Source organism: Hemitrygon akajei, chromosome 2 (genome assembly GCF_048418815.1).
Source record: "Hemitrygon akajei chromosome 2, sHemAka1.3, whole genome shotgun sequence".
Lineage (NCBI taxonomy): Eukaryota > Metazoa > Chordata > Chondrichthyes > Myliobatiformes > Dasyatidae > Hemitrygon > Hemitrygon akajei.
In genome coordinates this window covers 34,468,397-34,540,485 of record NC_133125.1, presented here as the reverse complement: position 1 = coordinate 34,540,485, position 72,089 = coordinate 34,468,397, and positions in this window count along the sequence as shown.

The window sequence follows — 72,089 nt, the reverse complement described above, 5'->3', positions numbered from 1 at the left end:
AAATACCGGCTACCAACTCTGTCTATGCCTCTCACAATCTTATAAACATGCAGTGTATCAGGCCTCCCCTCAGCCCCTGCTGCTCCAGACAAGACAAACCAAGTTTTTTTTCAAACTCTCCTTACAGCATGTTCCCACTAAACCTCTTCTGCACCTTTTTCAAGGCCCTGGCAATTTTCTTATAATGGGTTTTATAAAGCTGTAACTTCCCGACTCTTGAACTTAATTTCTTGATTAATAAAGAGAAGCATGCCATCTGTCTTCTTCATCACGTTATCAACCTTTGTAACCCTTTTCAGGAAACTATGGACTTGAACTCCTAGGTATAACTGCACATCAGCACTGTTAAGGATTTTTCCTTGAACAGTGCACTGACTCTTTGTATTTGATTTCCTGAAGTGCAACACTTCACTTTTGGGCTAGGTTAAGCTCCATCCGCCATCTCCACTCATACCTGCAACTGATCTTTAGTATATCCCAATGTATCCTTTGCCAGTCTTCTACACTATCCAACCTTCATATATCTGCAAACTTACTAATCCACCCATCATTTAGATTTCCACATTTTCATTCCGATCATCCATGGATAGGCAACAGCAGAGATCCTAGCATGGATATTTGCAGAACACCATCAGATTCAGACCCCTGGCCAGAATAAGTCCCATCAACTACTAACCTCTATAGGCAAACCAGTTCTGACTCCAAATGGCCAATTCACTGTGGAACCCATGCAGGTAGAGGAATAAAAAATATCCAATACCTTTTATTTCATTCATGCGTACACACACACACACACACACACACACACACACACACACACACACACACACACACACACACACACACACACACACACACACACACACACACACACACACTGGTAGCAGTTTGATTGTGTAACAGAAGTGCACTGTTTTTATCCTAGTCTACTTTTATCTGTCACCCCTTGCCTCTGTCTTCTAATTCCACCCTTCCTACTCCACCATCTGGCGCATCATCCTTCACCTCCCTTCACCACCCTGTACTTAGCACCAAACAGTTCCTGTACCATAACTCGCTATCTCCAAACTATGATACTATCTTCTCTATTCATTCTCCATCCCATTGCAGGGTCTTGGCCGAAACTTTAGCAATTTGCTTTCGACTCAGAGGGAGATCTGAGTCTTCAACCCCTTACATTTTGTTTTATTGTTCACGAAGCTAAAATATTCCTACTATTACCACAATATAGGGTCCATATAGTTAAACATATATAAAACTTTATTAAAGTTATTGATGAAACTTACAAAGAGCCGGAACAGAGACATGACATGCTACAGATGCTGGAATATGGAGCAAACTGCTGGAGGAACTCAGCAGGAAAAGCACCAACCTGGCTTTTTCTGAGCATCTTAAACAAACCGAACTTCTATTTGGACCCTATTTTGTGGTAGTATTGTAGATATTTTAGCTTTGTGGAAAGTGAAATAAAAGAAAAGAAGGTGAAGAGCTAGGTCTTGCATAAGGTAGAGAGATAAAAATTGTGCTCATTGACTGGAGGGCTGAGAACCAGCAGACGGAGAATAAAGGGGACTGCTGAAACAAGGTGGTTTTTGACATGGCGGAAATCTTCCTCACCATGTGAGTGGTTGGAATTTGAACTGCATTGCAAGGTGATAAGTGGAAGCAGAGTCAATTATGACATTGACAAAAGAGCTGGATGTGTACTCCAAAAGAACCAATAATCAGAATTATCACTTCATCCCCTCCCTCTCACCCAGCTCCCTCCTCCTCACCTGAGCTACCACCTATCACCTTCCAGCTTGTAGTCCTTCCCCTACCCTTCCTACTTATTCTGGCTTCTTCTGCCTTTCTTTCCGGTCGTGATGAAGGATTTCGGCCAAAAAAAGTCAATTCTTTAATGCTCTCTATAAATGGCATGCATAGTTTCTCCAACTTTTTGTGTGTGTTGCAATATTCAGAGTAATTGGGAGAGTTGGGGGTTTCGTAGGATTGGCTTTGCATGGCAGTAACATAAACTCGAGAGGCCGAAAAATCTCCTTTAATGCTGTATCCTTCAAGGATTATGTGATTCAGTCCATTTGGAGGACTGAGAACATTTGTATTCACATGGTGCAAGTGCAATTCATAAATTTTTACTCAGAAATTTCAAAGCTGCCTACAGTTTGCAAACTACCCCTAACTGCGATACTGGTTATGTGATTATGGAAAGCAAAGACTTCCTATTAAAAAAGCTTAAAAATTGTACTTTATTTGTAAAAGATGAATTGCTTTTACAACTAGAGATTAAAACACAGTTTATGTGATGAAACATCCAAGACCATACAATATTAATTGCATGGTCCAATTATTTCAGAGCTTTTAATTGCTAATTAACAAATTTAAACTTTTGTTGGCTCTGCTATCTGCCATGCACTAACCTGCAAGAATACAGTAAGGTTATATATTCTGGTAACCGGTAAAAGATCATGGCCTAGCTATTCAACTTATTTTAGAGATTCATGATGGAACATGCACATTGGCTGGAGTGAAAAATAGTCATGTCTGGGTCATATTGCTTCTCTCTGAAGAGCTCTGGGACTTCCCCGATACAAGTCCCATTTGTGTCTTTGGAGATGCAGATGAAGTGCTGTTGTTCCTATTTTTGTTAATTTTGGATTGGAGTTGCAGACAGCGGAACCAGAGATCATGGATGAAGTGACAAGTAGTTCAGCATGTTAATGTTAGAGCTTCAAGGGATTGAAGGTCAGGATGATCAGAGCATTGGATAGTCTGGTAATGGGAACAATTGGGGACTTGGGGAGTGGGGGTTGAGAGCTTGAGGTAATTAGACATCAAAGCATGTGTGAGGGTGGGTGGCACCCTCACAGGATGGAGATAAGTTCGAGACTTACTCAAGTGTAATGTAAGTTTACAAGCTGTGTAAACATGGTTACCCTAGGTATGTGATGCACCATCAATAACTCTCGGAGATGTGAGACGAGATAGGCTTTTATTAGCTGGAAGAAAGCACTGTCAGCAGCAAGAGACCATCACACAACATCTCGGAGACTGAGGGAGGAGCAGTGCCTCCAATCGCCTTTATACAGGGGTCTGTGGGAGGAGCCACAGGAGCAGTCAGCAGGGGGGACATGTCCAGACAGGTATATGTAGTTCACCACAGTATGATCAGCAAAGGTCCTTCCTGGGCTAAGATGGGAAGGCTCATGAGTGAAGTGACCACTGGCACATATCATAATTGGGACATCATGGTAGTGTAGTGGCTAGCATGATGTTATTACAGCTCGGGGCATTTTGGAGTTCAATTCAGGCACCGAATGTAAGGACTTTGTACTTTCTCCCTGTGACTGTGCGTGTTTCTTTCAGATATTCCTGTTCTTCCCACTGGCCAAAGACATACTGGCTACTAGGTTAATTGGTCATTGTAAATTGTTCTCTGATTAGGCTCATGTTAAATAGGTGGGTTGCTGGGTGCAGCTCATTGAGTTGGAGGGCCTGTTTCATGCTGAATCTGTAAATAAAGAGATAATGATCAAGGAAGGTGATGTTAAAGTACATCACTCTGTCCAGACAGAGGTGTTTCAATTGCAACTTGGCGAATTGTAGAACTGACTTCCGAAGCGGTTGAATATCATAAAAACCCAACTGGCTGCTTATACCACTTTCTCCCACTGCCCATCTCTAACCCCACCATTACCAACATAAGCAAAATTACCATTTCCACCAAGACCTGTCTGTAGCAACTCTGGGAGGCAATATATTGTTGAATCTTCCATCCACTGGGCATATGGACAAGCGCAAATTTGTTGTTACCTAATACCAAGGATAAAATTGAACTATAAAAATAAAGGCAATAGAAACAGGAAGTGACACACAGAAAATGCTGGAGGAACTCAGCAGGTCAGGCAGCATCTATGAAAATGAATCAACAGTTGATGTTTCGGGCTGGGACCCTTCTTCAGACGCAGAAAAAGTTGAAAACACTCAGCAGATTAGAAGCATTAGCAGAGAAGGAAATAGATATAAATTTCATGCTGACATTTGCTCTGAGAAAAGATTTTGTGGTTGCTTGTCTATTTTAGAGTTTGTTTTACTTGGTGTAATGCTTTACCCAGAATACAATGTTCAATGTCTTCCAAAGCAATTCTTTATATGAGCACAAGAGTTATACCAAATATGCAATATCATGGAAAGAAAGACACGCTTTTACAGCATCTTTCATTTCCAAAGGTCACTACAAAGTGTTTTTGAGATGTTGGAATTTCTCTTAAAGTATAGTCACAATTCATTCATTGCAATCTTTTTCGTTTGCTGCTGCCTATCTCAAACGACTGATGTGCTTTTGCTAAATGTGTGAATGTTACTTATCTTAAACTGAGTGATGAGTCAGTAATCAATATTTATTTTGTTGCCTCTTATTTTTCAGATTTCTTCAGGGAAGTTTTGTTTCACAGTTTTTGAGAATATATGGTTTTTTTTTATCACATATAATGGGCAGTGGCACTTCCTCTAAAGATCACATCATTTACTTCTGTTAGTATCATTCTAAATGAATGCAACTAAATGCTAAGGTGATGCCCTATTTTGTTGGTATAGTTACTAATCTATCTGCAGAATTTATAATTTAATCGTATAGTTGAAAGTTGAGGTTAGATTTTATCTCTAATAATTATATTTAAAGAAGTGTAAAATACTCCATTGGTCAATATCTCTCAGGCTACAGGCAAAGTCCTGGAGTACTGGTGAGCAGCTGAGGTTGTTCCCTGATTTAAGAAAGGAAGCCGGATAGTGCCAAAAATGATAGACATCAGTGACAGGGAAGTGACTCGAGTGGATTCTTACAGCTGGGATTTATGAGTAATTGGAAAAGCATGCCCTCATTAGAGAGAGTCAGCATGGCTTTCTGTGGGGCAAATTGTATCGTACTTGATTGCGTTTTTTGAGGAGATGATGAAGATGATTGATAAAGGTAGAACTGTGGATTTTGTCTACATGGATTTTAGTAAGAGTTTTGACAAGGTCCCTCATGGGAGGCTTATTCAGATGATTAAGATGCATGGGATCCACAGTGAATTGGCTGATTGGATTCAGAATAGGCTTGCCCATAGAAGACAGAGGAGGGTGGGTGATAGGGCTTATTTAGGCAAGGATAGTATATAGATGGTATTGTGGACAGCATAGAAGACTGCCAAAGGAACATAGATCAGTTGCAAATATAGATGTAGAAATGGCAAATGGAGTTTAACTCAGCCAATTATTACACTTTGGATGATCCAGTGTAGAGACAGTACACTGTTAATGGCAAGACTATAGCTGCCTGCAACTGGCTATGCAGATTGATAGGTTGGTAAAGAAGGCGTGTGACATACTTGTCTTTATTAGTCACCAAATTGAGTTCAGGAGTTGGGAAATTATGTTGCATCTTTGGAAACTGCTAGTTAAGCCACATCTAGAGTATTCCATTCAGTTCTGGTTGCCCCATTGTAGAAGGAATATCAAGGCTTTGGAGAGGATGCAGATGAGGTTTATCAGGATGTCGCCTGGATTAAAGAGTACGCACTATAACGAGAGGCGGACAAATATGGGTTGTTTTCTCTGGAGCAGTGGAGGATAAAGGCAGATCTGATAGAGGTTTATATGATAATGAGAGACATTAATAAAGTAGACAGCCAGTATCTTTTTCCAAGGGTAGAAATATCTCTGTATTTTAGTGAGAGGGGTTAAGTTCAAAGATGATGCATGGGGCAGGTTTATCATACAGAGAGTCATAGATGTTTGGAACTTGCTATCTTGTGTGGAGGCAAAATGATCAGAATGTTCAAGAGACTCTTAGATAGCTACATGAATGGTAGGATGTAATTATTGTGTAGGCAGAAGGGATTAGGTTAGTTGGCCATCTCATCATTAATTTAATTAGTTTGGCTCAACATTGTGGGCCAGAGGGCCTTTTCCTGTGCTGAACTGTTCTATGTTCTATGTTCAATTACATTTATAGAAATGCCTAGATAATCACAGTTTGAAAATGACATTTGACATTTGGTTACAGAATGTTTTGAATGTGCGTCATTAAATGCATTCCACTTGAGACAAAATAAAGCCCTTGACTAACAATGAGATTAGAATTTACAGGAAGACTGAATTGGAATCAAAATGGGAATCAGATTAAAATGAGGATAGGATCAAATCAAAGATAAGTTCCTGAGATGAATAGAAGTCTTGGTTATAGATTTATTAATCATATACTGGATAGTGGGGGGAAGTGGTTGAAGATTCCAACTTAAGTTCAAGATTATTCTATCATCTAAATTTCAGAACAAATACACTTATTTTTAAGATTGATTTGCATAAGTCCAAAATCACTTTCTGTTAATGTCAAAATCATTTGACAGATTATTTTCAAATCTATTTTATACATTTGAGAGTTGGTCATGCTATATTTAAAATGAGGAAGGAAAGGAATCAATTTTGTTCTTATCTTCCCCTAGATTGCTTGAATATTGAATAATTTTCTCTGAAACTTTTTCACATCTTAATTTGCTTGAAGAATATTGTCAATATATTCAAGTTGCACTTACATTATCATGTAATACAAAAATGTTTCACTATTATAATGTGTTTCATTTGTTAGAGTTTCATGATGCTATTTGCACCTAGTGCAAAATCGGGTTCACTGTCAATACATCTTAAAATAAAAAAGGATTGCGATTTTTAAACTTTATAATTAAAATTGCATTAATCTGTAACTTCAAATTTGGTGATTAGATATTACAGCAGGCAAGCCTTAAGGACTGTTCAGCAATAAATCAAGCTGCCTGTTTATTGCTCATGTGGCAACATGCAGTTTCATGTTTCACAAATGACTATGATAATTTCAATGACCCGGGTCAATGTGAGAGGAAATCCTGGAAATTAAATCAGTTTAACACTGCAGTGAGCTAGTTGGCCTTTGGCAACATTTTGGTCAATGTGCACAACACACAAGTAGACAGAAAGTGTGGTGAGGTATTAACACACAGTGTGCACTCTCGTGTAGTTTTATTGCTCTCACTGTGCGTGTGGGCACAACTATGCAGCAATTAAGCAACTTCTCAAAAATCACCTGAGACAGAAGCTTTCTTTCAGGAATTTTAATGAGATTTCCTTTCTCGTGAAACTGTGGAGTTAAATAAAACACACATTAAGTTCAATACAGAATCATTGCACACCTGAATATACTAATACTGTTGATTATTCTCAAAATAGGTGTTACCCAAGATAGAATACGTACAGTGCTTATAAAAATTATTTGTGTTCCCCTTGGAAGTTTACCTGTATCTGGAAGGTCCAACTGCTGGTCAATAAGTATCCTGGCAAACACGACACCATGTAGACAAAAAAACCACTCCAAGCAACTTCGTTACAAAATTATTGAAAAACACAAGTCAGGAGATGGATACAGGAAAATTTCCAGCTCACTGAATATCCCTTGGAGTATACTTCAGTCAATCATCAAGAAATGGGAAGAATATGGTACAGCTGTAAATCTGCTAGAGTAAGCTGTCCCCAAAAACTGAGTGACGATGCAAGAGGGGACTAATAAAGGAGGCTATCAAGACCTATGACAACTTTGGAGGAGTTACAAACTTCAGTGGCTGAGATGGGGAGACTGCACATACAACTGTTGCCCAGGCGCTTCTCTAGTCGCAGCTTTATGGGAGAGTGGCGACGAGAAAACCACTGCTGAAAAGAATTCACATGAAGTCTCAGCTAGAGTTTGCTGGAAGGCATGTGGGGGAATCTGAAGGTAGAAGAAGGTGCGATGGTCTGAAGAAAGCAGAATTGAGCTTTATGGCCATCAGACTTAACGCTATACTTGGCATAAGCCAAACACCCCACATCATCAAAAACCCATCATCCCTACCGTGAAGCATAGTGGTGGCTGCATCAGTCTGTGCGGATGCTTCACTGCAGCAGGCCCTGGATGGTTTGCGAAGGTAGAGGGTAAAATAAATACAGCAGTCTACAGGGAAATCCTGGAGAAAACCTGATGCAGTCTGCACGATAAGTGCAACTTGTGAGAAGATTTGTTTTACAGTGTTCGTGGATTGTTAGGGAATTCTAGTAGGGTGCACACCGAGACAGTTTGTGAACCCACGTGTTTTTAACTGAAACAATAAAAGTTACTTGTCGGTAACTACAGATTCTCTGTGCCTCACTGATCTTTATTTCAAGGGGTGATTCTTGTAACAGAATTGGCATCCCTGGGTGGGCTCGAGGATAAATCTCTTTGCTCAGCGGGAGACTTGAGTCGGACCACGTGGGTGAGGTACAGAGATCTGGGACTGGGTAGTTAGCGGTTACTGACCCAGGATGAAGAATTCAGGAAATTCTGCAAGTCCATAGGACTTGGATTGTTTTGATTGGAGGGGTTACCTTCAGAATATGTGTTGGGTAAGTGGCCACAATGAGGAGTTTGTCGGTCACCCTGGGTGCGAAGGGAAAACTGCTGGTGATGCCCTATGGAAGATTGCCCAAGGGATGCTGTCGAGCAGGACGTTTAAACAATTACAAAAGCCATTAGCAGTTGGTTGTTTAATTGAGGATTTGATAGAATTACGACAAAATGCTAAAACAGAACGGCATAGATTAGAATCAGAAAACGAATGTCAGCATAAAGCTAAAGCTGAGTGAGATAGGTTAGAAGGAGAACACAAAAGGCTCCAAAAGGAGGTAGAAATCTTTAGAGAAAGGGATACTGATTTACAGGGTCAGAGAGGTATGGACTTGATGCACATGAACCGGTTTCAGTTGAAGTGTGAGAAATTACTTACAGAAAAATGTAAGCTAGAGGAAGCAGCTGCTCTGGCAAAGGAGGAAGTGGAAGGATTGAGGAAACAGTGCAGTGATTTAAAGGTGGCTATGAATCTGACTCAGAAATCAGCACAAGAAAGGACAAGTAACACTGGAGATCATGCAAAGTGTTAAAAGCTTATTTGAAAGCTGCAGGACCAACTTGTGGCACAGCGAGGAATAATATGTGCGTTTGGGTCTGAAAAAGGGGAGGAAGGTGAATATGGAGATATTGATTGACATGATTTAGCGGATGAAGCTACTAGATACGGTTACGATAATTACGAAGCACCATTTCCCGAGGAACTCTCACCAACATCCTACCAATGACAGCCGGTGCTACCATCTGCACGATTGGCACCTCTAGTTACTATCAGAGAGGGGGCAGCAAATCAAAATCAGAATATAACATACACCACTGTACAGCAGCTTAGAGATATTGCTAAAGATATCGGGACATGTGTGCTCGGAGACGATCCTCAAGAGCTTTTCCAAGCATCTAGTCATCAGAGAATAATACATGGCCTAGACAACTCTGAAGAAAGGAAATTGATTGTAATGTGCTTACACCCAAATATACACTCAACTTTGCCAGATATACAACGACATTTTGGGGGAACAAGGGAGGAACTGAAAAACGCAATAATTACTGTTGTGGGAGTTAACAGACGGGACCCGGTAGACGCGCTGGCCAAATGTTACCAAAGGAGAGGTGAACATCCCATTGCATTTGCATCCCGTTTATGAACTGTGTTCCAAGGGGTTTATGGGACAGCATTAGAGCGGGACCATTTGGGACCAGAGGACTCAAACAGATGGTTGAGGACACTGGTGTCTCACTGTACCGATGAATCTAAAAACGCACTGGAAATGTTTGATCTTTCTGAACCCACATGTACTGAGGTATAGGTACTGAAGAAAATGTGTAAAGTGTGGGAAAAGGAGATGCAAAGACCATCTAAACTCTCTAATGGGAAAGTGATGCCTGTTAAAAGTCAGGCACCTTCCTGGAGAAATGAGGGTAGGGGGCGCACCCGGTGGACCTCCCTGCCACACCATCAAAGGGCAAGGAAGGGCGGAGGAAATGGAACAGGGCCAGGGACAGGGAGAACTGAAGGTGTAGTAATTAAATGCTATAACTGTGGTCAAGAGGGGCACATTAAGAGAGAATGTCCGATCCTGAGAGGGAAAGGGCAGAGCAATGCAGTTTGCCCTTGGAGGGGCCAGAAAGAAGGAGCTCACAAAATAACATGGTGGAGACACCACCGTCTGGGGAATTGTACATTGAGTTTCAGTGATGGTGTCAGGCCTCACCAACATGGGTGTGTGACACAAGGTGGGATGAAACTGGAAGACCTCTAGTGAGTGGTAGGGTCAGAGGTCACCCTGTTACCTTTTTATGGGACACTGGAGGATCCCGAACCACCATCAACACCACTAATGTAAATAACATAAACTGGGAGATACAAGATAAAATTATCCTAAGTGGATTCACAGGACATTTACAAGTGGGACATATGAGTGTACCATTGGAAGTTAGACTAGGAGACATAGCATTGGAACTTTCAGTAGTGTTGGAATTACCCAGGGAGCAGGAACATATACTGGGGAGTGATCACATGGCCAAAGTGGGACTTTGTTTTGACCCAGTTAACTGTATGATTTGGCAGATGCCAACTGGCATGAATAACATACACTACATGCAGATCCCAGTTGGAGAATATCAGAATAGAATATGCACAATAGGTGAAATGTGGATAAAACTGGAAGAGATGAGTAACGATCAGAAGGTGCAGCAAATTATTGCACAGAACCCACGGGCATTTGCAAGGCACAAGCATGACTGCGGAAAGGTGGCTGGCAGTGTGTGCATACAAGGTCCAGACCCCAAACCACAGAAGCAATATGGGTTTCCCAAAAAAGCAGAGGAAGATGTCGGTAAGGTAATACAGAGTTTGGTACAACAAAGAGTACTGAGGCCATTAGCCTCCACTAACAATTCACCCGTATGGCCAGTGAGGAAACCAGATGGTAGTTGTAGACTGACAATAGACTATCGAGAGCTGAATAAAGTAACACTGTTAACAGCCCCAAATGTAGCAACTAACCCAGAAACAATGGTCAAACAGAATGAAAGGGTGAAATGGTTCACAGTTTGAGACACAAATAATGGATCTTGGTTTATCCCACTAGAAAGAGAGTGTTAATAAAAGTTTGCATTTACCTTTCAGTGACAGCAGTATACATGGACTACCCTACCACGTTCCCCGTCTATATTTCTCCAAAGCTTAGGTGAAGGGTTAAAACGGTTTTCAAAACCCGAGTGCTTGGTCCAATATGTAGATGATCTGCTCCTGCAGACCGAAACCAAGCAGGAACATTACCAGCTATTGACAGAACTTTTGCAATTATTACTTGCATTGGGACTAAAGGTAAACCCTAAAAAAGCACAGGAAATGAACCAAGAAGTTAGTTATTTGGGAATGATCTTGATACTGGAGAAAAGAGAAAGTGAAGAGTAGAGTCGGTTATGAAACTGCCTATTCCCCGAGGTCTGAAAAGGCTGCGGTCTTTTCTGGGGCTGGTAGGATACTGTAGAGATCACATCGATGGATTTTCCACTAAGGCAACTCCTTTAATGGAGTTACTGAAAAAGAATGTGGTGTGGGGATGGAAATCAGAGCACACCCGGGCCACCACAGCTCTGAAGCAAGCGTTGGCCACTGCGCCTGCTCTAAAAACCCCAAAGCTGAATGAGCCATTCTCATTGGAGGTGGCTACAACTGATACCACCCTCTCAGCAGTGCTATTACAGGAGACCAGTAGCATGTGCATTACGCATGCTCTCACCCGTAGAACAGGGGTATGCTGTATGTGAAAAACATTTGTTAGCAGTTTTCTGGAAGGTACAACATTTCGCCTACGTAATGGGACTTAATCCACTTACAATACTGACAGAACATACCCCCATACAATTACTGTTAGATGGAAGGATTAAAGATGGTTCAGTAAGCCAAAAAAGAATTGCTAGATGGACATTGCTGCTGAAAGGAAGGAATATTAGTGTAAAGCGAATACACACTACCTCTATGTTAGCTGATAACCTGGTGTGCCAAGGAAGTGAACATGAGTGTCAAGTTACGATAGCAAATGATCCCAAGGGTCCATTTGTATCAAAACAAAAAGGAAGGGTTGGAAGCAGATCAGATAAAGTAATGATTGAGAACAAAGGGAAAAGAAAAACCCTACATTAAAATCTTTGTGGATGGCTCGTCATCAGTACAGGATGGTGAGAGGAGAACTGGGTGTGGCATATATGTAGAGGATGAACATGGCCAGGAAAGGTAGAGTATAGCTTTAGAGTTACCCAAAACCATGAGTGCACAGGCAGCAGAATTGGCAGCTGTAGCTTATGTGGTTAGCCACCCAGAACGTTTCTTGCCAAGGTCAGTCATACACTCTGATAGTATGTATGTTTGTAACAGCCTTACTGAACATTTGCCTCTATGGGAAGCCAGAGGGTTTGTTTCAGCTGATGGGAAGCCCCTCCCATCTGCTGCTTTATTGCAATATATATTTGAAGAAGCAAATGGAAAAGAATATGGAGTCGTAAAGGTGAAAGCCTACTCTAAATTATCTCCAGAGGGAAATAGGATGGCTGAAATAGAAAGCAAGGTGCTTTATTTGGGCAGGAATGGCAGCCACAGATTGGGGAGATTGGGAGGCAGAAAGAACAACAGATTAAGGATATGGATTTAACAAAGGAGCAGAAGAAAGATAAAGAATTAAAAAGATTGATAGAAGGTGCAGAGTCTGAAATATACAAAGAGAACAAGGGACTGTTCATCAAAGATGGGGTTGTCCTTCATGAAGGAAAGTTGGTGGTTCCAGAGGGAGGAAGAAACCAGATGATGCATTGGTACCAGGATCTATGGGGACACCAGGGGTGCGAAAGATCAAGGAAGTGGGCTGGTGGCCTAAAATGAAGGATGATATGGAGCATTATGTCATAAATTGCTTGATTTGTGCAGAATATAATCCTGATAGAAATGTAAAGAAAGGAGCCCTTTGACACACCAGACCAGTGGAAGGGCCTTGGACTAATTTGCAGATAGATTATGTTGGTCCCATACTGCCCATCCCAGGAGGGTACAAATACATTCTGGTAGTAATAGATACCTTTACGAAATGGGTGGAAGTTTTCTCAGCTAAGACAAACACAGCAAAGGTCACTGCAAAAATCCTATTGTAAAGGATATTCACTCGCTGGGGACTACCCGGAGTATCGAATCAGATCAAGGCACACATTTCACAGCCCAGATAATGAAAGATGCCATGGCACTTTTCGGGATCAAACTGAGATTTCATATAACTTATAGACCACAGTCCAGTGGAACTGTGGAAAGGATGAATTGAGCACTAAAAAATGTGATTGCAAAACGGTGCAACAACGTGGAACAACATGGCAAGTAGTTTTGCCTTATGCCTTGATGATAAGTGGCATCTTCAACTGGTTACACCCAGTATAAGACTCAGAAGTTCCAAATACTCAGGGACTCTCCAACAGCCAGAGACCAACCATCGCAGATAAGGAGGACCCCACGGACACGTGCAGATCGGGGCCATGAGGAACGCCTGGCCAGCGTAGACTCCTTTCCCGGGTAATATCCTTTTCTCTTCATTCATTCTTCATTCATGGACTGTCAGGGAATTCTAGTAGGGTGCACACAGAGACAGTTTGTGAACCCATACTGACTCAGGGCTGTAACTGCTGCCAAAGGTATGTCTGCTAAATACTGACTTGAAGTGGTTGAGTAATTATGCAATCAATTTTTTTGTGCTTTATACTTTTAATTAATATAGATCACTTTGTATAGGTTTGTTTTCACTTCGACGCAAAATAATCTTTCCTGTTGATCAGTGTCAAAAAAGCCAAATTAAGTCCACTGTGATTCAATGTTGTAAAACAATAAAACATGAAAAGTTCTGTGGGGGGTGGGGGATACTTTTTATAGGCACTGTATGCAACACTCTGTATTCAAACAGTGTAAACAGGAGTAAGCATGTGGTGCAGAGACAAATCTGGACATAGTACTTTCTTCAAAATATGTCTACTAAATATTTACCTATGTTACTCAAAACGTAAGATTCACAGGGCAAATAAAGAGGGGATGGAGATAAATGTCTTTCCACTACATGCTTCAAATCAGAATAAAAACTGCCCATGCAGGAAGTGGTAGAAAAAACAGTTTCCATATAGGAAGTGATATTCATTCAAAATGACAGCATCTCTAGTAGCCAGAGCATTTATGTTTTCGCTAAACCAGTGGAGGTGCTCTTCTTCAATTTTTCAGGTGGACTTGAAAGATTTCATGACACCAGTCTGTGGTGAGTTCTAACATCGTTAATAGCCTTTGTCTCTGAAGTAGTTGTGTATTTAATCATTTCAGTTATATTTGAGTAATATTGTAAATATTTTGTTTGATTAAACATTCTTTGTTGATTACATAATTCATCATGGGTTATATATAAATGTACATGAATGACATCAGTCAGTATGCTTATGTGCATGCCTTGCTAAAGATAAAAATGAAGTTTACACACATCTCTCAAGCTCCCTTGTTTTTCCTTCATTTAGTTTTATGTTTTGGAGTTACAATACATAATAGTAATGAATTATGTGGTCATTTGCGAAACCTCACTGCTAGTTTCATAATAAAGTAAACCACATTACAACAGTATTATTTTGAATTACATAGATTAAAATAGAACAGTTATTGATAAGGTCAGTGGTCTTGTTAATCTGCTAATTGCTCTCCCACAACACTCTACAATGTTTTGTGGAAATATAGTGGAATTTTCATTGAAGTATTCAGTAAAGTGATAGGAGATCCATGGTCTCACTGGAATTCACTAACGTTCATAGCACCTAACTTTGGAAGGATTCCAGTCTTCATCACCACTCCCTCCTCCTCTTATACCAGTTCTCTGGTCTCTCTACTCCTTGCGTTGATCCAGGTCTTCAGCCCTAATTATCACAATTTTTTCCCTGGACAGTTGTTGCTTGATCTGTTCAGTTCCTCCAGCTGATTGCTTGTTGCTCCTGATTCCAACATCTGCAGTCTCTTGTGTCCCTCTTCTCCATTAGTTTCTTGGACAAGTAATTTGTAAATTTCCAACTCACAGTACTGGCCCATTTTAGCTGTTCTTTGGACATGAGTGTAACATATATCTTAAATTTTGTATTAAATCCAGTAAGATTGAATACATTTATATAAAACAAAGTTCTAAATCTTTGCTACTGCAATGAACTTAGCATTATTACTTCATGATGAATTTTGTTGAAAGAATTACTATTTCATACTAAGATATGAAAATAGACATGCTTTGAATTTAGTTCTAAAAGCTCTTGCAAAAGCCCTGGCTCTACATAAATGTGAATTTTCTTTTTCTCTAACTATTGCCAGGGAATTTGTCAATCCAGTTTGTGAATATTCCATTAACTTCTATCAAATATCAGTAATTAGCTTTGCTACAGTATTTCACAAGATGGCATGTATTGCATAATAAAATGGGCTCAGAATATGTTGATGCACTTTCTTTATTTTCTTATTTCAATTATAATTGTGAACTATCTTGCCAAAAGCTGTAGGACTGCCAACTTGGAAGCAATAAACTGACTAAAGTCAAGATGCTAATTTTTATTTCTAATCTGTTAGTGCTGGCAAAAGGATGAGAAAGTTAAAGACATTTTCTATTTATATCAAAATTAATTTGGATGGATAAAAATGTTCCTTTGACTTCATGGAGCTTTGGGTGGCAAATTTACAAGTGGCTGAGCAAAGATCCTTAAAAAGATTGTTACAATTTGTCATCAGAAAATATTTACTTAGTGCAGAAACCTGAAGCTTCTCTTTTCAGCTCACCATAGCTTGTTGCTTTAAGCTAATCCAATACTGAGTATACCAGCTTGGTATTGGATAACTTCATCCATATCAACAAAATTAGTCTAATGCTGTTGAACCCTCATACAATGCCTTTAATCAATTGACAGCATCAGCTTGGATATCCTTGTTGGAGTAACATGACCAAACATCTGGAGAGCTGCGACCAGCGAAGCAGAGAGGAAGTCTCAGAGAGGGGCTCCAATACTCTCTCTGCAAAGTCACATCAAGCAAGCTTAATGCCTGATATTACTCATAACACAGTTAGAAAATACCACATATGTAATCATTTGCAAAGAGATATGTTTGCCTTAATGTGAAGTTCTTGGGATTGGACCAATAGTCTCTGTAGATATCTATAGCTTGCTGGACAATTGCAAATGAGAATAGGCTCCTTCTGACACAGTGAGTGTTTGTAGGTGGTGCAAGTTAATTCCTAGGCCAAAATACTAATCGTGTACTGTAGATGTGGAATTATCATTTTTGGTTTCTTAATCTTCCCCAAATTACATCACTTCATAACTTATCAAATTCCTCTTTCCTCACTTCAAAATATTGTGCAACTGAACTGCAATGTCTCTTTCTTCTGCAGTGCCTCTTTCCCTTTCTGACTGCAATGTCTGTTGGAGGTGACACTGGATGCATGACAACTCCGGAAGAGTTTGCAAGTCATTACTTCCTACAAAGTGAAGCCCAATAGCACAAGTGGCAGTGACATTTCACTACCAGATGAGCTCAACACCTTCTATGCCCGCTTTGAAAGGGAGACTATAACTACAGCTGTGAAGATCTCTGCCGCAGCCAGTGACCTTGTGATCTCTTTCTCAGAGGCTGATTTTAGGCTGCCTTTAAGGAGGTTGCACCCCCAAAAGGCAGCAGACCCCAAATGGAGCACCTGGTAAGGCTCTGAAAACCTGTGCAAACCAACTTTCAGGAGTAGTCTAGGACATTTTTAACTTCTCACTGCTATGTTTAGAAGTTCTCACCTGCTTCAAAAAGGCAGCAATTATACCAGTGCCCAAGAAGAGTAGAATAAACTGCCTTAATGACTATTGCCTAGTAGCACTCACATCTCGGGTGATGAAATGGTTTGAGAGGTTGGTCATGGCCAGAAACAACTCTTGCCTCTGCAAAGACCTGGACCACTGCAATTTGCCTATCTCCGGAATAAGTCTACAGCAGATGAAATCTCAATAGCTTAGGTATAGCCTTAGGTCACTGGACAATACAAGCACCTACATCAGGATGGTGTTTATTGACTACAGCTCGCATTTAACATCATCGTTCCCAAAGTCTTGATATATAAGCTACAGAACCTGGGCCTCTAAACCTCCCTCTTCAATTGGATCCTCAACTTCCTAACTGGAAGACCACAATCTGGGCAGATCGGTGATAATATCTCCACCTCACTGAAGATCAACACTGGCACACCTCAGGGGTGTGTGCTTAGCCCACTGCTCTACTCTTTCTATACCCATGAGTGTGTGGCTAGGTATAGCTCAAATGGCATCTATAAATTTGCTAATAATATAACCACTATTAGTAGAATCTCAGATGGAGATGAGAGGGCGTACAGGAGAAAGATACACCAGCTAGTTGAGTGGTGGTGCAGCAACCACCTTGCAATCAGTGTCAGTAAGACAAAAGAGCTGATTGTGGACTTCAGGAAGAGTAAGATGAGGGAACATGAATCAAAAGAATTAGTCAGCTCCATTTTGGGTACTAGCCTCAGTAGTACCCAGGATACCTCCAAGGAGCGCAGTGCCTCAGAGATTTGACATCCATTATTAAGGACCCCCATCACCCAGGGCATGCACTCTTCTCATTGTTACCATCAGGAAGGAGGTACAGAAGCCTAAAGGCACACACTCAGTGATTCAGGTACAGCTTCTTCCCTTCTGCCATTCGATTTCTAAATGGACATGATCACTACCTTAATTTTATTTTTATGATACGTTACTTCTGTTTTTGCACTATTTTTAATCAACTTAATATACTTATTTATTTATTTATCTATCGAACTATTTATTTATATATATATTATTTACTTTTTCTTATCATGTATTGCTTTGTACTGCTGCTGCTAAATTAACAAATATCACTGTGTGGTGACCAGTGATAATAAACCTGACTCTGATTCCGATCCTTCCTCTTCTTTGGATTAAAGTATCTTGCACTAAAGTGCTTTATGTAGAATGTCATTGACAACCTGCTGCAATTCTGCTGGTCTTAAGCTAACTGGGTTGCATATTGTGAGGGTCACATTTGAGAGTGATGTGATTCCTTGTAGAACATTAGGAAACTCATGAACTTCCATTCAATAATGGCTTAAACTACAGTTATTTTTCAGACTTCTCCAAGTATTCTCATCTTGTCGTGGTGGAGAGGCTTGTGAATTCCTGACATCCCAAGAGAGATGCTGTCTGGAGCTTAGCTCCTGGTAGCAAAGTGAAAGGGGAGATTGCAGACAAAGTGCAATCCAACCAGTACCTCGACAGTGATGCTGACAGAAGATGATGACACTTCACAATGGAGGAGGACTGCAGAAGTGAAAGGTACCCAGCCATCTTGCATTCTATGCCATTGGACCCTGACCCCAATCTGTGAAGGATAGGTCGTGTGTGGACAGACTGGTGGCTGCCTGTGCATCAGCCTCCCCACATTAAACAAAGTCACACAGATGCATTCTCCATTAAAGGAATCCAACTTAACATCCTCAATTAATTCACCCATCAATGGACAACCACTTAGGAGGAACATTATACTCGACTTGAGTGATCGCACTACTACTAATTTTCAGAGCAAACACTTGTCATTTTGTCACAGTGCTCAACAGAAGCATATAATGAGAAATTACAGGTTAGCTACAAGACCAGACCATATGGCCACTTGAGCCTGTTCTGCTACTCAGTAAGATTATACATAGGTAAGGGTAGGCTGTTAATTCAGCAAGACAAATTTAAAGAGTTCGGTGGGAATCTGAGGGACAGAATTGACAAGGTGTTCTTCTCGGAAGTGCTGCCTCTGCCACGTTCCAGTCCAGGTAAGATGAAGGAGATCAGAAGATTTAATGCATGGCTCAAATCAATGTGTAGGTTAGAGGGGCATAGGTTTATGGGATATTTGGAGTGCCTTTTGGAGCAGATGGAACCTGTACCACTGGCATGGGTTGCTCTTGAACCAGAGGGCCACTAATGTACTGGGCAGGCATATGCTTCAGTTAATTGAGGACTGGTTAAACTAGGGAATGGGGGGCAGGGATCTTAGAACAGGCCAGGCTCAACTGTTTAAAACCATAGTGGAGAGTAATATATTTGGACATCAACTGATTAAAGGCTTCAAAAATATAAAAATGGGTCAGAATAGGATGAAAAACATCAGCAATAGACTTAAGGATGGCCTGTATAAATGCAAGAAGTACTAAAATAAAATAAATGAGCTGGAATTATATGGAAGTGCATATAGTTATGATATAATGGCAATAACTGAATCCTGGCTGACCTCAAATGATGATGATGAATATAATATTAAAGGATATACTTTACTTAGGAAAGATAGGCAAGATTATAAAGGTGGAGGAGTAGCCATATACATTAGAGAAAATTTAAACATGAGGCTGCTTATAATAGGTGATGACTTAGGGAAGACTTAGTGAAGATACCTGGGTGAGGAAATGAAAGCTATAAAGACAAAGGATTAACTTGGGTATATGTTACAGACTCCCTAATGCTGATAGTGATTTTAATTAACAATATCAAAATATTAGAAAAGCAAGTTCTGAGGGTAATGTTGTAATTATGGGAGACTTTAATTTCCCAAATATTGCGTGGGAAACCCCAGTGACTAATGGATTACAGGAAAATGAATTCATTGAGTTATTGAATGATTGTATTTTTGACCTAGTATGTTAATACATCAATAAGGGGTGATGCCTGTCTAGATTTGATATTCTGTAACCATCAGCATTGAATTTTGAGCACAGAAGTTGCTGAGCCTTTAGGAATAAGTGATCATAACATTCTTAGTCTCCAAGTTTTTTGGGAGAGTTTATCAGTAAAATCCAAAACCATTAAATTGAATTTCAGAAAGGCAAAATTTGTACAGATGTGGCAAAGACTTCAGAAGGTAAACTGGAAGGAAATGCTTGATGTGGAGTCGCTTTAAAGAGGTAATACATGTAGTGCAGGAAACGTTCATACCCAAGGTCAGGAGAAGCAATAAAAATAATTGATCAACTACATGGATGAATAGAATATGCATAAAAATTATTGAAGAAAAGACAGCTATATAAGGAATACAGAAAAAATAGTAATGATGTTAATCATAGAAGAGAAATTTGGATTGCCAAAAGGCAGGTTGAGAAGGATATTCCTGATAATACTAAGACTGACCCCAAGAGATTTTCTCAATACTTTGGTAGCAAAAGAAAAGTCAAGGAGGAACTTAAGTGTATCAGGAATAATAGTGGGGTGATAAATTGTGCAGAAAAGGACATAGAAGATACTTATAACTCATATTTTGCTAAAATATTCACCAGTGAAGATGTTAGCAATATGCATGCAAACTTAGAGAGAAATAAGGTTGTTTTAAGTGACTCAGAGATCATAGAAAGTGAGGTCCTGCTTCAGCTGAAAAGACTGAAAGTTAATAAATTTCCAGGGCCAGACAACCTATATCCAAGGGTATTTAATGAGGTTTGTGATTATATATACAAACCCCTAACATGTATTTTTCATAAGTCAGTGAAGACTGGTGAAATCCCTAAGGACTGGAAATGGGCTAATGCTGTCTCGGTATATAAGAAAGTTGACTGTGCTGACTCTGGTAACTATAGACCAGTAAGCTAAACGTGTATCGTAGGTAAGATAATGGACATAATAATAAAGAATGAGGTAGAAAAGTAACCGATAAGGACAGGCATGTTACCAGAAAGCCAGCATGAGTTCAGAAAGGGGAAATCATGTCTTATTAATATGCTGGAGTTCTATGAAGAGCCAACTAAAATATATGATAAGAATAGTGCAGTTGATATCATTACTTGGACTTTCAGAAGGTTCTTGAAGGTTCTTATCTGTGGAATTCTCTGCCACAGGAAACGGTTGAGGCCGGTTCATTGGCTATATTTAAGAGGAAGTTAGATATGGCCCTTGTGGCTAAAGGGATCGGGGGTATGGAGAGAAAGCAGGTACAGGGTTCTGAGTTGGATGATCAGCCATGATCATACTGAATGGCGGTGCAGGCTCGAAGGGCTGAATGGCCTACTCCTGCACCTATTTTCTATGTTTCTATGTACCCACAGGAGGTAAATAACCAAATTACAGGAGGTAGGGATTCAGGGTAAGGTGTGTGAATGGGTACAGAATTAGGTCAAAAACAGTAAACAAGTTATGGTGAGAGAATCATTTTCACACTGAGAAGATGTTAAAAGTGGGGTTCCGCAGGGATCTGCTTTGGGGTCGTTGCTGTTTTTAATTTACATTAATGATTTGCACATAACAAATAAACTAGTAAAGTTTGCTGTTGACACAAAATTAGGGGGTTGTGTAGATAACATTTAGGCAACAGAATCAACACAGGTAGAACAAAACAAAATCCAGGTGTGGGCAGATAAATGTGGAATGAAATTTAATGTAAATAGCTGTTAAATATTACATATAGAAATATTAGATATAAATATACAACGGGGTCTTGAGTTAGAAGGTGCACTGTATGAGAAAAAATTGGGTGTCCTGGTAGAGTTATCTCTATCAACATCCAGACAACTCACAGAAGCGATTAGGAACTTGCACTTGTGAGGCCACACTTTGAGTACCGTGTACAATTTTGGTCTCCATATTTTGTGAGGGATGTGAAAGCATTGGAGAGAGTTCAGAGAAGAGCAGAGAGACTCATTCCAGGTCTGCAGGGTTTAAGCTATGAAGAAAGTTTGAAAGCGTTAAAACTTTTTAGTCTATGCAGATAAAACTAATCCATCAATGAAGACATGGGGCCATAGGAGGAGACTGGTTAAAGGGAGATTTCAGACTAACATCAGGAGCATTTCTTTATACAGTGAGTTGTGGACACATGGAACAAACTACCTAGTTGTGTAGTTGGGAATCGTACCTTACAGACTTTCAAATCTAAATACCATAGTTATTTCAACATACCAGGTGAATAGGAATTTGGCAAGCATTGTTGGGCTGAATGGCCTGTTCTTGCCTGAAACTTTCTAATGTTCTAACCTTGTTGTCTTACTTCTGTTTAAACGTACTGTGGGCTAATAAGGATCATATTCTGGAAGGATTAGAGAACTTTTATTTACAGTAATAAACAAACACGTCTTAACCCAGCCACGTGCTGGTAATCTCGTGCATGCTCAGTGCTCTGTCCAAACATGTACTGGCACATTATTGCACGTGATATCACCACATCTTATTTTCCTTAAAAAGAAAAACAATTAACAATGTTAATCAAAGCAAATACATAATTCAACAAGTCTCTATCAGTCTATCTGTGGGTTTATGAACACAAGTAGACCTCCTAAGTGGTACACAGAGATCTTGTGTTTCCTTGTTATTATTTACGTTTTGTGTCATCTGCATCTGTTAACCGAATCTCTGAAGTAGGCTCTTTCTTGAGATCTTTGTGATTTCTTCTTACCACTGCTCCTTCCTCTGTTTCATGCCATGTCAGGCATGGGCAAACTACGGCCCGCGGGCCATATGCGGCCCGTTAAGCTTTTTAATCCGGCCCGCAGAACTTGATGAAATTATATTAATAAACCTTGTTAACGTTTTTTCTCCCGCAATTCTGGTGTTTTCGCCACAACAAAACTAAATCCAGACTTTGATGCGCAGGCTAAAAAGGGAGACCAACAACACTGTTCCCACTGAAATTAAAAATAAGTTTCTTCGTTGTGTTATGTAAAAAATGTATTTGAAAATATTTTTTTCAATAAGCCTTACATGTTACATGTCATTTCTGTTAAGTGATGGACATGAGTAGTGCGCAGGTGCACGTACGTTCTCAAAATAAAAAATGCGCTCCAGATCAAATAACGCGCTCCACATACTGGCGCGCTGTCACTGTTCTGTCCTTGTGTTGGTCATTGTTGAGTTTTGGCACAGGGGACAATTGAATAAGAAGGAGCAGGACAAGTAGACCTGCATCTCCTACCATTTTTGAAATAAAGACAGTCAGGAGGAGAGTGATGATGATAATATCTTGAAGGATAACAGAATTTTCAGTGCTTTAAAATAATAACTGTTACTATTAAAAAAAGCTGTATTTTATTCATTTAATTTTCAGTGTTTTAAAAGTCATTTCAATAAATAGCTAAATACCATGGGACTTCAAAGACAGATATTTTGTTGTAATGCATTTGTTCATTTTCAATTGAAATTAAAGTACATGTTTTCTACATATCCCATGATATTTTATTTTCTCTTATGAGGTGTATTACCAAAACACTCCATCCATCTGCTCCTGGTCCGACCCCCCGTCAAATTTTAGAACCCTTTGTGGCCCACAAGTCAAAAAGTTTGCCCACCCCTGATCTAGGTTGTACTTCTTCAAGTACTGTAGCTTTCTGTGTCCATCTGTTCACTTTGTCTTGTATTCTTACGTCATCTCCCTGATGCAGTTCAGGTAATGGATGAGAATGTCTATCGAAGTATATTTTCTGCTTTGCTTTGTGTTCATCTTTCCACCTTTTCACTTGTTCACCTCCCTCTGTTCTCAGAAGGCTCTCATCCATTTGCAGATTAGATCTTAAAAGTCGTCCCATCAAGAGCTGAGCAGGTGGAAATCCACATTCAAGTGGAGTACTGCAATAGGCTAACAAGGTTTTATAAAAATCACTTCCACTATTTTTTGCTTTGTGCATCAGTTTCTTGTCAATTCCTACCGACTTCTCAACGAATCCATTGGACTGAGGGAAAAATGGACGAGATGTTGTATGAACAGAGCCCCATTCATGAGCAAAATGTCTCATGCATTCACCATTGAATTGTGGACCATTGTCTGTGAAAACTTCATCAGGTACACCATGTCTTGACAAAACTGATTTCATGCATGTAATTACATTTTCTGTAGTCGTTCTGCCCAGACAACACACTTCAGGATACAATGAGTAGTAATCTATTAAAAGATAGTCTTTGTTGTTAGTTACAAAAAGATCAACCCCTACCTTCTGATAAGTCTACGAGGATTCCGATGTGGATGCAATGGCTCCTTAGGGTTGCTAGGTTGGTATTTAAGGCAGATTTGACAAGAATACACCAATTCTGCAATCTCTTGATTCATCTTGGGCCAAAACATCACTTCCCTTGCCCTTCTCTTACATTTTTCAATGCCTAGGTGGCCTTCATGAATTTTATCAAGCATTTCTTTATGGAGACTTTTAGGTATAACTATTCTACTACCTTTGTACAATATCCCATCCACAACAGACAGTTCTGATCTGTGGTTCTAATAACCTTGTACTACTGAGGTACAGTCATGCCTATTCTCTGGCCATCCATCCAACACCACTTGTATTACCTGACTGAGAATTTTGTCCTTCTCAGTTCCAACTTTTTGGGAGCAACAGGTACAGTTTCTATAACCATATCAATGAATACCTGAACATCAATAACATTCCTGTGACTCTCTTTTGTTGTTGGATCCACAGCTCTGGAAAGTGTGTCAGCCATGTACATGAATTTTCCAGGTGTGTCTGACACACTTAACGCATATCTTTGCAATTTGATCCTCATTCGCTGAATTCGCAAAGGACAGTCGCTTAAAGGTTTGTTAAACAATGCAATCAACGGCTTATCATCAGTTTCAGCGTTAATAGATTGCCCTGACACAATCTGATAAAATCTCTCACAAGCAAACATAATGCTGAGCAATTCTTTTTCTATTTGGGCACACCTTGTGTCTGGATCGAAGAATGAACGAGATGCATGTGCCACTGGTAGCCGTTCCTGTTTTTGGAGTAATACTGCCCCTATGCCCGCTTGAGATGCATCACATGAGATTTTGATGGGCCTCTCAGCATCATAAGATTTCAACACAGGTTCTTTAGTGAGAACTTACTTGAGATTTTGCCATGCCTTCTCCAATTCATGATTCCAGCTCCATTCATTTCTCTTTTCTGTTAGCTGCCTCAATGGAGCAAGCTGTTCTGAGAGATTGGGTATAAATTTTCCCATATAGTTAACCATTCCATAAACCTCTGAACATCCTTTTTACGTTGCGGTCTTGGCATGTTCTCAATAGCAGAAACCTTCAATGGATCAGGATGCACACCCACTTTGCTGATGATATCACCCACAAATGTAAGTTCAGTCACTCCCAGCTGACATTTTACTTTATTCAATTTCAGGTTAGCCTTGCGTGTTGCCTCAAAGACTTGTCTGAGTCTGGCTCTTGTTTAGTTGATCCTCAAATAATAATATCATCCATGGATGTATCTACACCCTCAATGTTCTTATATAGCATGTGAATGGTTTTATGGTACACTTCAGGAGCTGATGCAATTCCAAAAGGAAGCCTAAGAAAACAGAATTTGGCAAAAGGAGTGTTAAAGGTACACAATTTTGAACTCGGTTCATCTAATTTGAGTTGCCAGAATTTGGAGGATGCATCTAATTAACTAAAATACTTTGCATTAGCAACTGTGACATAGTTTCTTCACGAGTGGGCAATTTGAAATGCTCTCTTTTAATGGCCCGATTCAAGTCTCTTGGATCTAAACAAATCCTCAGTTTTCCATTTTCCTTATCAACAATCACAAGCAAATTGACCCATTCAGTCGGTTCATCAATTATTTTTATGACTCCTAGCCTTTCCATTCTGTCTAGCTCTGTTTTCAGTTGTTGCAAAAGGTACTTTTCTGCATGGATGTACTATGGGTTGCACTGTGTGGTCAATTTTAATCGAGTGCTCTCCTGGAAGACAACCAAGCTCTTTAAACACGTCTTCATATTCCTTCATCAAGTCACTGCATTCTGACTCTGTGTCGCTATCCAGGACTAAAATTCTTTTCACCAAATTAAGTCTTTCACAGGCAGATAAACCCGGAACTGAATGTACATTTTCTGGCATGACCACAAATGAAAGTGTATGTGCATTATTTTTGTCTGATACCTTTGCCATGCATGTTCCTTTAACTGGAATGTCTGCACCTGAATACCCAGTAACTTTTATATTTGTCTGATGTAACTTTGGTCTTGGCTTTAAAACATTAAACTCAGGTTCTGCAAGAACATTTACTTGCCCTCCAGTATCAAGTTTAAACAGAATATTGTTTTGATTCATTTGCAACGGAATATCCAGTCATTCTTACTTTGTTTATTTTCACAAAGCACATCTATATAAAATTCCTCACGTTCATCTTCAATCACAGCATTTACTTGTTTCATTTTACTTTCCTTCTTTCTACTTTTACAACAGCTTGAAAAATGATTCATCTTATCACAGCCATTGCAAATTTTGCCATATGCGGGGCACTGACTTGGACAATGTTCCCACGCACAGCCATCACATGACTTTTTTCTTTCCAATGCCATCTTGTTCTCCGTCGGTTTTGTCGATGTACTATTATATTTCTTGATATATTTGCGCTTTTTTACAGTGTTTACATTGCAATTTTTGATGAAAAGCTCTTCAGCCTGCAACGTCACGGTCTCAGAGGCTTTGCAAAGCGCCAAAGCATTTTCAAAATTTAAATCTTGCTCTCTCAACAGCCTTTCTCTCAGAGCATTATCTCAAATGCCACAAACTATTCTATCTTTAATGAGAGAGTCCAAATTTGAGCAATCCAAATTTGCATGTTCTACTATGCTTTCTTAACTCAGTAACATACTGATCAATTGTTTCAGCAGCTCTCTGCGCACATGTGAAGGATTGATATTGCTCATATGTTAAATTACACTTAGATATACAAAATACTTCAAATCTGCCCATTATTGACTTTAAACTGAAATTATCTCCATCTTCAAAGACAACATTATTATATACCCCTACTGTGTCATTCCCGAATACATGGAGCAAAAGTGCAGCTTTGGTTTTTCCCGATTTTTCTTCATAATTGTTCGCCGATAAGTTCAAACTGTTGCTTGAATATGCTCCGATTCTCAGCTACATTGCCAGTCAGCTGATGTTTTGGTGAGGGTTGTAAGCCTTCCATTTTACTGTTTACAGTTCACACTTTTTTCGATTATCTTCAATTCTTGATTCTCAATTCTCCCGTATTATTCTTCTTCCAGAACCATTTCTGACACCATGTTGTGTTACTTCTGTTTAAATGTACCACGGGTTAACAGTGAAGGAATTTGGAAACTTTGGTAAGTAAGCATGTAGCAGAAAGAGAGAGAGAGAGAGAGAGAGAGAGAGAGAGAGAGAGAGAGAGAGAGAGAGAGAGAGAGAGAGAGAGAGAGAGAGAGAACACGAACACAACTGTGATGGGGTGGGGAACCAAAGAGAGCAAGCCGAATGTCTTGTTAATTGCTTATTAATTACTTCAGAACTCTTCTAGTTTTACATGTGACCATCTGCCCTCTCTTTTTGTTTCCTGGCAGTTGAGAAACTGTGCATCAGCAATGGGAATAAATTTCCTCAAAATTTCCAGTGAAATTTTGTAATCCATCCAGTATATGGCTGTATACTTCATTTTTTCAGTGCTAGGGATTTGTTTTCCTGAACTTTATTCCTAGCTATGTTTTTCCAGACATATTGTTCCTCCCGCACCCTCATGAATCATTATGAATTAATTATTTGTGGCAATGTTATGGCAAAATGAAGATTTTAATTGGGCTTGCTTCTAATTTACATAGTTGGTTGTAAATTTTGGTTAATATTTTATAGGAGCTGGTAAAATGACTTATTCCCTCCTAAGTGACATAGACATATAGTGTCAGATCCAAGGCAGCAACACAACTATTGAATACTTGTTCATTTTTGCTGTTTGCTTCTATAGTGTTTTCTTACAGGTAGTCCTATTCCCATTTACTTGGCTAATTAAAGTTAGAAATGTTACCAACTCCTTGTTACTACATATAGCTGATTATTCACACTATCAATCATAAGAGGGGGAAAATAGAGAGATCACATGGAGCATTGAGTTTCAACTTCATCCTAAAGAACTGTCACTTTTTCAGGTGTTTGTTTGATGTGCTCAGTCGAGAAGTATTTTGGATGGCTCTTGGGCTCAGGGGAATTAGAGCCCAAATGGAGTACATGCTAATGACTTGTCTGCCTGAATTACATTACTCACACTGGCTATAATCCTTATTTTGTGAGCAGAAAGTGAGGCATTGCTGTGAATAGCTGAGAATGAAGAGAATTATTGCTCACTTTTGTAACTCTAAAAATGCATAGAAAATGACCCACTGACAATGCGAATCAGTATTCAACAACAGGTTGCTAGTGGTCTGTAAAACCACCAACTATCTGATGGTAAACGCCATTGAACTACAAAGTGTAATGATGTGTTCAGCTTCATAACCTGTTTACACGTATAATCGCACCAACACTTTCCAGAAACATCAGGAAGCTGATAAACTTGTCAGTTTGCAGTATCTTAAATTTAAATTGTTTCAGACAATTTATACTGCTTGTGCTCTGGTGAAGTTGACCTTCCATTGGAGATTTCTGTTTGCCTATTCCATCCAGACCTTTAAGTAAGATGAACGAGCGTATTCACTTGCAGTATCATTTAGTTCACAACAATTATCCACTCCAGGTACATGGTTCATCCTGTTAATTCTATGCATGTTCATGATTCAGGATACATGTCTGCTAACAAGATCATTACAAGCTGAGGTAAATAAACATTCTAGATTTTGAGATAAAGCTCATTTTCATATTTCTCATTAATTCAGTTTTTGTACATGTTGCAGCAGGTGGAGTATTTTATTCTCTCATCTCATTAATCACTCTCAGACTGAGGAACAGCACTGAATTAATACCTGACCAAAACTGGAGACAAAATAATCCATAACTATGCTCTCAGTGGCACATCACATTGTGAAAAGTAATGTGCTATAACATGACCTAAACAAAATATACATGTAAACAAATGTATGACACCTGTGTTGAGGATCTGCTTTTAGTTATGATAGACTGATAACACAGATCTGTCCTTCTGAAGTAAATGTATTATCTCTCTGACTATTATGGCAGCTGTTCTGATAACAGTTTCTCAGTCTTCCACAGATTTCTGCTTCAGATCTCTTGTACCATGCAATGGGATATTCACTATAACTGGCATTTATATAACATGGAAATTGTTCAGCTCCCAAAGCTGCATTATAATTAGGGTGATGTCTATTTTTACCTTGATCTGTACCACATAGTTATTCTTATTCTCCAATATCCCCTCCCAGGATACAGAATGCTAAGAGCCTTTAAAACTCATTGTTAACTGTGGTGGGCACATTTTAGTGGCAATTATTCCCTGTAATCAAAGTCCATATAAATTTTGGTCTCATGCATATTGCACAATTTTTCCATTGTTATTTGGCCTTTATAAATTAAACTAAAATTCTGATGTAATTAACAAATAAAACAAACTCCCGCACTTGTATTTAGGCATTGTACTTCGATCATTAGTCCCTTTTAAGATTCTGGTGTAATTTAATATTAAATACATTTTGTAATTTATTTATATTGCTTTAAAGGTTACAAAGCATTTGTAGTTAATGCATAGGGAATTTTCAGAAACAATTATGCACAGAAAGTTATACTTATAATGTTTAATGTGAATTGATCAGATCAATTATTTACTTATTAGTGTAGATGTTTAGCAGGCCAATGCATTTCACTTTCTTTCTGAAGTGTTATCAGTTAAAATGTAGCAAACATTTTCAAAGCACACCCATTTTCTGGCATTGAAAATAGTAATAGGAACCACTGCAACTGCATTTTACTGAAATAAAATGCATTACATTTGTACCAGTAATTTCACAGCTCCAGCTCCTTTATAATATTAGAATCATACTTGGGCCAGTATGTTATACAATTTATGTTTATTATCTTTTACTTTATTTTAATTTGTTTAAATTTAGGTAAATAGATGTTTGAACAAAATGATTTGAAGTTTTATGACCAGGATCTCCCCAATTATATTTTTTCTTTTTACTGGTACTGCAAATTGAAGAAGAAGATCATATCAAATAAAGAAACAGCAATGTATTATAAAACATTTTTGAAACAAATTTCATAATTCTTGCCTGCAAGTTGTTTGGAATAAAGCAGCGGGCAGCGGTAGGATCTCCAGAAAGATTCTTAAGATCCATTTCAATGTAAAACAGGTAAAAAGAAAAATGTCACACAGATGAACATAGAAACATCTTCTATAAGAAAAGTCCATGCATTAAAAAAAATGTGTTCTAAACACTAGTGAGTTTAAATTCACAGAGTTCCGAACCTTTATCAGCAGGAAAGAAATAATAATCAAAGTGAAATGCATGGATAATGTCTTTTCTTCATTGGTTAACCTAATTTTATTTCTCTGTATCAAGTTTACATTATAAATGCTTCTTAATTACTGGACGTAATATCAACTCATTTAAAATTTGTAAATATTGCAGTCAATTCTTTCTAAGAATATTAACTCTCAATTGTATAATTTAGTTATACAAAACAATAACCCTACTGTTATCATATCATCATGTTTATTTTCAACTTTAGGAATACATATTTAAATGTCTGGATTTCTTTTTTTTAAAAAAAGTTCCTAGAATGGAATATAAACTTGAACAGAATGATGCTTGACACTATTGCTGTTAACTAGGATGCAAATAACATCAGTCATATACTGCGAATAAAGCTTTAGCACAATAAATTGGTAAATTGCTTTATTATTGTCATGTACTGAGGTGCAGTGAAAAGCTTTGTTTTGCATGCCATTTGCTCAGATCATTTCCCCACATCTGTACATTGAAACAGTACAGGGGAAAAGCAGTAATAGCATTTAGTTGTCTGCTGGACTTGTTCGTAATGTAAAATAAAGCATTGGTATCGAAGTTCTGTTAATAGGGAATATTCTTTTTGCGTCCATCATAAGTATATTGTTTTGGGAAATAAAATCAGACATGCCTGGTGATGTTCAACAGCTTTCACTGCATCTGTGAGCATCAGTCACTTAAAATTCTTCTACTCATCTTTAATGAGGCATAAATTCTGATTTTGATTTTAATAGTATCATTATAAATCCTGAATAAAATTTAAAAGCTTGCTTGTGAGATAGCTGGAAATTCCTGATCTTTATAATGGATAAGCAAGTTAAACTGTAGTTTTCATACATGAAGAGTAAATACTGTATACAGCTTCACAGTGCCTTCTTAGCCCTCAGTTGATAAGAGTATTTTATTTGAGGATAAGGAAAACCGTGTGCAACTAGATTTTTGATATAGCAACAGTGCAAATTGGGTCTATGTCATTTATATGCTTGTGGCCATGGAAGAAAATTTAGGTCCATTGTAGATTAATTGCACTGGCAGATAGCAATTCATTATGATAGAAGGCTGGTGAGAACACATGCTGGCACTCAACAAAGCTATCAATTAAAGTTGTTCTAAGCTTATGAAATATAATTGCCAAAATAAAACAGATGGTTCAAAATTATTTATTAGATTTGAGAAAGAATATAGAGATATTCCAAGCTTTCCTAATGGGCATGATAGAATAAACTAATTTAGTCAAATTCCCACTCAGTAGCACAGTAATGTTTGATGTAATTTGATCACATAAAAGACTAATATTATTAACAAATGTCAGTATGCACTCAGCAGTGTCAAACCTGTTAAATACTGTAAAGTTTCTAAAGGCTATTAAATTATCTTATCCTTTCCCTGTCAGTTCCTTTAGTGTATTGATTAAACTATAAGAATACAATATACGTTCAGCGGCCACCTTATTAGGCATACCTGTATGCCTGCTCATTAATGCAAATATCATATCAGCCAATCATGTGGAAGCAATTCAATGCATAAAAGCATGCAGGCATGGTCAGGGGGTTCATTTGTTCTTTAGACCAAATGTCAGAATGTGGAAGCAAAGTGATTGAAGTGACTTTGCCCCTGGAATGAGTGTTGGTGTCAGATGGGGTGACTTGAGTATCTCAGGAACTGCCGGTCTTCTGGCATTTTCACACACAACTATCTCTAGAGTTTACGGAGGATGGTGCAAAAAAAAAACTACAAAAATCCAGTGAGAAAATCCAATCTGTGAAAATACCTTGTTAATGAAAGAGATCAGAGGAAAATGGCCAGGTGGTTCAAGATGATAGGAAGCTGACAGTAACTTCAATAACTACATTGTGCAATGGTGGTGTGCTGAAGAGTATCTCCAAATGCCTAGGATGCACCTAATAACGTGACCACTGAGTGTAAGTAGGAGAGTTTAAAACTAGAGGACATAAGTTTAAAGTGAGAGTGAAAAGATTTAAAGGAAATCTGAGAGGGTGAGAAGTAGGTGAGTATATGGAATTAGCTACTAGGGAAGTGGTGGATGTTTGTAAAATTATAGCATTTAAAAGACTTTTGAAGAGGTTCATTGATAAAGAAAACTTAAAGGGATGTGGGCTAAATGTATGTAAATAGGACTAGATCAAGAAGGTAAAGCAACACACACGAAATGCTGGTAGAACTCATCAGGTCAGGCAGTATTCAAGGAAAAGAGTAAATAATCCATGTTTCATGCCAGGACCCTTCTTCTAGAGTCCTGAAGAAGGGTCTCTGCTCGAAACATTGACTGTTTATTCTTTTCTATAGATGCTGCCTGACTTGCTCAGTTTCTCCAGCATTTTGTGGGTGTTGCTCTGGATTTACAGAATCTGCAGATTTTCTCATGTTTGAGATCAAGAAGACAGTCTTTGGTCAGTACAGAGTTGCTCTGAAACCTCTGTTTCTGTGCTGTACTGTTCTAAAACTCCATGACATTAAATAAACTTTTAAGGATCTTTAAGAATGGGCAACTCTTCCTTCAGGCTGAGATTTCATTGGTTAGAATGATTTGGGATGCATTTGACTTTTCTCTGTTGGCTTATAAATAGTGCATGGATACCGTATATAGTGGTTGTCTAAGGAGTCCATTCACTGTCACCCACTTTGCTAAAAAAATCACATTTTCTTGTACAATAGCACATCATCTCTTTGAGACTGGATTCGTATTATCTGAGACCTGGAGGTGCTTGATGTACATTTGCAACTTGCTGAGATCAAACTGCTGGTGTAGACCAGATAAAATATTGCATCATAATAGCATCTATTGTTCAATCTTTTTAATGTCTGCATTCTGTGGCTATTTTGGGTTATCTGGTCTTGATATAATGGCAGTGTAACATGAAAACAAATGATGGTGATCAAAAAACAGATGAGAGAAGCTAAAGTAATACATTTTACTTTTATCATTGGCTGTCCTCCATCAGTTTATGCCACAAACTTCAAGAAGCTATTTGTAAGCAGAACTCAAGGAGTATTAGCTCTGGGCTATTTCTTCTTGATTTCATGCTGCCCTCAGCTGTGACAGAACACATTCTGCAATTTGACCATTTAATTTTCAGTGAAAAGGGATTTAACAACTTTAGACTCGGATTCTATTGAAACGATAACTTGTTCAGTTTTTCTCTGTATATTAATGGATCTAACATGTGTGTTATACATAATTGAATGTATATTGTTGATAGTTTTTCTTTAAGCCAGCTCAAGTTGTAGTGACTTTGCAGCTTTTCTTGTGTCACTCTTTGGATTTTCTGTGGATGGCATTTTGGTTGATCTGTGTAAGGATTCTGTTCGCAGGCACATGGCCTCAGTGGGCTGGAAGAAAATAAATAACTTAAAGAATGAAACATAGCCTCCAACTTTTTGTGTGCTGACATATAAAATTTTGGTGACAAATTCTTTTTTTCTTCAAGTCAGGTAGTATTGAAGAGGAGCGACAAACGATCTACTGGAGGAACTCAGCGGGATGAGCAGCAGATTGTCTGCTGCTCCGTATGCAGTCTCTTGTGTCTGCAGGACTGAAGAGAAATGCTTTTTCTAAAATAAATGCAGGAGGGAGAGTGGGAAAGAATAACAATTGCCTGTTCTAATAAAATAAATGAGGCAAGGAAAATGATCACAGAAGTAGTTTCAAGATCAACATTTGGCTCTCAACCAGATATCAGAGGAGTACTACAAATAATGCCACATTTCCTTTTAAAAAAAAGTCAAGGATAACAGAGCTTTATTCTGAGTAGTTTGATGAGAAAGGTCATACACTGACAGACATCTCAAATCTGTTAATTTGTCAGAACGTGCAGCATCCATTGTGCTAGCATTAAATATGATACTAGGATCTGGATATCAATCAAATATTGTCCCTGGACTAATATCCTAGAAGAGAAAACCTATTTGAAGGATTGTCTGGAGTCAGCAGTACACTAAGTTGGATATAAGTCAGTGTATTCTGTTTCCATTTCCATATATACTGCCTGATTTGCTCAGTGTTTTAGCATTTTCTGTTTTTATTTCTGATTTCCAGCACCTTTAGTATTTTGATTATCATGCATGTCAACAAAAAATGTTAGGAAGTTAGACCAATATTGCGTGATTTTACAAAGACCAGAGAGAGGTACCTGTAAGACACTCTTAATGCTGGATGATAACTTGGTTAAAGAAGCCTTGAGAGACAAACAATTGCAGAATCTGAAATAATCAGACTAATAAAGATATTTAAATAGAAGCAATTGTACTCTCTTGGTGAATGGAATATAGGACTTTGAATACCACATAGATGCTATAGGGGTATACGTCGTTCTAGGGACAATAAAAACCATTACCAAAGCTTTTCTCCCAACTAAGTGAGCAGAAGACATATATGGAAATGTTGAAGCATCTTAATCAATTCTAGTCAAGTCTGGCAATACTCTTATTTCCAATGCAACAGATCAGATCAGAATCAGAAGATCAGAATCAGACTTTAATCGCCAAGTACCTATGCACATACAAGGAATTTACTTCCAGCAGATGTTGTCTCTCTGCTCATAACAATAATAATCATAAATATAAATGAAAATATAGATTATACATACAGGTAGTGCAATCCAAGTAATAGTTAGCTGACAGTTAACCGGCAGTTAACTGTTCAGCAAAGTGACCGCAGTAGGGAAAAAACTTCTCCAGTGCCTATTAGTCTTAGTCTGGAGGGATCTGAAGCGCCTACCAGACGGAAGCAGATCAAACAGTCCGTGCGCAGGATGGGAGGAGTCCTTTATGATGTTCCCCGCCCTCTTCTTCAACCTGGAAGAGTACAGGTCCACAATAGTGGGCAGGGAGGCTCCAATAATGTGCTCGGCAGTCCTCACTGTGCGCTGTAGTCTGGTTCTATCCTGCTTGGTAGCGGCTCCAAACCACACAATGATGGAGGTGCACAGGACAGACTCAATGACTGCAGTGTAGAACTGCAGCAGCAATTCCTGAGGCAGATATGAAGAACAGGTGGACTGAAGCTCAAGTGGAAGATTTTGTATAATTTGAAGAATTTCTGCAGCCTACTAGTGAGCTCATCCACCATTCAGAGTCAATCTTCTCTTGTATATCCTCTTCATATGGTATTGGTGCTATGTTGACCCTTCAGATGGAAGATGATTTAGAAAAGCCAATAGTATTTGGTACCAACAGCAATAAGGTGTGCCCTCAGCTGGATAAAGATAGTTTAGGCAAAATATTTGGAGTATGTTGGATACTTAGCTACATGCATAGATGTCATTTCACCATTTATGCAAATCACAAGTTCCTAATTTCCTCGTTCTGTGAAATAAAAGAGTAGACACTTGTTGTTTACCCCTGAGTTCAAAAGTGGACTTTGATTTTGGAGCATTGTTTTCAAAGCTTGGAAACTCCACAAAAATGCAGAATCTGTTAGTCATTTACTGTTGATAAAAGACCACAGGGCCACGTACTAATGACACTACACGAGTGCTGTGCAAATAATTCAAAGTGGACAGCAAAAGATGCTGCACTACCTCATGTGAAGTCAGTTGCTCTACCAGGGAGAGGAGCATAATTTTAAAAAACTGTTAAATGATGTAGGATAGCTTAACATCAGGGGAACATAGCAATATGTACAGTGTATGTTATGTAGTAATTGGATGTATATAAATGGCAGTTGTTTTCCTATAAGCCAATAGATGTTTTCCTTGTGCCAGTATTTTGAAGATTTGGAAGACTTTTTTATTTCTTTGAGGGTTGCATTTGCAGACATGTGCACTCAGCAGACTTGAAGAAAGATTCCTAAGGGATAAGAGTCAGTCTCCACCGTTTTGTATGTAAAGAGCACCAAATTTCTTTGTGTTTACCTGACGGAGAATCTCACCAGCTCCATAGCAAAGAAAGCCCAGCAGCGTCTCTACTTTTTGCGAAGGCTGAGGAAAGTCCATCTCCCACCCCCCCATCCTCATCACATTCTACAGGGGTTGTATTGAGAGCATCCTGAGCAGCTGCATCATTGCCTGGTTCGGAAATTGCACCATCTTGGATCGCAAGACCCTGCAGCGGATAGTGAGGTCAGCTGAGAAGATCATCAGGGTCTCTCTTCCTGCCATCATGGACATTTACACTACACGCTGCATCCGCAAAAGAAACAGCATTATGAAGGACCCCATGCACCCCTCATACAATCTCTTCTCCCTCCTGCTGTCTGGGAAAAGGCTCCGAAGCATTCGGGCTCTCACGAACAGACTATGATAGATAGATAGATAGATAGATAGATACTTTATTCATCCCCATGGGGAAATTCAACTTTTTTTCCAATGTCCCATACACTTGTTGTAGCAAAACCAATTACATACAATACTTAACTCAGTAAAAAATATGATATGCATCTAAATCACTATCTCAAAAAGCATTAATAATAGCTTTTAAAAAGTTTCTTCCCCCAAACTATCAGACTCCTCAATACCCGAAGCCTGGACTGACTCCTTGCCCTACTGTCCTGTTTATTATTTACTGTAAATGCTTGCATTTTTTTGTGCAATTTATGCTGTCCTGTGTAGGTCTGTAGTTTAGTGTAGCTTTCTCTGTGTTGTTTTTTTTATTATGTAGTTCAGTCTAGTTTTTTGGTACTATGTCATGTAACACCATGGTCCTGAAAAACGTTGTCTCATTTTTACTATGTACTGTACCGGCAGTTATGGTCGAAATGACAATAGAAGTGACTTGACTCGACTTGACTAAAGATATAGCATGCAGCACTACTATATTTGCATAAGTTATCTCTAGCTTATTCTATTGCACATCATATTTTTTACCATTTAGTAACTAAAACATTGCATTGAAAGCTTTATGGGCCTAGCAGTAGGGATGATGGGTGGCGGGGTGAAGATACGTCTCTACCAAAGGAGGTGTAAGCCACCCCTTCCTCCAGTAGCCTGCAGGTCACCCTTGGGCAAGGTGTGGCACCTGCTGAACTCTCCTGGATCAGCGTCACATGAAGTCATGGAAGCAGGTGGCGGATGGTCATATGAGCAGCTGGTACATATCTCAAATGCTGGTTATGTGATCATTGACGCCAGGCAGACAATCTCTGAAGAGTATTGATAATGGCTGGGGTCATCCATCTTGTAAAGACACTGTCCAGAAGAAGGCAATGGCAGACCACTTTTAGAAATCTTTTCCAAGAACTATCACGGTCATGATTGCCCATGTTGTACAATAGGACATATAGCAAATGAACGAAGTGGGGATGGGGGTAACAGCAAGATGGACGGGAGGAGAGAGTAATCCAGAAGATGCCTGTAGGTTTACAGAACAGTATAGAACATGTGGTTCTGCAAGGTAAGGTGAGGGAGAAGTTGCTAGTTTAGGATGAGATTCAGGAGCAGAGTGTAAGGCTGGAGAGGGGGATTTGAGAAGGTGATTATAGCAGGTAACGAGCAGGTTTTTATTTAATGCTCCAGTATATGAGATTCAGTGATTGCTTAGTTTCTTCTGAAGTTGTTTTCCTTTTCAAAAATTTGTCAAGAATTTTTCTTCCATCGACCATTGGTTAAATTGATTACCATGGTCTTCTTTAGGCAATTACAGATCCTTGTTAATACAGCTGCACAACCATACCAATACGTCTACTAAGTCTGCCCATAGGGAGAGTATTCATGTACCACTGGAAATCATAATGTGCACAGGTAGCTTTGGAGGATATATAATTTTAATACAACAGATAATAAACAATTAGCAAGTTGTTTCAGAATGACTCCTGCTTTTCTGCTCTTTACAGCATTGGTATATTTTTCATTTATTAAAGATTAACATGATGTTTTCAATGACAGGTTACTTAAAACTGAAGTGCTGTGCTACTGATATATGTAGTGCTGTCACTGCATTATGACAGTAAGATTTGCAACACTGAAGATTTTAATTATTAATCATAGCCTCTGAGAAACAGATGTCGTAATCAGTTGAGATTCACCAAATCAAAAGTAACATGTGTGCATAAAAAGGTCTGTTCTCTTCAGTCAGTTTGAGGCAAAGTCCTTTATACGGCTTTTGGCTCTATTTATATTAGCAGCAGTTTTATATAAAAAAAACTGGACTCCCAAATCATTATTAGTACTTTCCCTCTTAAAGGCCAATCTGTAAACACTGAGTCACTACCACTGGCAGATGGAACTGAGGTAACAAGTGGCAGTAATGCTATTCAGTAACTCTAACAAGCAGTTACAGCAGGGGAGAATATGTCTTTGTGTGATAGCATTAAATTGGTGAAAGTGAATCAGCCACCTATCTTCATATCTTTTCTGAATTGTAGTCAATCAAAATAAAAATCCAGAGGGGTGTAAAATAAATTTATGTTGGTGAATATCGTTAAAATCTGCTCAAACTGGTGACCACTGCTCCTGGCTAACAACATTCCTGTCACTGTCTTGCTATGTTATTTTCTTTTTTTTTACAGTTCCTATACACTTAAATAGATTTTAAAAATGTTATAGTGTGCACTTCCTTGTCACACAGAATGAGGACATTTTATGAGATAATAACATTTAGAAGAATTAAGCAATTTTTGTTGTCATTTTCCCTATCATGTTCCACAATTTTTCTGCGTGATTGCATTAATTTAAATACCTTTGTAAAATGCTCACAGCGCATCAAAAAAATGCACTTTTAGCAAACAAAACAATGCCAAATAATAGGAGAAGTATTCTGCACTTGCATCATAATTTGAGAAAATTGCATAGTCAAAACTTAAGTAACTATAATTCAGCCCAAAATAATGCAGTTGCTGACTCCAGAGCAGTGAGATGGTTTGAACAATTCACTTATGGATACCTAAGGAATACACACATAACAAACTCTCTAGTTTTATAGTGTATGTGAATTTAAATATAGCAGTTGAAATGCATTTAAAATTTAAAGCACTTTAAGAATTTAATCCTACCACATCCACAGGCAATGTGCACATGTGTATAATTCAGCCTAGGCATTTTAGCTAATTCCCCTCGATCAGGGTACTCAGCTCTTAAATTAATGGCAACCTGAAAATATGATAGCCATTTTCTTGCTCTTGCACTCTGTTTCCCGCAAACTTGTTGAAAGTATCTTATTTGGCGACTTTTGAGAAAGCACTGTTTAAAACATAAATTCCAAACCATTTTATTTATAGTGCAGCATCTGAGATCCATGATTATTCTAGGCCAAGAATACTTTACATTTTATTATTAAGGGCAGATGCATAGAATTAATTTTGCTTATATCTGATATTACTGATTTCTTAATTAATAAGGTAGCCACTTTATTAGATACACCTGTTCACCTGCTCATTAGCTGCAAGACTCTAATCAACCAATCACGTGGCAGCAACTCAATGCACAAAAGCATGCTGACATGGTCAAGAGATCCAGTTGTTGTTCACACCAAATATCAGAATGGGGATCAAATGTGATCTGAAAGACGTTGGCCATGGTATGATTTTTGATGCCTGACGGGTATCTCAGAAACTGCTGATCTCCTGAGATTTTCACACACATCATTCTCCTGAGTTTACAAAGAATGGTTTGAAAAAACAAAATAACATCCAGTGAGCAGCAGTTTTGCGAGCAAAACTGCCTTATTAATGAGAGAGCTCAGAGGAGAATGGCCAGACTAGTTCAAACTGATAGGAAGGTGACAGTAACTCAAATAACCATGTATTACAACAGTGGTGTGCAGACGAGCTTCTCTGAACATATAACACGTTGAAGCTTGAAGTGGATGGGCTATAGCTGCAGAGGACTATGAACATAGGCTCAGTAGACACTTTACTAGGTACAAGAGGTAGCTAATAAGGAGGTCACTGAGTGGAGATAGTCCCGCTTGGTGGCGCAATTATATCAGCACCGCACTCCAGAGCAAAGGTTCCTGAGTTCGAACCCATGTCGGGTTGAGCTTTGAGCTAGCAACTTGGCATCGTAAAAACAAGAATAGCTTGCTATGGAAACACCATCATGACGGTGCCCCGATAACTCCACTGCCGCGTTAAGGGCTATTCTTCTTCTTCTTCTTCTTCTTCTTCTTCTTCTTCTTCTTCTTCTTCTTCTTCTTCTTCTTCTTCTTCGTGTTGATACAAAATGGAAGATAAAGATACAAGAATTCTTTAAAAGGTGTAACAAAATAAACCAAAAATAATGGTTCACCCCAATTATTGCATTTTATATATCATTAATAGTTGTTATTCATTTCTAGGATTGTGCAGCAAAGCGGAAGTTACCAACCTAAGTCATGAATGCCAATACCTATGGATAACTATTCTGGTACTTTGAGCTTCTGTGTGGCTGGAGGTTATTGATCAGCATTGCTAGTTCAGGTAACATGATTAGAAGGGTACATTGCACAGGCATTTTGTAATCTTAGAAATGGTGTTGTATCCTGAGGGACAATTTTTCTTTGTGATACAAAATCTATCAGTAAAACCAATTACATGCATGAATGCTTCTGTTCCATACTCCAATTCTACTGAATTCCTGCCATTGTCTTTTTAGTGTGGACCCTCCTTAGATGCACCAATAGTTGTGATGGGGGAAAAATTAATTCAATGCTTCAATTCAGTTGGGATGAATAAGAAAACCCTCAAATACTGGGAAGTTCTGGTTGATTTCTCTGGAAGTCATTGGTGTGTGAAGACAATTGTAGCCTAGAGGTAGAAATTTCACTTTCTACTTGTGCTTATTAAATGTTTTCTTCAGAAATGAGCACTTTTTCATTTCAGCTGACTTTTTAGGTTAGTAGAACAAAGCAGGATTGTGTTGATCTATGAGGTTTTTTTTGCATTTCAGTAAAGAATACTTAAGGGTTAAATATAACAGAAAATGAACTGAAAGAAATCTCAACAAGACTTGAAGAACCTAGTGAAAGCCTTTAAAGGACTGAGTGTTTGCTGCTTTTGTGCTTACTGAAAGATAATCCCGCTCACAGTAAACTTATACATTACTACGTGCCAGTAATTTACTATCGAACAGGCCTTTAGGAGCAGTTCTCCTGCCATTTGCTCACAGAATTTGTTTCACCTCCATTTTCAGCTGACTGTCCTTTTGACCTTTTTTATTATTTCTTTCCATGCTCCACACCTGCTGGAGAGGCTGGAAAAGTTTTCAATCATTTGCTGAGTTCATACAGCAGTGAAACATTTTTATAATCACAGACATCTCTTTGTTTAAGTTGCAATTGCTCCCATTTAATAGGCACACTTCCTGATATCTCTGGAAGCTCTCCTTCACTAAATTGCATGCATAGGTTTCGAACTGTGCAGGGAACGTTTTAATTAGCTTCATGAGCTTACATCTCAGTATTCAGAAAGCTCACCTCTTCCTCTGCTGGTGTGTTGTCGTAGCGATCTCTCGAGTCGAGTAAGACATCCTCTTATGTGGTTGTCTATTATTGGGTGCTCAGGTGGCTGTAGATGATGATTTGGGATCCACATTTACTGGTGCAGAGTGAATATGAGTTAGTGGTGGCTATGGTTAGTGGCTGGGTCTTTAGGTTGTTCATTCTCTCCTTTGACAGCAGCTGCTTGCTCTCTGCAGCACAGCAGAGGTTGCTTTTATATAGCACAGCTTCCTCTTGAACAGATTTCTTCCAGATGAATCGATTGTGTGCAATCTCTTCCCAGTTTTTAGATGTAATGTCAAACTTCTTCCATCTGATTTTGATAGTATCTTTGAAGTGTTTTCTTTGCCCACTAGAGGCTCACTAACTGGGAGAAAAGGATATGTTTGGGGAGACACGAGTTAGGCATCTGAATGACATGACTTGGTGGAAATGGTGTCCGTGTAGGCTTCTTCCAGAATACCGGTGCTAGTGTATCTGTCCTTCTAGCTGATCCTCAAAATCTTTCGTAAGGTCCTTTGGTGGCATTGTTCTATTGGTGTGCACCTTGAGTCTTGCACATTTGTTTGATCATTTTAGCTGGAATTTTCTACTCTATAGTATATCACTAGTCCAATAAGATGTTAACATCTCAATCTTTATCTGTTTTACTGATAACTCCAATTGAAAACTAGGGAACTAGATATGGTTTTCTCATGTTTTTTAATTGATTCTTTTGAAGCTGAATTTGTGTTTATTCTTTCACTAATTACAGTATGCTTGCTATTTCTAGTAGAGCGCTCCTCTGGACTGAGATCTCGGATGTTGTTCCCAAGATTTATTGGAGCCACACTCTCAGTCCGGGTGTCACAGCTCCAAATACTCCTAACAGACTTTAACCTTTCTCATCCTTTCTATCTGCTCTTTTAAGCCCTAGTATTTCTCCAGCTTCTCATATTCTTTCTTCTTGATAATACTGTCATTCGGGATTACCCCATCTATTTCTGTTGCTTTCTTCTGTTTCTTGTTCTGTATTACTATGTATTACTGTATTATAATGAGGGATCCTAACAAAGAAGCAACACCATTAAGCTATAACTCGCCTGTCAACAATATGGAAACTCCTGTCAGCCATCATAGCCACCAAGCTGAAGGAACATGTGTGTAAATTCTGGAGCCCTGCTCTAAGGGGATTAAGTAATGAAACCAGAGGCTCCAAGCACCAACTACTGATAGACAAAGCAATCATGTGAGACTCCAAGACCAGGCAAACCAACCTAAGTACAGCCTGGATCGACTACCAGAAAGCATACGACTCAGTGCCCTACACATTGATCCTGGAATGCCTGTCTCTGTACAAGTTCAACAAAACAGCAAGGACCTTCATCAAAAACACAATGGGCCATTGGAGGACAATGCAAGAAGTTAACTCAAAGCCAATAGCCATTAGATGTAATGCACTGTCCCCACTGCTGTTCTGCATAGACTTGACCCCCCCTCAGCCAGATTATCTCAAAGTGTGGATATGGGTACAGGTTCAAGTGTGGAGTGACCATCAGCCACCTCCTGTACATGGATGACATCAAGCTGTATGTCAGAAATGAAAGAGACATTGACTTACTAATCCACCTGACAAGGGTGTACAGCAGAGACATTGGGATGTCATTTGGACCGGAAAAAGTGAGCTGGATGGTAGTGAAAAGAGGCAAACTCTTCAAGACTGAAGGAGTCAAGTTACCTGAAGGCCACATTCCAGATGTACAGGACAGTACAAACACCTGGGGATCCTGCAGCCACCTGGAAGCCACACTGAGGCTGTAACATCCAAGCTCCTCCAAAGAGTGAGGCAGGTCCTAAATATACATTTCCACTTCTGAGGAAGGTACAAAAGGGATGGATTACACCCGAACCTAAGGGGGAGCAATATCCTTGTGGGCAAGTTTGCTGGAGCTGTCCGGGAGGGTTTAAGCTAACTTGGCAGGGGAGATGAGGACTGGAATGATAGGGCTGAGGATGGGATGGTTGGCTTACATACAGCAACAGTGTGTAGCAAGACTGCTGGCAAGGAGACAGGGCAACATTACAGTCAATGGGATGAGCTGCAACTATAGTGGGACAAAATCGAAAAGGTTGATGAATACAGGACTGGAGGTACTATATTTGAAAGCACGCAGTATACGGAATAAGGTAAATAAACGTGTAGCACAGTTACTGATTGGCAGGTATGATGTTGTAGGCATTACTGAATTGTGGCTGAAAGAAGTTTATAGCTGGGAGCTTAATGTCCAAAGATACACATTGTACTGAAAGGACAGGGCGGTAGGCAGAGGGGGGCAGGGTGGCTCTGTAGGTAAAAGATTAATCATTGTGGGTATAGTTAAGGAACTGAGTAAAAAGACCCTGATTAGAGTTATATACAGACCTCTGAAGAGGAGCAAAGATGAGGGCTACGAATTCCACAGATTCACCACTCTCTGGCTAAAGAAGTTCCTCCTCATCTCTGTTCTAAGTGGATGTCCCTCTATTCTGATGCTGTTTTCTCTGGTCTTAGACTTCTGCACCACAGAAAAAATCCTCTTCACATCCACTCTACTGAGGCCCTTCAACGATTCTACACCTTCTGATCCTATGTCACCTCTTTCTAACAATTTGATTTCATTTTTTATCGACAGAGCCACATCAGCCCCTCTGCCTACTTTCCTGTCCTTTCGATATAATGTGTTCCTTGGATGTTAAGCTCCTTGCTGCACTCCACTCATTGAGAATCAACCAAAATATTGTCATCAAAGCCGGTGACAGTGTGCTCTCTTGATGAGGGAAAGCATCAGTTGTTAGATGTATCCTCATCCCTCTCTCAGGACCATGATACCACAACTGCATTGCAGATGATTATCTCCCCAACAGTCATAGACCACATTTCCACAGTTCATTTTTCCTCAGGAACTTACAGTTTCCTAGCCCCACATAGGCCACTTTTAGCTTCTGGCCAAGGTCCATAAGTAGGACTGACTTGGGATTTGTCTTAAGATAGTTGAATCAATTTTCAATTCCCTACAGTCTTCCTGGAAGACTGTACATTTTTCAAAGAAGCTTTGAGAACATTTTTAAAGTGCTTTTTTGCTTTCTCCCCCTGGAAATCACTTGCTGTACGGGGACTCTGTGTAGAAGTCTTTTTGCAGGAGTCTGATATGAGAGATACTGCAGACCACACCTTGGAGCTGATTAAGTGTGATCAGAGACTTCATGCTGACAGCCTTCCTTTGGGATCAGAAGCTGGCATTGGCTCACTTACCCTACCAATGGAGTTGGAAGATTTTGCTGAGCTTGTGTTGATTGTACTCCTACTGAGTTTTGGTTATCATACTTCTATAGTGGATGAAGTTGCTACTATAGTGGATGAAGTTGCTTCTATAGTGGATGAAGTTGCTACTATAGTGGATGAAGTTGCTACTATAGTGGATGAAGTTGCTTCTATAGTGGATGAAGTTGCAGGTCTCCAAAGCACCCAAATGCAAATGGTGGAAGGATCAGGCAATATTCCAAACAGACCCGGACCTGAATGAGAAAGTGGAGGGATGGGTTAGTAAGTTTGTTGATGACACAAAGGTTGGAGGAGTTGTGGATTGTGTGGAGGGATGTGAGAGGTTACAGCAGGACATCAATAGGATGCAAAACTGGCCTAGAAGTGGCAGATGGAGTTCAACCCAGATAAGTGTGAAGTGGTTCATTTTGGCAGGTCAAATATGATGGCAGAATATAGTATTAATGGTAAGACTCTTGGCAGTGTAGAGGATCTGATAGATCTTGGGGTCCGTGTCGATAGGACACTCAAAGCTGCTGCACAGGTTGACGGTGTTGTTAAGAAGGCATACGGTGTGTTGGCATTCATCAACCGTGGGATTGAGTTCAAGAGCCGAGAGGTAATGTTACAGCTGTATCAGACCTTGGTCAGACCCCACTTGGAGTATTGTGTTCTGTTCTGGTCACCTCACTACAGGAAGGATACTATAGAGAGAGTGCAGAGGAGATTTACAAGGATGTTGCCCGGATTGGAGGGTGTACCTTCTGAGAATAGGTTGAGTGAACTTGGCCTTTTCTCCTTTGACGATGGAGGATGAGAGGTGACCTGATAGAGGTGTATAAGATGATGAGGGGCATTGATCATGTGGATAGTCAGAGGCTTTTTCCCAGTGCTGAAAGGGCTAACATGAGGGGGCATAGTTTTAAGGTGCTTGGAAATAGGTACCGAGGGGATGTCAGGGGTACGTTTTTCACACTGAGAGTGGTGGGTGTGAGGAATGAACTGCCAGTGGTGGTGGTGGAAGCAGATACAATAGGGTCTTTTAAGAGCCTCTTAGATAGGTACATGGAGCTTAGAAAAAAATAGAGGGCAATACACTAGGGAAATTCTAGGTTGTCTCCAGAGTAGGTTACATGATTGGCACAACACTGTGGGCCGAAAGGCCTGTATTGTGCTGTAAATTTCTATGTTACGTTCTAAGACCCACAACCTGCCTCATCAGGTACATGCTCACCTGAGGCAGAATCAGCAAATCTTCACATAGGCCTCTTCCTCAGCCAGTTCAGAACGCATAGAAGCAAAGTAGAAGTAGGACATGTTTAACCCAAAGATAGTGTCAGTTAGTAAAAAGTCTTTCATCTTCAGATGCACCATAATTCCAACTCAACTGGTAATTAAACAAACTAATGTAGTCTACAATAATTCTGAATAACCAAACGTGAGAAGGGAAGGAGACAGAGTGGGAAGACATGTGTGGGAATCAGTAGGTTTATAAAAGATGTCAGTTGACTGTATGTCTCCAGAGATGGAGACAGAGAGATGGAGAAATAGGAGAGAGGTGTCAGAAATGGACCAAGTAAATTTAAGGGCAGGTGGAAGTTGGTGGCAAACTTGATGAAAGTGATGAGCTCAGCATGGGTGTATTACCAGGGAAGACTTGGAACATGGATTGCTCTATGTAGCCAATGAAAAAGCTGGCAGAGCTGCTGCCCATGGGGGTTCCTATGGCTACCCCTCTAGTCTGGAGAGAGTGGGAGGAGCCAAAGGAAAATTTTTTGCAGGTGAGGACCAGTTCTACCAGATGGAAGAGAGTGTTAGTAGAGGGGAACTGGTTGGTTCTTGTATTGAGAAAGAAGTGAAGAGTTTTAAGGCCTTCTTGATGCTGGATAGAAAGGTATAGGGTTCCTGGTGAAATCATGGTGAAAATCTATGGTGAAAATGAAGTGGCCAGGAAATGAGCATGAGAAGTGTTGCAGATGTAGGTGGGAAGGAACTGAACCAGGGGATAGGATTGGCTTTTATTGAGAAAGAATCTAAGAGTGTTAAGGCCTTCTTGATGGGGGTAGAAGTATATAGGGACTGGACATCCATGGTGAAAATGTGGTGGTCAGGGCCAGGGAATTCAAAGTTAGTAAGAAGGTAAGATTATTAAGTTTAAAAATTTTTTTTAATCTGCCACTGCAAGTAAAAGGCTGCATATGGCTTTTTCCTTGCAGAGTATCAGAGGTTTAAATTCATGGTCAGCAGTATCAGTGCACACAAAATGCAGAGGAACTCAGCATAACTGGCAGCATCTATGGAGGGTGTTAAACAGTCAACGTTTCAGGCCAATATCCTTCATCGGGACTGGAAAGTAAGGGAGTAGAAGGAAGGGAAGGAGTACAAGCTGGCAGTTAGAGGGTGAAGGGGGAGTTTGGTGGAATAATGGAGGAGTCTGGAAGAAAGGTGATGATGTGAGGAGCTAGGAGGTAATAGACAGAAGAAGTGAAAGGTTGAAAAAGGAGAAGAGGACAGAGGACCAAGGGATAAAGGGAAGAAGGTGGGGATCTAGAGGAAAGTGATGAGCAGGTTCATGAGGACCTACGTCCTTCCCTTTACTCCATGATCCCCCATCTACACCTATAAGATTCTTTTTAGATCTGGTGCACTAGTTCATTTTCAGATTCTTTCTTCTTCAGCCCTTTACCTTTTCCACCAATCCTCATTCCCTTTCATCCCCACTCACCAGTCCTCTTAGCTGGACTTACCACCTGCCAACTTTTACTAATCTCCCTCCCCTCCATCTGCTTATTTTGACTTATGCTCCTTTCCTTCCAGTCCTGATGAAGTGTCTTAATCTGAAATGTTGACTGTTATTTCCCTCCATAGATGCTGCCTGACTTGCTGAGTTCCACCATCATTTTGTGTGCGTTGCCCAAGATTTCCAGAATCTCATGTGTGAGCATCAATGAAATGCTGTAGGTTAGGCTGTCTATTTTAATAATCTTGCATTATTTGGTTTCGTCAAGCTTGGAAGAATTCAACATTTCAGTCCATTTCGCTATGCAGACTACAGACAAATATTTGTGTCATATTGATTTGTTAGAAACTGAAAACACTTTACTGAGCTTAAAGGATTAATTGTTTATTCAGTGTAATTATGTAATTAATTTATTCCAATAACAGTTGTGATATTTTAAAAGCTTGATCATACATTATTCAATGACTAATTTTCATATTAATCACCATTTTGCACTGTAGTAATAGTATTGACCACATGATACCTCTGCTAGTATGCATGTACAGATGTATTTATCATTTTGATGAATTGCCAATACAATTCATTGATGTAAGATTATGTGCTTCCTTTATAATTTTTTTAAAGGAAGGTATAATAACAGGACTTTATTTTTGTAATTTTTAAAATTAGTTAACCTATCCTTTGTAGCAGAGAATGAAGATTATGCCTGCCATTTCCATCTGTCCCTGGTCTCTGAATCCTGCCATCCATTTGCCAAGGAGAAAGATTAACATTCAATCCTTGGCACAATAGAGACTGAAAACTGATGGTCTTACTCTTTACTTCCAGTTGTAGCACTGGACACTAATATCCACACAGTGTTATTGAATTCTGTTTTATAACATATTGCAAACACTGACAAGAGACCAAACTTAATCAGGACAGTAAAAGACAGAATGCTATAGAGATAGAACCCTCAAAAATATCATTATTACATACCAACTAGAAGAACATCCACATATGTAATGAAAACAGACAAAAATCATTGCTTAAATATGGCAAAGGGAACATGGCAAACATATTCCAGTTAAGGAGGAACCATTTATATTATGACATTTAGCGATCACAATGATTGAGCTTGAAATCCAAAATGTTGCCCTAAATAGGAAAAAGACCTTCGGACCTAGATTAGTATATCAGAATCAAAAACTAGAGTCTGTTTGTCCAGCAGCTAAACAAGTTACAGCCTTTAAGGAATTAAAATTACTGAGCAGGTTGAGCAGTATCTGTGGAAAGGGAAACTTGGGTGTTGAGTATAGGAGTTGGGACACAATGCTGCGGCTGTATAAGTCATTGATGAGGCTGCATGTAAAGTACTCTGTACAGCTTTGGTCTCTCTGTTATAGGAAATGCCTATAAACTAGAAAGAGAGCAGAAAATATTTACAAGACTAGTTCCTGACTTAAAAGGAGAGCTTGGCCAGGCTTGATCTCCATTCCTTCAAACTTGACAGAGTGAGGGAGGACCTTATAGAAATGATTTAAATTATAAAAAACATAGATATGGTGTTAGGAACAGTGTTTTGCTCAAGATAGGGGAGTCCATAACTATGGGGCATGGGTTTAGGGTGGGAGTGGAAAAATTTAAGGACCTGAGGGGCAACATTATCATGCAGAGGGTGGGAATTATATGGAAAGAAATGCCGAGGGATGAATTTAAGGCAGGTGCAATAGTGCCATTTAAGAGGCACTAGGATAGGTACATGCAGGGGCAGGGCTCAGAGGGATATGGGCTGAATGCAAGAAATTGGGATTAGCTGAGTGGGAACCATAGTCAACATGGAATGTTTGGACTGAAGAACTTGCATTTGTGCTATATGCTCCATGGCCTATGTTTTAATTTGGTAGACCTTCTTCAGAACAAGGGAAGCACAATTAAATCTGCATTGTGCATTGGCTCCATTTTCCTTTAATATTAGCATTTCCTGACTTGGGTTTTGTGACTTACTTCCTTTTACTCCCTACCTGCTGTTGCCTTATAATTTTGTACATTTTATCTCTATGTAGCTTTCCCCATTATCTCATTGAGTGGATGATCTTCCTAGTAAACCTGATCTGTTGCCACCTCACCAACCTCTCAACAATTTAATGCAGACTTGTTTTATCTCTTTCCTCATTTTGGAGGGATCCTTGACCTGAAACTTTAGCTTTATTTCTCTTTCCACAGGTGCTGCCTGACTACTAGAGAGTTTCTAACATTATTGTAGGCAGTACAGTCATGTGGTGGGTGACATGGTAGTGTAATGGTTAACTTAACACTTCATGGTGCTAGCTGTAAGACTGGGGTTCAATTTCCACTGTTGTCTGTAAGGAGTTTGTATATTTTCTTCATGATCATAAGGGTTTCATCCGGGTGCTTGGTTTGCCTTCCACATTTCAAAGATACATTCCAAAGATACATTGGATTGTAAATTGTAGTCATGTCATTTTGACACTGGTAGCAGGGTGACAGTTCTGGGCGGCTCCCAGCACATCCTCGAACTGTGTTTGTTGTTGATGCAAATGACACATTTCATGGTATGTTTTGATGTTTCAATGTACGTGAGACAAATAAAGCTAATCTTATAAAACCATAAGACCATAAGATATAGGAGCAGAATTAGGCCATATTGGCCCACCATGGCTGATCCATTTCTCCCTCAGCCCCAATCTCCTGCCTCCTCCCATATTCCTTCATGCCCTGAAATATCAAGTATCTATTAACATCTGTCTACCCATAATGACTTGGCTTCCACAGCTGATTGTGACAATGAATTCCACAGATTCACCACTCTCTGGTTAAAGAAATTCCTTCTCATTTCCATTCTGAATGGAGGTCCCTCTATTCTGAGACTGTATTCATTGGTCCTTTGTGATAGGAGATATCCTCTCCACATCCACTCAATCAAGGTCTTTCAATATTCGATGTTTCAATGAGATTCCACCTCATTCTTCTGAGTGTGGTAGAACAAATGGATCTGGGAATATAGGCCCATAATTTATTGAAAGTGGTGTCACAGGTAGATGCGGTCATAAAGAAATCTTTTGGCACAATGGCCTTCATGAATCAATGTTTTGAGTATAGGAGATGGGTTGTTATGTTGAAATTCTATAAGGCATTGATGAGGCCTAATTAGGAGTATTGTGTGTGGTTTTGGTCACCTACCTACAGGAAAGATGCAAACAAGATTGAAAGAGTTAAGAGAACATTTACAAGGATGTTGCTGTGTCAGGAGGACATGACTTATAAGGAAAGACTGAATATGTTAGGACTGTGTTCTTTAGAACATAGAAGATTGAAAGGAGATTTGATAGAGGTATACAAAATTATGAGAGTTAAAGATAGGGTAAATGCAATTAGGCTTTTTCCACTGAGATTGGGTGGGTCTACAACCAGAGTTCATGGTTTAAGGGTGACATGCGAGAAGCTTAATGGAAACATGAGGGGAAACTTCTTCACTCAGAGGATTGTGAGAGTGTGGAATGAGCCACCAGCACAAGTGGTGCATGTGAGCCTCATTTCAACATTTAAGAGAAGTTTGGATAGGTACATAAATAGTAGGGGTATAGATGGCTATGGTCTTAGTGTGGGTTAAAGGGAGTAGGCATTTAAATGGTTTCAGCATGGAATAGATGGGCCAAAGGGCCTGTTTCTGTGTTGTACTTCTCTATGACTGTATGACTCTAGTTCCAGTGAGTACAGCCCCAGAGCCATCAAACACTCTTCATATGATAAGCCTTTGAATCCTGGAATAATTTTCATGAACCTCCATCTGTCTGTTTTTTTTTCAGATTTCCAGCATCTATGGTTTGTTTTTGATTTTCATGGCTCTTAGTGATATCTATTTGACAATGTAACACAGAGATGAGACTGACAACATGGACTGCTTTCAAGGTTTTCAGTGAGAGATGTAGAACTCCTATTCAAAGCATCTAAAGAAAGAAAGTATCTAACAAAGTAATTAAGTTCCCAAAAGTCCAGTATTGTCTGTACTGGCAAACACCTATAGTGACAGACACGATCGGATATAATTAAGGGACACCTTGAGATCAAGGTCTGCAGAATGTGAAGCAGCCGCCTGCAAAAGTTGTGAGTGAATTCCAATATTACAGAGAAATCTTTGCAAATACAGCATGGCCTTGCTGGGAGTGACGAACAACCATCAATTCATAAAGGGCAGGAGCAATGTATTTCAATGTCTCCTGCTTGGAATTTGAAGTGCAGTAAAAAAGATTGACATCAATAATAAATACCATTAGGAGTTATCAACGTGAGCGCTAAAGCACAATTGAAACTTGCAAATCCAAACTCCAGCACAACCTCAATCATATCAGCAAAAGTCATGCTACAATTTTTGTCACTTTATGATCCATGTTGTGCTGAGACAGGATATATAATTTATGGAACTAAATTAAGCCACTCTGCCCAACAGATAAATTCCAATGTTTATGCTCCAGCACCAGTAGTCTTCTATTCTACTTCATTTTCCCCAATTAAAAGTTATTCTCATGTAAAATCTTCTCTCTTAAATTCATAGTTGTGCAATACAGTTTCAACTATAACTGGTTTTGTGTACTTCAGTGACTGTGTGACTGGCACAGCTCAAACACCATCTATAAATTTGCCGATGACACAACTATTGTTGTCAGAATTTCAGATGGTGACAAGGAGGTGTACAGGAGTGAGATAGATCAGCTGGTTGGTTGGTGTTGCAACAACAACCTTACATGCTACATCAGTAAGATCAAGGAATTGATTGTGGATTTCAGGAAGAGGAGGTTGAGAGGATGCGCACCAGTCCTCACTGAGGGATCAGCAGTTCCTGGGTGTCAACATTGCTAAAGATCTATCCTGGGTCCAATATACTGATGCAATTACAAAGAAGGCAGTGTATTATGGAAGGCATTCTAATTGGTTGAAAGTCCATCTGGAATGGAGGGGCCAGTGCACAAGATTGGAAAAAGCTGCAGAAATTTGCAAACTTAGCCAGATCTATCAAGAGCACTAGCCTTCCCAGGACCTTCAAACAGTGATGCCACAAAAATGCAGCATCCATCATTAAAGACCTCCACCATCAGATTTCTGAATGGACAGTGAATCCATACATTTTTCCCCCTTTTGAACTTCTTATTTACACACACACACACACACACACACACACACACACACACACACACACACACACACACACACACACACACACACACACACACACACACACACACACACACACACACACACACACACACACACACACACACACACACACACCAATGTGATGCTGCTGTAAAACAACAAATTGCACAACAACATATGTCAATGCATTAAACCTGATTCTATTTCTGAAAAAAAATTAAGGTGCAAAATGAACTGAGTTTATTAACTGAGACTAAATCATTTTGAGGCTTTAGATCAGAAGAACAGAACATTTAAATTAATGGACAAGTAATGCAGATGACTGGATTAATAATCCACTTGGGCATGAAATCAAATTCTACCACAGCCAAACAAATTCATTTTAAAAATAAATGTGAAACTTCACTGATTCCAGATGACCCAAAACTTGGAAGAGTATTAAGCAATGAGAAAAAGGATGATAAACTTTAGGAGGACATAAATTGGGGAACATCCAGACACAGAGCAGATAAAATATAATGCATAGAAAATGGTGATATATTTTGATTGGAGAAGTATTATAATTAAGATATTATTTTAAAGGAGGGCAGACACCGGGAAGGAATCAGGACAACAGTCATTAAAAAGTATTGTGAAGATTAATTTTATTAATAATGAAAAATGAAAAAATAAGGACGTAATTTAAATAATAGCTGGGCCTCTGCTGTTGTAGTCAGTTCTAGGCATCATATTTTGGGCAGGAAGCCAATGCCTTGGAAATGAAACAGTACACATTTATTAGTGCAATTCTAAGGAAGAGAGACCAGATATATGGGGATATTTGAGAAACTAGAGTTGGTCTCCATAGATTTGATAAGGGTACATTTGGGATAATCGTTTTCATAAGATCCAACTAAATCCATTTGCAGAATGGGCAGAAAAATACTCAAAGGGGTTCAAAACATGTCTGATATCTTTTTTTCTTCAAGGGCTACACACATGCTATTTCTTTGGAACTTCTATAAACATTGCTGCAGCCCAGAAATTCATTAGTTGCATGATACAATGATTAAATACATAGACAAGAACTTAAGAATCAAAACTGGTATTGGGCCATCTGGCTCTTCAAAGCTGCTCTGTCATCTATCTCCAAGCCTTTACTTTTATATTCAATTTCAGGAACCTGGATGTTGCCAGGGACTTACAGGTGGTTGTACTCTTGTGATGGTTCTGATCTAGTCTTACTTTGTGATATTGGGAGATGTTGTTGGTATAGTCTGATGAGGAACTGCAACGTGTGTTTTACATTAAGCACATTGCAGTCACTATACTCTGAAAGTGGAGGTAATAATTATTTAGGACGTTCAATTGGGTGTCAATCAAAGCAGAATTCTTTCCCCAGGATGGTGCTAAGTCTATTGAGAGTTGCTGGCACTGCACTTACCCAGGCTCGTGGAGACTAATTCATAGTATTCTGGATTTGTGCTTGTGCTTCTAAATGGTGGAAAAAGGTCTAGGAGTGTCAGGAGGCAAGTTATTTGCTTCAGGATACGCATCCTTTGAAATGATATTGCTTATGGCTTGCTCCTTGAGTTTTTGATCAAGGCGATTGCTGCTGGGGCACTCAGCTGTAGTGATGATATTGAATGTCAAGAGTATGTGATTAGATTCTTCCTATTGGAGATAGTCAGTGCTTGGCATCCTTGTGATACAAATGGTACTTGCTACTTATTAGCCCAAGTCTGATTCTTGCTCCATGGACTGCTTTATTTGCTGAGGACTTGAGTTTGGAAGTGAATGTCACATTATCCTCAGTGAGCATCCCCACTTCTGGCCTTATAGCATAAGGAATCTGTTATGTAGTCATTTATATTTTGACCTTTGCAGGTTGCAGTCAAGCTCCCATGTATGCTACATACTGAAATAATGTGAGAGGTCATTCTAAGTAGACGATTTACAAGCAAAATAAACAGCTGCATGTTTGTTCCCCTCCTCTCCATCTCTTGCATATATTACTCACAACTACCCAGCCTCCCAGTACCTCAAACATAACAGAATATCATTGATGAAGCTGCAGGAGTTATTTTGCCCCAGAAAACTGCCCTGAGGAATAACTTCTGGCAACCAAATCTTTTATGAAAAGTATGACTCCTGCCATTGAAGTGTCTTTCTTCAGATGCCTGTGGATCTGATGCTGCCTGTATCCCTAGAGTTCAGCTCTTTTGATGATAGGAACAGTAATGTGACAAAGTCAGGTCTGAGAGGTTGTGGCAAAATTTAAACTGAGCCTCAGTTATTGTTGTATAAGTGGCACTTGATAGCACTGCGGATGATGACTTCCAATAGGATGTCAATGGACACAGATTAATGTTGCAGTAATTAGGTAGATTGGATTTGCACTGTTTTTTTGTGAATGAGGAATTTTCTATATTGTCGGCTCATGGCCAGTGTTGTAACTCTGTTGGAATATCTTGGCTAGAGAAACAGCTGGTTTTTAAGTGCAGATCTTCATACTACAGCTAAGATGTCCCTTGTTTTGAAATCACCTGGAATGCATTGAGTTGACTGGAGCCTGGCTTTGTGCATCATCTCCATTTCTCATGATTCCCTAAATATCCAGAAGTACCTAAATCTAAGCAATGAATAAACTCAATGAATGAGCCCCAGAGCATAGAGAATTACACAGACTGCCTGCCTTCTGATTGAAATAAACCAACAATTGTTGCTTCCAAGCAATAGTACAATCCTATAGGATTCAAAATCTTGAATGGATTTGATATACTAAATTAGCAGAAATTGCACCCAGAGGAAAACTCTTTGGTAAATGGAAAGCAGAGATTAAAGGTAATCAGCAAAATAAACAAACACAACAAAGCTGAGATATATTTTCTGAGTGATTTGTTCAGAATTAGAATGTGCTGCCTGAAATGGCAGTGAGAGCAGATCTAATAGTTGCTTTCAGAAGTGAATTAGATAAGTAATAGGAAGGAGAAGATCTGTGAGGTAGCAGGAAAAGAGCAGCAAAGTGAGAGAAGTCGGATAGTTCGGCCTAAGAGCCAGAATAATCAGCTTTGCCTGGCCCACCAATCAGTCTTGTTTTAGCAGATTTCTGTAAGTTCATTTTGTCTGTAAGTTGGAATCAGAATCTATGTGCCCGTGGTGCAACTGGAAGCAAGTTTTTCACTGTACCTGTGTTGGAAGATACACAAAAATCACTTTATTGTTAACATATTCCCATAGTGTTGATTGAAATGAGTGGCACCATAAGCATATAAGACCGATAAGAAAAAATAATTATTAGAAGTGAAGAGGGAGAGGGAGCACTACTGCTCATAAAAATTAACATATATGTATACACATTGAACTATTGAATTTAATAACATTATGGGAGCTTGTCTGTATGTAGGAATGTTCATAAGTCTGGCATTCCGAACCTGGGGACAGTCTGTAAGAATAGATTCTTCTGTGATGCATCATTCTATAATTCTGTGTTTCCAAGCTGATGGATTGCTCTTCACAAAAGCCCCTAGGGATAGGGAGACCTACTGTCCTACTTCATCAGTGTTTATGTGCCCCTGGTCCAACACATTAATATGATTGACCCTTAACTGCCCACTGGATTGGCTCTGTAAGTCATGCAATAGTGTTAAATTATAGTTACAATTACTAGGGATGGGTAATACATTTTGATTTTTCCGGCAATTCACCCTGAAAAAGTGTAGAAAGGATCATTAAATTTATAGACTTAAGGTTCACTGTCAATCATTACTATTTAAAAGAAGTTGTTTATAGGCACATCAAAAATTTCTTGTGGATCACTGGAATCTGTGTAATTTTTTTACATTATTATGCAGCTTTAAATAGAATTTCAGCCCCAAGAGAGCTTTTGTAATTGTTGATAGGGTAAAATGCTTTGGGAGTTGTGCCAAATTGAAATAAAAATGAGAAAACTCAGAACTGGCTTTCTTCAACACATGCCTATCTGACACTTCTAGGAGTAGTTTGTGTGCATAATCTAAGCATAATCAAATCTAATTCTTATCAGTATTGTCCACTCATCATATTATTTTAGTTGCATACTTGATATACCATTTGGCAATCATAGTAGGGCATATTTGGTCATTACGTGCTGTTGCAGAGTTCTGGCAGTCTGTAGGAATCAAAAGGAACGCCAAAAAATCTGTTTTCCAAGTTGATTGTAATATATAAAAAAACAGATTTTTACAGTCAAATCATCACATTTCAGTCATCAGGAAACTGATATGTGAAAGAGTTTCAGCAGCATAGAAATTATGTTCATGGAAAGTTGTTAACACACACATGCAGAGTCACGTGCAAACATAATACATCTTTCATCAGTTCCTGATTAGATTTTTAATAAACTTCTGATAAAGAAATTCATTAAAAACAAGCTTTGGTATATTCAAAACATGCAGCTATGTCTGGATCTTGGAGTCTACACAATAAAACTGAACAAATTGTAACTGTAGTAACACAGAGTAAGATTATATGTATAACTTAAATTTCTCATTCAGTCAACCTTTTCCTACTTTTCTATTTAAAAGGATTAAAATATGATTTTGGCATCCTGTACCTGCATTTATATAATGCCTTTGCAGCCCTGTAATGTGGTTACCATTGTAACCTAGGAAACATGGTGGAATATTTGTGCATAGGTAATCTGCTTTTGTAAAGTAAGCTGAAGGATAATGTATACCAAGACCATAAGAGGTACTGCCTTTTATTCTTCTAAACAGCATAGCATCTATTGTACCCCAGAAAGGACCCCTGAAGGACAGCATCCTGTGCAAAGTTCCTATCCCAACAAATGCCACAAAGAGCCTTATCTGACTATGAAACTTTATCCCAATGTACACTGTTTGGCCACTTTATTAGATACTCCTGTACACTGGCTCATTAATGCAAATATTAATCAGCCAATCATGTGTCAGCAACTCAATGCATAAAAGCATGCAGACATGGTCAAGAGTTCCAGTTGTTGGTCAGACCAAATATCAGAATGGAGAAGAAATGTGATCTAAGCAATTTTGACTGTGGAATGATTGTTGGTGCCAGAGAAGGTGGCTTGAGTATCCTAGCGACTGCCGATCTCCTGGGATTTTCACTCATAATTCCCTAGACCTTACTGAGAATTGTGCGAGAAACAAAAAAAAATCCAGTGAGTGGCAGTTCTGTCATCAAAAAATGAGAGCGGTCGGAGCAGAATAGCCAGACTGGTTCAAGCCGACAAGAAGGTGACAGTAATTCAAACAACTGTAGTGTGCAAAAGAGGATCTCTCAATGTAAAACACGTTGAACCTTGAAGCGAATAGGCTACTACAGCAGAAGAATACACCAGGTTCCACTCCTGTACCTAATAAGTGGCCCCTGAGTGTAAGTGGTAGGCTTACACTCTTCTACACCTTTCTAAATAATATAGGTCTTCATTTTAACTTAATATATCTCAAAATCATCCCTCAAAGTTTGTAGGCATTCACTCTGTTATGCATATTGGGATTCAAAAGATGTGACTGAATTCAATTTTAACTTGATTACCAAACCAGGAACATCAGAGGAAATAAGACATGGGTTGGAGGAATTGGAGATTTTCTTCCAAGCACATAAGGAAAATTTAGACCTGTTTTCTGATGGCCATAGATATCTGTGGTTGCAAAACACTCCTTCCATCTGCTGTATGTCATAGTTGCTGAAAACACTCATTAAGACAAGTGACTGTTACGTTTGTAGATTATCTATGAAGAATTAAAGTTCTGTCAACTTTTGTGGTGACAACAGTCAGACCAATCTTGACATGAAATTTTGGAGGAACTCAAGAGGTCAAACAGCAGTTATGGAAGGCAATGGACAGGTGATATTTTGGGTTGAGACCCTTCACCAGGTCTAAAAAGAGAGAGGGCAGAAGCCAAAATAAAGGTGGGGGGAATGGGTAGGAGCAGGTTACAAGCTAACTTGCAGGTTAAGTTGGTGTTATGGAATTCAAATGCAATGTTAGTATTTATTTTGAGAGGACAAGAATATAAAAGCAAGGACGTAATGCTGAGACTCTTGGGAACTGGTAGGACCACATTAGGAGTATTGTGAGAGTACTTTTAGGCTCCATATCTAAGAAAAGATTCAAAGGGTCCAAAGGATGAGAATGCTCCTGGGCATGAATGGAATAATGCACAAGGAGCACTTGATGGCTCTGCACCTGTATCTGCTGGAATTTAGAAGAATGAGAGGGAGATGTTTCCAATCGTGTGAAAGTCTAGGACCAGCCTCAAAATAGAAGGATGTTCCTTTAGAACAGAGATAAGGAGGAATTTCTTTAGCCAAAAGGTGGTGCGTCTGTGGAATTCATTGCTACAGACAGCTGTGGGGCTAGGTTATTGGGTATATTACAAGTGGAGTTTGATTAGTAAGTTTGTCAAAGATTACAGGGAGAAGACAGAAAAATAAGATTGAGATTGAAAATAAATCCATGAATGAAAGCCATGACTGAATGTTGGAGCAGGCTTAATGGGTCAAATGGGACTAGTTCTGCACCTATGCCTTAAGATTTTATGGTCACAAATGGCTGAAGAAGCCATCGGACAGGAGAAGACAGTGACTCATGAAGTAAAGGGAAGGAGGTGAGGGGGGTAACCAGTGGGAGGAATGTATGAGTAATGGACAGGTCAAATGGGCAGTGGATGGGAAAGAGAAGAGGAGATGGGACCAATGGAATAAAGGAAAACAAGGCGGCAGGGGAGGAACAGAGGTCAGAGATGACCAGAAAGAGAAATTAATGTTCATGCTATTGCGGTAGAAACTACCAAGGTGAAATATGAGATACTGTTCCTCTGATCGGCATCAAGGGTCAGGTTGACAATTGAAGAGGCAGTGGACAGATATGTAAGTGAGGCAATGGAAAGTGGAATTGGAGAGGCTGTCCATCAGGATATCCTGGTTATTACAGCAGATAGAGCTTAGGTGCTCAAAGAGAGAAGCCACATGAGAGTACCTGATATGAAAAGTGACACAGATTATGAATTTGAGTCTGACCGACGTGCAGGTAATCTTTGACACTACATACCTGACCAAATCAGGTATTCCCAGAAAAAAACGGGAATATTCTTTGATGCTTTGGGCTTCTGCTCCATTAATGTGAGTTGCCATAGTGTTTTTGTCCAAGCTCGTTGCTGTTTTCAGACCTGTAAGATTGTACAAAATTATCATAAGATCTCAAAAGATGCTGCTTTTGAAGTAGCCAGTGACACCAATTAGGAATCCAAACAATGAAATCCAACAATCTACAAAAACTTTTGTAAGATTCATGATTATATAAGCTGTAAATATTTTGATATTGTGAAGAGGAATAGGACAATGCTAGCTGAGAACCTGATGCCAATTAAAGCAAAGATTACTTAGGTTATGCCTGTAGACTGATATCATAAGTATATGCTACTGGTGTTCTTATTAATATAGCTGTACTCACAATACTGCTGATATAAAAACCTCTAGCTAAAAGCAACCAGTCCTTGCCTGTTCCTTGATTCATGATTTCCATTCATTGTTAAGCACGTTAAATGCTGATTTTCTTCCAAATGAATGGTAAAGACAGGAAAATAGAGCAAATCACTAATATTTATGCATTTTCAATAAAGAATGGAAACATAGGATTATCTTTATCATATAATTATGTGTATATCCTCGTGAAATTCCAGAGGTTTACCACTATTCTGACTGCAGTTATATTGCTCAACTCATGAAGTTTCAACAGGCATGGGGCCAAGCTGCACACTTCTAACTCCAACTGTGAGATGTCCTCAAGTGATATCTTCTGGGCTTGAAATTATGAACACCCTGCCATACAAGAACACTACATGTAGCAGTGCAAGGCAAGACTTGGCCAGCAGGACATGAAGCAGCATGTGAAGTACTGACTGAAGTCTATATGACCAGAATACTATAAGGTATAGGAGCAGAATTAGGCCATTGGGACCACTGAGCTGCTCTGCAATTCCATCAAGGCTGATTTATTATTCCTCTGAACCTTATTCTCCCTGAAACCTTTTTCAACCCTACTAGTCAAGAACCTTTCAAACTCTGCTTAAAATATACCCAATGACTTGGTCTCCACTATCTTCAGTGGCAATGTATTCCACAGATTCACTATCCTCAAGGCAGATGGCATCAGTGAACCACTGCGCTGTGCTGTGGGCTACTTATAAAACCTCTAAATATATCTCTTTTGAAATACTCTACCTGCAGTCTTCTGCCTGTAATTTCCCTTCAAGTAACATACGTTTCGATTGTCTTAATGAACTAACGATTTCACTATCATCTGAAGGACTCGGTGGTATGGCACCTTTATACAGACAAAGGTGTATCACCATGGTCGGAAGAGAGGGAGCAAGGGCGGACTCCAAGTCAGGCTGAGACATAAAGGAATGAAACTCCCTCTTCTCAGTATCTTGTTAGCAAATCTACAGTCACTGGAGATCAAGATTGGGGACCTAAGGGCAAGATTGCTGCATTGGAGTGAAATGAGGAGTTGCTGTGTTCTGTGTTTCATGGAGATATGGTTCACTTTGGATACATTGGTAAGCCCTGAAGGCTTCTTGATACAAAGGATGGACTGAAATGCTGATTTGGAGAAGACAAAAGGTGGGGGTTTGTGTTTCATGATAAACTCTTGATGTGACAGTCTTGTCATGCTCTTGTTCATCGACGTGGAAAATCATACTGAGTGGTGCCATACCAACAACCTTTCACTCAATGTCAGAAGATGAAGGAGATCATCATTGATTTCAGGAGGAGGAAACCGGAGGTCCATGAGTCAGTCCTCATCAGTGATAAAATTCCTCGGTATTATCATTTCAGTGGATACATTTTGGGCCCAGCACATAAGTGCAATTATGACAAGAGCATGATAGCACCTCTACTATCTTAAACATTTGTGTAAATTTGGCATAACGTCAAAAAGTTTGACAAACTTCTGTAGATATGTGGTGGAGAGTGTATTGACCGGTCACATCACAGCCTGATATGGAAACACCAGTGCCCTTGAATGGAAAATCCTCCAAAACTTTGTGGATCAGCCCAATCCATCACATATAAAGCCCTCTGCACTATTGCACACACCTACAGTGAGTGTTGTTGTAGAAAGGCAGCATCCAAACTAAGGTCCCGCAGGACCTGGGCAATGCTCCCTTCTCAGTGCTGCCATCAGGAAGAAGGTACATGAACCTTAAGACCCACACCACCAGGTTCAGAAACAGCTATCCTTCAACCATCAGGCTCTTGAATCAGTTGGAACAAATTCACTCAATTTCACTTGCTTCGTCACTGAACTATTCCTACAACTAATGAACTCGGCTTCAAGGACTCTTCATTTCATGTTCTTGATAATTATTGCTGATAAGGTTCCCCATGTGAGGCTCATTTAGGAAGTAATGAGGCATGAAATCCAAGGAGATCTTGGCTTTGTGGATCCAGATTTGGCTTGACCACAGAAGGCAAAGGGTGGTTGTGGATGTTTCGTATTCTGCATGGAGGATGGTGACCAGCGGTGTTCCGCAGGGATCTGTTCTGGGACCCCTCCTCTTTGTGATTTTTATAAATGACCTGGATGAGGAAGTACAAGGGTGGGTTAGTAAGTTTTCTGAGAATACAAAAGTTGCTGGGGTTGTGGATAGTCTGGAGTGTTGTCAGAGGTTGCAGCGGGATATCAATAGGATGCAGAACCAGGCTGAGAGGTGGCAGATGGAGTTCAACCCAGACAGGTGTAAAGTGGTTCATTTCAGTAGGTCAAATTTGAAGACAGAATATAATATTAATGGTAAGACTCTTTGCAGCGTGGAGGATCCGTGAAATCTCGGGGTCCATGTCCATAGAACACTCAAAGCTGCTGCACAGATTGACAGTGTTGTTGAGAAGGCATATAGTGTGTTGGCCTTCATTAACTATGGGACTGAGTTCAAGAGCCATAAGATAATGCTACAGCTATAGTTAGACCCCAATTGGAGTACTGTGTTCATTTCTGGTCACCTCATTACAGGAAGGATGTGGAAACTATCGAGAGGGTGTAGAGGGGATTTACAAGGACATCGCCCGGATTTGGGAGCATGCCTTATGAGAATAGATTGAGTGAACTTGGTCTTTTCTCCTTGGAGCGATGGAGGATGAGAGGTGATGTGATAGAGGTGTATAAGATGATGAGAAGCATTGATCGTGTGGATAGTCAGAAGCTTTTTCCCAGGACTGAAATTGCTAACATGAGAGGGTATAGTTTTAAAGTGCTTGGAAGTAGGTACAGAGGTGTCGGGGTAAATTTTTCACACAGAGAGTGGTAGATGCGTGAAATGTACTGCCAGCGAAGGTGGTAGAGTCGGATACAATAGGGTCTTTTAAGAGACTCCTAGATAGGTACATGGAGTTTAGAAAAATAGAGGGCTATGCAGTAAGGAAATTCTAGGCAGTTTCTAGAGTAGGTTACATGGTCGGCACAATGTTGTGGGCCGAAGGGCCTGTAATGTGCTGTAGATCTTCTATGTTCTATTTCTATTTATTTATTATCATTATTTCTTTTTTTTAATTTTGTTTTTGTACGGTTGATTGTCTTTTGCACATCAGTTGTTTGTCTGTCTTGTTGGGTGTGGTCTTTAATTGATTCCACTAATTTTTTTGGATTTACTGAGTACGCCCACAAGAAAACGAATCTCAGAGCTGTATATTGTGACATACATGTACTTTCATAATAAATTTACTTTGAGCTTTGAACTCCGGCTAAAGAAATTCCTCCAAATTTCTGTCTTTATATTCTGAGACTATGCCATCTGGCCCTAAATCCTCTCTATAGGAAACATCCTCTCCACATTTACTCTATATTTAATAGGTTGCAATTAGATAACCCTTCATTCTTCAAAACTCCAGTAAGTACATGCCCAGAGCCATTAAACACTCCTCACACATTAACACCTTCATTCCCGTGATCATTTTCATGAACCTCCTTTGGACCCTCTTTAATGCCAGCACATCCCTTCTTCGAACTGAGCATCCCCGAAACTGCTCATAGTACTCCCAAGTTTAGTCTGACCATTGCCCTATAAAACCTCAGCATTACATTCTTGCTTTTATATTCTAGTGCACTCTAAATGAATGCTAGTATTGCATTTGCCTTCCTTAAAACTGACTCAACTTGCAAGTTAATCTTTAGAGAATCCTGCATGAGGACTTCGGTCCCATTTGCACCTCTGATTTCTGAATTTTCTCCCCATTTAGAAAATAGCTTACGTCTTTATTCCTTCTACCAAAGTGCATGACCGTACAATTCCCTACACTATATTCCATCTGCCACTTTGTTACCCATTTTCTTAATCTGTCTAAGTTTCTCTGCAGACTCCCAGCATCCTCCACCTAGAGTATCTGCATATTGTCTGCAAACTTGGCCACAAAGTAATCAATTGTGTCAGCCAAATCATTGACATATAACACGAAAAGAAGTGGTGCCAACACCAAACTCTCTGGAACACCACTGGCAGGCAACTACAATACCAGTATGATCTGAGCTTTTCCATATCATTCTGTTCCTAAGTTCAGTATTTTGCTTAATAACAAGACAGATGATTACCTTTACAGTACCTTTAAAAAGTATTCAGCTCCCACAGCTATTTTCACTTTTTTATGTCTTTTCTAAAGTTAAAATATATTGATTTAGGATTTTGAGCTAATATACACAATATTGTGCAAAATGTCAAATGAAAAGAAAAATAATCCAAAACCTGTCCAAAAATTAACTGTACCCACTGTGTGTGTTGTTCATACCATTTGTAATCACTTTGCTAATTTTCCCCAGATGCAATGCGGCATGTTACCTTACCAACTCACCCAATTTGCTGATGTAGAAAATTGAAGGATGACTGAATAAATATCTCCTCTCTCTGTTCAGTCCAACAGTATGGTAGATTTTCAGCAGACCAAACCAAAACCAATACAGGTACAAAAAAGCATTCAAGACAAGTCAAGGAAATAATCATGGAGAAGCAGAAATCTGGGGAAGGGGACAAGATCATCTCAAAGGCACTGAACGTATCTTGGAGCTCAGTGCAGAACATCATGAAAAAGTGAAATAAAATAGGAAAGCACAGCCACACTGCCTAGGTAAGGCCACTCCTCTAAATTTGGTCACTGGAGAAGCATGGCACTTGTAAGAGAGGCTGCTATGATGCCAACAGCCGTTGAGTGAGCTGTAGAAGTCAGTGGCTGCAACTGGAGATGAAGTTAATGACTCTACAATCTCTGAGGCCTTGCACAAAAAAGGTATTTATGGAAGAGTGGTAAGAAGGAAGCATGGCTAAAAATTAACATACCCTTGCCCATAAAGAATTTGCAAAGTGTTGCTTAGAAGAGACTGTAAATATGTGGAAGAAGGTGTTGTAGTCGGATGAGTCTAAAGTGGAACTTTTTGGCCTCAACTCTAAGCGGTACATGTAGTGTAATTCTAACACTGTGCATCAGCCTGGTAGCATCACCTATACTGTAAAGAATGGTGGAAGTAGTGTTATGCTATGAGGAAGCTTTTCAGCAGTATGGACTGAAAATCTGGTCAGCACTGATGGGAAGATAAATGCTGCTAAGTACAGAGAGATCCTGGATAAAAACCTGCCAGCCTCTGCTAGAAAACTTAAACTGGGGAGGAAATTTTCTTTCAGCAGTACAAAAACCATGGAGTAGCTTCATATGAAGAAAATTTGTGTCCTTTGGTGGCTCAGTCAGTGTCCTGAGCTTAACCCAATCAAACATCTCTGGGAAGACCTCAAGATTGCTGTCAACCACTGCTGCCCAACTAACTCTGTTCTCCAACTAATCTGGCACAGCGTGAGCAATTTTTCAAGAAAGAATGGGGCAAATCTTGCTCTGTCATGTTGTGCAAAGCAAATAACTACTTATCCAAAAAGACTGCTGGCTGTAATAGCTACAAGGCGTGGTTCAACTAAGTACTGAGCACAGGGTGGTGAATACCTTTGAAGTGCTGATATTTCATTTTTTGAATCTTTAATTGTTCATGTTTTATAATGTTTCCTTTTTTGGGCTGTACTGTGAAAAAAAGGAGCATGCGAACCACAAATAAAAATTCTCAGTTCAATTGATCAAAATCCCTGGTTATGTGAACAACTGGTTGGGGGCTGAATACTTTTTCAGGACACTATATAGGGTTATGCACTTTATTAAGCACGCTGATACACCTGGTCATTAATGCAAATATCTAATCAGCTAATCATGAGACAGCAACTCAATGCATAAAAGCACACAAATATTGTCAGGAGATTCAGGATTGTTCAGGCCAAACATTAGACCCGGTAAGAAATGTAATCTAAGTGACTTTGACTGTGGAATGATTATTAGTGTCAGACAGGATGGTTTGAGCAAATAGAGACTGCTGATCTCTGGGGAGTTTAATACTCAATAGTTTCTAGAGTTTACAGAGGATGGTGTGAAAAAAAAATCATCCATTGAGTGGCAGTTCTGCAGGCATAAATGCCTTGGTAATCAGAGACATCAGAGAAGAATGGCCAAGCTGGTTCAAGTTGACAGGAAGTTGCAGTAGTTCAAATAAACATGCGTTACAACAGTTGTGTACAGACGAGCACTTCTGAATGCACAACATATCAAACCTTGAAGTGGATGGGGTACAGCAGCAGAAGACCACAAACATACACTTAGTGTCTGCTATTAGGTACAGGAGGTACGTAATGAAGAGGCCACTCAGTGTATGTTGTATCATCTACAGATTTGATCAGTTTTATCTGTTATAGAATTAACAGACAGATGACTGAACCCAGGAACGGGAAGTATGCGGAGAACCCGTGCCAATCAAGTTAAACGACAAGGTTGAGCAGAAAGCACAAGGGCTTAACGGCTCTGTATAAGACAACAATTAACAAATACAGGTGCCCAGGCCCACAATGTCATGACAATTATCAATACTTCAATTCATTAAATTGTTTTAATATAACATTCACTAATCTATCACAAATCATTTAAATTCCCAATTTTGCTGGTTGTTGCTTTGTATAAATATTTGCCTTATAGTCAGTCTGGTCTGGAAGTACCTTCAGGAACTAACTGAATAGGTCATCTTGTCTCTGTTCGAATAGTTCATACTTGTTTTTATCCTTGTTGCTCATTGCTGCAAGCGTATGGTCAGCCACTGAATGGCATTTGTGGCCCAGTTTGCCGCTACTCTGATCATAGAATGCGTCCTTTGTGCTGTGTATTCACTGTCATCTCATTACATAGGCTTGGGTTGTAAAGCATTAGGTTTGATATTTCCATGAGACAGTTTATCACTATTAAGTGCCTTTCACAATCAAAGACCCAGTTCCTGCTGCAAAATCAATCCATAATTCTTACTTGTTGAGATTCCATACACGAAGAGCCATCTCTGCTCTTCAAGGCTGCTTTGAGCACACTGACTGGCACATGTTCAGGGAGGCTGCAACCGATGGCGACTCGACCAACTTAGAGGAGTACACAGCATCAGTGACCAGCTACATCAGCAAGTGCATTGATGATGTTACTCTGTCCAAGACCGTCACTATACGTGCCAACCACAAGCCATGGATGACCGCAGAGGTGCGTGCGCTGCTGAGGTCCCGTGACTCTGCCTTCAGGACAGGCAACAAGGCAGCTCTAACAACAGCAAGGGCCAAACTGTCCCGAGCCATCAGAGGGGCAAAGCGTGCACATGCCCAGCTAATCCACAGTTACTTCCAGGATAGCAGCGACACACCGCGCATGTAGAAGGGCATCCAGGACATCACCAATTACAAGACAACATCACCTGACTGTGCAAGTGAAGCTTCCCTCCCAGATGCGCTGAATAACTTCTATGCTCGGTTTGAGGTGGAAAATGACATGGTGGCGAGGAATTCCACCCCTCCTACAAATGACCAGGTGCTGTGTCTCTCCGTGGCCGACATGAGAAGAACGCTGTGCAGGGTCAACCCACGGAAGGCTGCTGGACTAGACAACATCCCTGGTAGAGTGCTCAGAGGATGTGCAGACCAGCTAGCGGATGTTCTCACTGACATCTTCAACATCTCCCTGAGCAGCGCCACCATTCCAATGTGCTTCAAGGCCGCCACCATCGTCCCCGTGCCGAAGAAGTCTTCAGTGTCCTGCCTAAATGACTACTGTCCCATTGCACTTACATCCATCATCATGAAATGTTTCGAGAGGCTCGTCATGAGGCATATCAAGACCCTGCTGCCCCCCTCACTGGACCCCCTGCAGTTTGCATACCGTCCCAACAGCACAACAGATGATGCCATTGCCACCACCCTCCACCTGGCCCTAACCCACCTGGACAAAAAATACACATACGTTCGGATGCTATTCATAGACTTCAGTTCAGCATTCAACACAATCATCCCTCAGAAACTGATTGGAAAGCTGAGCCTACTGGGCCTGAACACCTCCCTCTGCAACTGGATCCTAGACTTCCTGACTGGGAGACCTCAGTCAGTCTCGATCGGGAGCAGCATCTCCAACACCATCACACTGAGCACGGGGGCTTCCCAGGGCTGTGTGCTCAGTCCACTGCTGTTCACTCTGCTGACCCACGACTGTGCTGCAACACACAGCTCGAACCACATCATCGAGTTTGCCGATGACACGACCGTGGTGGGTCTCATCAGCAAGAACGACGACTCAGCTTACAGAGAGGAGGTGCAGCGGCTAACGGACTGGTGCAGAGCCAACAACCTGTCTCTGAATGTGAACAAAACAAAAGAGATGGTTGTTGACTTCAGGAGGGCACGGAGTGACCACTCTCCGCTGAACATCGACGGCTCCTCGATAGAGATCGTAAAGAGCACCAAATTTCTTGGTGTTCATCTGACGGAGAATCTCACCTGGTCCCTCAACACCAGCTCCATAGCAAAGAAAGCCCAGCAGTGTCTCTATTTTTTGCGAAGGCTGAGGAAAGTCCATCTCCCACCCCCCCATCCTTATCACATTCTACAGGGGTTGTATTGAGAGCATCCTGAGCAGCTGCCTCATTGCCTGGTTTGGAAATTGCACCATCTTGGATCGCAAGACCCTGCAGCGGATAGTGAGGTCAGCTGAGAAGGTCATCGGGGTCTCTCTTCCTGCCAGCACGGATATTTACACTACACGCTGCAGCCGCAAAGGAAACAGCATTATGAAGGACCCCATGCACCCCTCATACGATCTCTTCTCCCTCCTGCCATCTGGGAAAAGGCTCCGAAGCATTCGGGCTCTCACGACCAGACTATGTAACAGTTTTTTCCCCCAAGCTATCAGACTCCTCAATACCTGAAGCCTGGACTGACACCTTGCCCTACTGTTCTGTTTATTATTTATTGTAATGCCTGCACTGTTTTTGTGCACATTATGCAGTCCAGTGTAGGTCTGTACTCTAGTGTAGCTTTCTCTGTGTTGTTTTTTTTATTATTACGTAGTTCAGTCTAGCTTTTTGTACTGTGTTATGTAACACTATGGTCCTGAAAAACGTTGTCTCATTTTTACTACGTACTGTACCAGCAGTTATGGTCAAAATGACAATAAAAGTTGACTTGACTTGACTTGATGTATTTTTCCTAGGAGATTTCATTTATTCCTCTATTTAAGCATTTATATCCTAGTGAGATTATTGTGTAGTGAGAAGGACAACTGAGAGAAAGGTGGTATAGGAAGAAAAATTGTTGGAAATTCTCCAGAGGTTAGTGCATCATCTGTGGGTAGGGAATGAGTGTTAATGTTTCCAGTTGATAACTTCTCACTGGAATCCACTGGATTGGAGGCTCTGTTCCATGAACCAGTATTACCATCTTGCCATGTCCCAGCTGTTACCTCAATTTGCTGTTCACTATTAATGCAGTTTTCTGAGGCTAAGCGTCAGTTATTTATCACTTTGTTTGATTTCACTGTCATCTACATATGATTTGAGTGAATAATGTCCCACCAAATTGTTTTAGCCATAAAAGAAGAAGAGAGACCACTTGTGATCCCTGTTTTTTTTTAATGTCATTTGGTTTTAAGAGAACAGGCCAATCACATCTGAGCAGATGCTTCCATTCTCCCTGTCGTTGTGGCCTGTATCTCTGGAAGGACCACCATTACACTGCATTTGTTACCCAATGATTTTTCTCAACATCAACAACTCTGTGCAGATTATTGGAAGCTGTCCAGATGCAAGGTTTCAACCTGAAACATTGACAGCTCCTTTCTTCCCACAGATGTTGTGTGACCCATTGAGTTCCTCTAGCAGATTGTTTGATGCTCTAGATTCCAGCATCTGCAGTCTCCAAGGATAGAAAGGACTGTCTCTTGTGACATGCCATCATCAGCAGTTCTGGATCAATGTTGGAGAGTGAAGAACCAAGGAAATATTTAACTTTTTATTCACATTAGTTCATCCTCATTTGAGGAGGTACTAGTGAGGTGAAGAAGAATACAGATAAAGGATAGGTTGAACTATTAATTAGTAAGAGTAGAGAGGCCAGAATGATACATACAGATACATCAAACTTATCATTGAAATGCTTCCTGCATTAAACTCAGGAGCATTGTGTTGTATTTGTCCCAGAGACCTCCTCTACAAATTCCAATCATGTTTTCTTGGTCTCAATTTACAGGTTTATTCTTCCCTTTGCTATGAAAATGTATCCTTGAGCAGCTTCTGATGATAGCACTAAGGAGAAAATCAGTGAAGGAATGCAGATTTTATCAGCCTGAAATGCATCATTAAACTTCCCGTTCCAACTTTTCAAAATTGCACCTTCAGATTAGACCTTTAAATCAGGAAGTTGGGTCATGTTGCACAGGTCCTCAAGACACACACCATCATAGGGACATGCAGTATGTAAAAAGGGTCTTTCAACCCATTATGCTAATGCTGGTGTATCAATATTGACTTGATGTACCAGCTCATGATCTCGTCACCTTCTATTCCTTTGTGATACAAGAGCACATCAAGATATTCTTAAATATACTGTACATCCTCCAGCACATCCTCAAACAGTGCATTCCAGATTCCTTTGGGAGAAAATGTTTTTCTCTAGACCAAGCTATAGGTACCTCCAATAAAGGAAAAGTTTTCTACCATTTATTCTACAGATGTCCTCATAAATTTGCATCCTTTTAACAGGTACTTCCTTTGTTTTTTTTTGCTCTGAAGATAACAAACCCAGCCCCATAACTGAAATGATCCATTCCTGCCAAGTTCCTGGTGAATCCCTTTTATACATCTCCAGAGTAATCATGTCCCTCCTATAGTGTGGTGACCAGAATTGTACAGGAATTCCAGATGTGGCCTAATCAATGTTAACATTTATACCATAATATCTCTGCTTTTATTTGTCTGCACCTGATAATAAAGGCAGGTATCCCATAAGTCTGCACTATCTTATATACTGGAGCTTCCTCTTTCAGGGACCCTTAGATTTGCAGTCCAAATGACGAATATCAAAGGGCATTCATTGAAGGTGAGAGGGGACGTGAGGGGTAAGTTTTTTACTCAGAGAATGGAGGATGCCTGGAATGCGCTGCCTGGTATGGTTGCAGAGGCAAATACAATAGAGGCTTTTAAGAATCGTTTAGAGAGGCATATCCCTTTAGGAAGATGGAGGGATTCATTTTTGGGAGTTTATTGATTTGCTTTTTAGCTGGTCTGTACAACCATTGTGGGCCAAAGGGCCTGTTACTTGTGTTGTATTGTTCTATGTTCAAAGTCTCATTCTTGCTCAGTAATTTTACATCCCTAACATTGTCTATATCCTACCCTTTATTAGCCCTCCCATATATACATTGCCTCACACTTATCAGGATTAAATTCTATCTTCTATTACTCTGCCTATCTTCCTGACTGATCAATATTATCCTGTAGCCATCACAATCAACACCATAGATTTACGTGTCACTTACTAACTGATAAGTCAGACCTTTACATGATCAGGTAGAAAACATGTTTGTCTTTTGTCTATAGTCCTCATTTGTTATTAAATCCTTTATTCCCAGCCCATGTCTGAAGAAATATCCGAGGCCAAATCTAATAATGGGATTTGCTTTGAGATTTTTCAATATCATGATAACACACTATATATATGACATGTTACTTCAACTTTCAATCCTGAAGTTTCTAAAAGCATATATTTACTAATAAAGAAGAAAATAGTTTAAACTACACTTAATGGTAGAGTATCAGATAATATGATTTCTCAACCCAGTGACCTAAGTTGAAACTGAAATTGCATCTAGGATTTATACTCAGTGTTCCTCCAAAGACTTAGGGATAGGTTTTCCTCTCTGGGGTCCTGCAATATTAGTTCAGTGAGGTAGTAAGGACC